The 72089-nt window shown below is 35.5% G+C and overlaps 2 protein-coding genes across 3 annotated transcripts; both read right to left on the bottom strand.

Moving 5' to 3' along the window:
- Window positions 1–18319: 18319 nt before the first annotated feature.
- NAPRT1 (Nicotinate phosphoribosyltransferase domain containing 1) lies at window positions 18320–44962 on the bottom strand. The gene is made up of 12 exons (XM_051213545.1): window positions 44345–44962; window positions 42023–42117; window positions 40614–40784; window positions 39913–40123; window positions 37722–37852; window positions 36868–36968; window positions 35694–35965; window positions 31183–31323; window positions 27301–27385; window positions 24210–24393; window positions 23194–23351; window positions 18320–21654 (listed from the first exon to the last, which is right to left on the bottom strand). The coding sequence occupies exons 2-12, from the start codon at window positions 42060–42062 to the stop codon at window positions 21469–21471; spliced, it is 1680 nt and encodes a 559-aa protein (XP_051073464.1). The 5' UTR covers window positions 42063–42117; window positions 44345–44962; the 3' UTR covers window positions 18320–21468.
- A 20952-nt stretch (window positions 44963–65914) lies between these two features.
- On the bottom strand, window positions 65915–71088 carry MS3_00005464 (uncharacterized protein; the record flags this gene model as incomplete). Of its 2 annotated transcripts, XM_035730567.2 has the most annotated exons (8): window positions 65915–66283; window positions 66375–66481; window positions 68518–68789; window positions 70143–70376; window positions 70409–70503; window positions 70535–70725; window positions 70760–70870; window positions 70903–71047. In XM_035730567.2, 8 exons carry the CDS (start codon window positions 71045–71047, stop codon window positions 66131–66133), a joined length of 1308 nt encoding a protein of 435 aa, XP_035588071.1. In that variant the 3' UTR covers window positions 65915–66130. The 2 variants fall into 2 exon arrangements, with proteins under 2 accessions (XP_035588071.1, XP_051073463.1); XM_051213536.1 differs by having other exon boundaries at window positions 70535–70866; window positions 70903–71088.
- Between the last annotated feature and the right edge of the window lie 1001 nt (window positions 71089–72089).

Below are 72089 nucleotides of genomic sequence, written 5' to 3'. Positions count from 1 at the left end.
TTATAAATAATTGAAAAATATTGGTTTATACTGGCACTATGACCGGTTTGTACTAAATGGGCCAATATTGAGCTGTTCACTTTCTTCATCAAACCTTTGTTTAGCCTCGCTGGAAGGTGTTTACGAGCACAAAAATGTGAATTCCTAAGACTTCGACCAATATAAGTTGCTCCACAGGAGCAGTCGAACTGATAAATACAAAATGAGGTGGTCATTCTAGGTAATTCATCTTTTAGCCTCGGTGTAACCATTGGGCGCGTAGAAAACACTAATCGTCGTTCTCCGGCGTTAAAAGATTTTTGTATTGTCCTACGTAATCTCTGAGTTAATATTTCACTAGCTGCATCCCCTCTGAATCGTAGATGCACGAACAGGGGTCTCTTCTTCACCGTTTGCATTTCGCCTATTTTCGCCTTCGTGAACATATATTTAGTTATAAACTTTCTATGGTAACCGTTCTCCCTGAGAGTATTATCCAAGGTGTTAAGCTCCTCTTCGACTATATCAGCAGAACATATAGTGCGTATACGGTAACTAAGGGTTTTGATCAAGTTTCGTTTTTACTGTGGAGGTACAAAGCTCAGGAAATGTGTATACTGCCAGTCCATGTACTTCTTATGTTTAAGTTCCTTTTTAACGATCCATCCGCCCTCTTAGTCAAAAGAACGTTCAAAAAGGCCATTCGGCCATCACTCTCTTCTTCAGATGTAAGCTGAATGGCTGGATACACTTCATTAAATCGCCTAAGAACCTCTTGCGGAACCCATTGAGTTGAAAGTGATCAATGAGTTCCCGAAGTATAACGTAAAGTTCACTGGAACGAAAACTACTATTGAACTTATCAACAGGTGCATCGAGTCAGGTCACTATCCTAAACTGTACTCTACATCACTGAGACGAAACGGGGTCTACCCCTATAGAAGAACACTGAAACGCCACACACTAAACCAGCTTGACGCCTTGCACTCAGACATAAACGAGATACGGATGAATGTTTTTCTCAGAAAGTATGCAGCAGATGACTTAAGTGATGATTTGAAAATACCTTTTATGGACTATGTTACGAACGTTATGAATCAGAGATCAGGGAACAAACTCATCCAGCTACTAAAAGGTCTGGAAAATCAAATAGCCGAAAGAAAATTTCCAACCGACTCTAAAAGGTATATAAATAATTTCTCAAGTGTCGAAATAGATAAAGAAAAACTAGAGGTATTATCCCTAGGTCTAAAATTCTGTGATACTCCTAAAAACTGTAACCACATCGATACAGATATACAGTTCGAGAATCTCTATATTCAGGCACGTGATTTAGTTGTGAATTCTGATCAGCAATTAGAAAATTTTAAATCAAATGTTGTAGACTGCTGTTACCAATATAAGAACAATAAATTTAATTACAAAAGCATTCTTACGAAGAAACACAAGGAAGCTATTAACCTACTTCTCAAGGATAGGACGTTGTTGATTACAAAACCTGACAAAGGTTCAGGTGTTGTTCTTCTTAATAAAAGTGATTACATTGAAAAAATGAGTACCATCTTAAATGACAAATTAAAGTTTCAGAATGATTTGAATAATAAGACAGAGAATAAGCTTACCAGATCTTTGAAGAAGCTCAGGGACCTACACACTATCTCGTCGGGTTTTTATATGAAATGATTAAACCAGTGGGAACCTATCTGCCGAGATTGTATGGATCGTCAAGGGTACACAAACCGGGGATCCCATTAAAACCTATTCTAGATATGTATAACTCACCTTACCATACTATAGCTAAATGGTTGGTAACTCTATTGAAACCTCTACACGATCTTAGATTTTCATTATTGAAGAGTTTCGTAATTAGGAAAAAAGATAAATGTCTAGTATTTCCAAGTTTTTAATGATTGTCCAACTAAGATCAATGCATGATGTAATCTTTGGTAACTATTATTTACTTGTTATTATCGTCATTCAATTTTTTTTCATTTTTCTGACATATCTGTTAAGTTAATTGGATTATTTTTTTCTTTAACTTCAAGACTATTGTACAAACTTCTTATGATATTTGAAATCCCTAAACCATATATAAAGTACTCTCTTTACATATTGGTTGAATCATAATCAATACAACAGAACAGCTTCAATAAATGTTATCATTGAGATGAAAACTTTCACTACAAATTTATCTTTCATCCTACTTAATTGAAATAATGAATTTTTTTCCCCTGATTATCTATTCTCCAATTATAACTTTATGATGGCTATTAGAAGTGAATTTAATTTCATATAAAGTTTAGTATTGGTGACATGATTAATGAGATTAAATTGACAACACAAGGTATATTAATTGAATACCTTACGTCGATAAAACGATTTGGATAAAGTTTTAAATAAATAAACAAATCACTTGGTGTTGTTTTATTTGTATCTTCCCATTGTTATTTAGGACTGCAATTGATCAGTCTCATGTTGGCACCGAAATCTGTATTGGTCACTTAATAAGTTTAAATTGTGACATTAAAAAAAATTGTTACTAAGCTCTTGTGATTCGTGAGAAAATATTCATGTCTTTGTTTATTCTAATCACTGATTAGTTTTTTTTATTTTTAAGGAATACATTATGTATGAAAATCGTTCGGATAATATTTGCGGTTTAAATGTTCACATTGATTGAAACGAAAAAAGAATAAAGTATATTCATGTTATCCTTTACAAATTATTATGATTATTCTCATGAAGTTGAATTGGATATTAAACACTATTTATAACAATAATAAGATAACATAGAAATAAATCAATCTCTTTCTAAAGATATTGGTGTATGTGTCACTCAATTTCGTGGATTAGTTGAAGTTAGAAATGAACACCGTTGGATGCTGACCGGCTCAGTGGTCTAGAGGTTAAGTGTTTGTGTGCGAGACCGATGTGTCCTGGATTCGAATCTCGTGAAGTGAAATCGTGGATGCGTACTGCTGAGGAGTCCCACACTAGGATGAAACGGCCGTTCATTGCTTCCATGGTGGTTTAGCTTCAATTGTCTTGTCTTTATTATAAAACCATTTGAAGACTGATGTTAATGATTTGGTTTCTTGAGCAGCTACCACTCAACTGCATTTTTAAAATCTTATTTTAACAACCAAGAATTTGTTCACAAAATCATGTAACCCTTCTCAATTAAATGATTTACACTTCTAACTTACTCACTTACCTTCAAATCCCATTGGCAAGTAACTATCTCAAGCCTTACTTAGTTGAACTCCATTCATCGCAGCTTTTCCTTAGAATATAGGCAAAGTTAGAAAATATAGTACACAAATTTGACTCAATGATTCATAGATATTATGTACAGTACAAAACTTTAAAGTTTTTCATTTCCTTCCAAAATTTATGTATATATTTACAATTCTTCAAAGTTACAAAATGAAACTAAACAGTTATCCGATCCATTTTGACTTCCAATGGTTCTTTATTCAAATGATATGAATTCATGATAACAATCAATTCAAAAGTTCTAAAATTAAGTTATTATTCAATACAATTGGTATATTAAAACAATAGATTGGATGATGAAAATTACTATAATGATATTTTCCAAGAAATCAATAATGCAATCCATTCGTTTATCCGCTTCAGTTCTTGTTTTTCGGAAGTGGTTCAAATTAAGTGGTTTTAAATAATGATCTTATAATCTATAAGATATTCTTATTGATTTTTCATTTATCTTAATTATTTCACATGGACTCATCCACAATAATCTTTTCAAGTTTTGGTGACAGAAATCACTTTGTTCAATATAACAAGTACTTCTTATGGTTTTAGATTATGGGTGGGTTTAAATTGTTAACGTTAGTCGATTGGCGAAATTGCACGACTACAATTTCCTGAGGTTTGTGGTGTTTGTTCGATGCTTAACATGATAGAACTCCACTAGTCAAGCTTTTTCAATAGATATTTGAGATTTATTTTCAGAGGCTAACTAGCAATAGGCGTATGATGATTTTCGTTGCTAAGTGATCTGAAGGTCACGTGCTCTCTGTGAGCCCTGAGAGTTCTGCGTCCGCTCCCCAGCGGGTTCGTGGATGAGTATTGTCAATAAGTCCTACACATAGACGAAATGGTGGTTTTCTAGCTAGATTCAGTGCATTATACGAAACCTCAACATTTAATGATCTTCGCAGTCACCTTTACTAAGAAATAATTCGGACTGCAGTTGGCTTCATGTGGGTCTGAAATATTTACAATTGGTTAATCGCTGAGTAGTGACAAATGTTACATTTATCTAGTCCTTTAATGCTGATCAAACCCCATCAAATAAGTGAAATTATGCATAAATCATCAACACATGGTGACATAGCTTCACAGATAAGTAGTCAGTAAAATGTTAATCATGTAGCATATATATAGCCCGATGGTCTAGGCTTCAAATCCTGGTGCTATCAAGCATATACACTATTGAAGATTCCTGATTTAGAAAGAAACGACTGTTCAGTATTTTCTATTTTTCAATGATCGTTTTGCCAACATCAGTCATTTATGTTAACAATATACACAAACTCACAGATATAACATAATTCTACACCATACATTTCTTAATCTTGAAAATATAGATCAAATGTAATTAATGAAACATTTTATAAATCCTTTCGTATCTTGTTGAACATGTAATTCATTAGTTTATGTTCATAATTACTAAACATATATCGGTGGTGCTAAATGAATTGTATCCAAATCTATATAGAAAGTTTCATTGTGATATTAACCTACACATCTATCGGTATAGTCTAAAGTCTATTATATACACTTATGAAATGATTATTAATGATTATGCTCATTCTTATTCATCATTTATCTTTATTTTTAGACCGCCTCTTATCACTTGAAACTTTTATCCCTGTCCTAGATTCAATTCTGCAAGTGTCTTATGTCTAGAACTGGAGCACACATTTTTACAAAAACTCAGATATAAACCTGCCCAAATTTTATTTCTTTTCAAGTTGATGGGATAAAATGAAGAATATGTTGAAACAATGAATCGTTCTTATTAATAATACATTGCTACTGTTTCAGTAATGACTAATATGTCTAGGAAATGATGAATATTTACCAACATATTGTTTTCTATAAAGGAGTTTTTATTAAATGTCTTGATTGATGACTCTCATAATAAAAAGTTTGAAAGTTTATCACTTTTTTTCAAATAAGTCAAGTATTCACGGTACTATCAAGTCAGGAATCCTGATGAATGAGTTATTTTATTAGTTCTTTTTTATATTATCTAGAATGAAGTTAGTTTAAGTAGGATATTCTGCTACTAGAAAAGAAGGCCCAGGACAGAGTGGGTTGGAGAAGGCTGCTCTGTGGCCTAAGTAAGTAAGTAAGCAAGTAAGTAAGTAAGTAAGTAATTCTGCTACTACATTCTGATATTACTTTCAATGCACATTCTAGAAGTTTATTAGGAATACAATGTATTAGTTCTTAAGGGTCGAACTCAGTTTTTATCAAGTGTTTCCAAAATTTATAAATTCATAATTATACCTGATTACCATACAGTTCAACCATGTAAGGGTTAAAATGCCGAACTCTATACTTGCAAATCAGATTAACTGAATAACCACTTAATGTTTCAAAACTTATTTATTCAACTCAAAGTTTGAGGGTCCTCCATCTGATCCCAAGCAGAGATGTGAATGTGGACTCTTAGGTAATCATACACTTGGATGAAATAGCTATTCAGTGATTCATCTACTTCAACATCACTCCTCAAAGTAACCGATCTTCAATTTCCAAATAAATCTCTTCTTCTAATAATAGGTGAGTGCTGTTATCACTCACAATGTTATCGCTCATTTTTTCAGCAAAATATAACCAATCTTGCATAGTTTATAAGTGTTAACATTGGTTGTAGTACCGTTATTTTAATCTACTATTCCTCAACTAACCTGTATAATATGGAAAAAGGCAGAAAATAACCAAAATAATTTTAGATTATATTTACTATAAAAACCCTATACTTGGCTCTATTTGTTCATTTTACGATAAAGCGAGTATCATAAATATGAAGTTTATTATTTAAAGAAATCAACTATTAGAAAATTGCATTTAACTTGAGTTATTAAAATCTTTACCTAGTAATTATACATAGACAGCAATATCTACGTAAAATCGTTTTCTTGTTGCTTTAAAAAAAGAAGTCATTTTCAATGATTTTCTGTAGAAGAATAACAAGACTGTGTACAAAGTGTTCCACAGTATATCTCTGTGATGAACTATACACGTCACTTTATATTCCGATTCTGATATATCTGAATTTTAAAAAAAGTAAAAGTTTGCTTGAATGATACAGTCTACTGAATTATCCTCATATATATAGTGTAGTAAAATATTGTTTGTAATTTATCTTGTCTAAGTTTACTGATAGTATAATACAACCAACACTTTTAATTTTTTAGTTTATCTACTTTCAGTTTTGGATAAATAAATTTCATACAGTTATTGTTACTTCACACAGTGTTCACTACTTGTAAATGAAGCACCTACAGTGTTTACATTATAAAGATTATGGTGAGAAGTAGGGATTCAAGCATATGATCTGCACTTTTACTTCGCTTTTGGATTATTTCAGTTATTTTATGGGTATTATTTGGATTTTCATATAAGTTTAGGTCATTGGCATCACTTTGTACATGAGTCTTTTAATAAAAATGTTTTGGGTGCAGAGGTACTTTAAGTGATCATTTAGAAACTCTATAATTTCTTGATTACTGAGTAGTGACTAATGTTGTGTTCCTCTAATCATTAAGCGCTGGTCAAGCTACAGTATGATTAGTAGCCTAAGTGACTCAACATCGTTTACACTATGTTGAGATGCTAAATGAAACCTAGCATCAAACCTATGTTCAGAAGTCTCTAACAACTACCTTCAGCCATCTAACGTTTAGCAAATTTAAATTACTATTCTGCCTCATTTGTCGTTTTGGCTTTATTCTGAATGAAATTACTAGAAATCGAATCTCCTCTAATTGCGTCTATGATCAGTTTGTTCTCACTCTGAAACTACCCTGATAATATTAGTTTATTATCGAGCGTGGTGAGTTTCACATGGTTTTCAACATTATTTTCCTTACTATCTTTGCTTTTTTTTACTTTCCATTTGTCTAGTTGACTTTTTAATGTTTCATTCATAAATGTTCTCAACAAGAACAATTATGACCAGATTGTTCGAAATGTATTGCATTGATACATTGATTGGTTATGATAATCTTCATCTTCTTATTACACTACCTAAATTTATTATACAAACTGCTTTAAATTTGAGGTTACTTAGTGGTTTATAGGTTGTGTTCGCGCGTTAGACCGATAGGTCTTGGGTTCGAATCTCGTGAGGTGGGATCGTGGAAACTCACTGCTGGGGAGTCCCAAAATAGGACAAAACGGCCTTCCAGTACATCCAGGTTTTCCATGGTAATCTAGCTTCAATTGACTCATGATTTCGACTGATAAAATAGACATTTTTGATAAGAAAAATGCCTGGCTTCAATAATGCCAATAATAATCGTAATTTCTATCAATTTTTCGCCACAACTTGTGGGAATGATTAAATCGATTTGTTTTATTCAATTAAACATAATAATAATAATGTGATCCGTTTCAAAATTCTGTGTGAATTAAAATTTGTCTGTTTTTTTTCATGACATTTAGTATCATTTATTTATAAAAACACACCTAAATTATTATTAGGGGGAAAGTTTGTAAGGACATGTTCAATTTAAAGTTTCTCCCACTATAGACTTACATAAACTGAGATTTTTGGATTTGTCGGATTTAATCTTCGATGAGATTTGATTGAGGATTGATGAAGTGTTTCGAAATGTGCCTTCACTTGTAATCATTGTTTTTATTGTTGATATATTTCCTTGGAGATTCACATCTCTCTAGCTTAACTTTACGATTAGTGATTTTATTTGATATTTCGGACTTACTGAATAGCAATAATTTGAAAAATAAAAGTATGACGCTTCCTGTCGGTGAATTAATTAAGTTTATTCATTATTTCTAAATGGACAATATCTTTGGTCCAGATAAACACTGAAATAATCCTAGTTATAATCTGGCAATTAATTTGTGTACTCATGAAAATAGTTATTGATAATTCTAGGTCCTGAGTAAATAATTAGGAATTCACTTGCTATCAATTTCGGTTATGGTTAGATTTTGTTAAGTCCTTTTATTAGCTTATTTAGCAGGCAATGTTATTTGAACAGTAACAATTCACATATTTCTCTGTACTATTATGATCACTATCTTGTCTTTATAAACGTGTACTCTTGATTACATGACAGCCTACGCATATATCTCTCTCTAGCTTAAATATTGATAGTTAAATATCGCTCGATGAATCAATCTCTTCTCCATGTATATATTTACACGAATCCTATTAATAGACTTTGCTTTGCTATGCCCTTATTCGATTTAACTATAAATTCACCTCTGTGTTTGCTCGAATATACACATATTCACCTCTGTGCTACTAATCTGCTCTATGTGCTTGTGGCTTTGTGATATGTGCTATCCGCTAATAAACTGCAGTTGCCGTTTCTTATTGCCTTCTGATTTCAAACACCGTTGAGATTTATATAATAAAGTTACCAAGGTGATCGATTAACGAATCTAAGCCACTACAAATATTTTAACTGTTTACAAACTGAGATAAACAAATAAAGCAAAAATATTCACAATAAATTAAAAAATAATAATTCATTTTATCACTTACCAATAATAATCGAAATTAACTGAGTAACCTCAAATTTAAAGCAACGATAGGTCTTGGGTTCGGATCTCGTGAGGTGGATTTGTGGACGCGCACTGCTAAGGAGTCCCACAATAGAACGAGACGGCCGTCCAGTGCTTCCATATTTTCCATGTTGGTCTAGCTTAAATTGATTCATGATTTCAACTAATGAAATTACTATAATATCCACAAAATCCCCCCTTTAATAGAAATCTCTATATCCCATTGGTTTGTCGGAACCGGATGAATATGATTTAATTTATGTATTTTCTATTTAATTAATTTAATTCTTTATATATTTAGATGTTCAGTGATCTGTTGACAATACACAACATTGATAGATCATTCGACCTATGTTAAAATAGATTATTACAGCTCATTTAACGTTTAATGGTAGAAAATCAAGTTAGCACAAGGCATAGCATGAATTCGTTGTATGAAATAGCTTATTTTATTAATTTTATTATTTATTATTAGTGGCTTTATTCAATATTATATTTTTGGTACAATATAGAATTTTCAGCGTAAAGTATTTCAAGAAGTTTCCGTTTCTTATTTCTTAATCGATCCTGACTAAAAATATTGAGTGATCGCTAATTAGATGTGAGCAGTTCAGGAATCGACATCTGAATAATGTACATTCTTTTCAATGTATATTGCAAGCAACCACAATATCTGTGATTGTGCTCTTTCGTAACTTGTACAGCGAGATGTCGAGAACATTTCACAAAAGCACCTGAATAAGTTGTACAAGTAATTGACATAATGATCTATTGAAACAAAAAAAAGACAGATAACTTGTTGAAATATCTAGATGGCAGGGACAGGTAGACCAGATATTCAAGCAGGCCGCCTTTATTTATTATAATTAAGAATAGATGTAACATTTGAAATCAAACAAAATTGGAAAAGTATTTCATGTTTAGAAAAAATAACATAATTTATGTAATTAACTAAATGTTCTGTCAACTACCAATTACGTTACTGTGTATTTTCATTTATGAAATATTATATTCATCTGTCGTATAAATGATTGATTTACGACCAAATTCATTTTATCATATGAAGTGTACTAATGATTTGCAGCTTTTTAAAAAGGGTACCGTGTAAGCGGTTACCAAATTATATTGCAATCATGAGCATAGAGATTTATACCTAAAATCGGTGATCTCAAATAGTCTCAGTGATGTACACTCAGTGATTAAACTAAAATAACACCGCTAATAATAATAAAAATCGCTAATGAAAATAACAGACATCTTAAAGTTAACTTCAATATTGAACAATGGGAAAATGAAGGTTGCTATTCGTAAAGCAAATAATAACTACTTATTAAATGATGATTCCTGTTAATTAATGGCTATACACATAAAGTTGTCTGAATAATTGCATAGTTAATGTTGAGTAATTCAAATTCAAATCTTCTACGTTTCACCTGAATAACATCATCAACGACTACTTCATATAAAATGGTACGAAAAGTCCCATTTTAATTAATCTTGATTATCAAATAAGTGATTGAGTGCTCTGAGGGACTCTTATGTTTCTATACATATAAAATTCTATTAACTGTCCCGTTAGATTACAATTAATCTTATTTATTTCGCATTTATTCATTAGATTACAATTCATGTCGATCTGTCTACTAATGATTGAAAATTGGCTTAATTTTCGTGACTCTAGAAATTTAGTAGCATTCTTAAGGTAGTTTTATGATCAAAAATGTTGAGATTTTATTATTCAAACTTAGTCAGTAATTGTTTACATGGATCGTTATATTTAGTAATGACGTATCGTGTCATTTAACTACTAATCTGAGGTCATAAATATATCAGTAAATAAAATGCTCTTTCTGATCAATATATAATGTGGTGTGTGCTACTTGTATCGACACAAGTAGTATACAACGCTAGTCAGGATTTGAATTTCTGGCAGCAGAAGGTCAAGAAGATCGAGGGGGAAAGGAAGGGAACATAAAGCAATTGGTATGAAAATACAGGAATAATAAAGTCTGAAACAATTAATGAACATTTTGCAAATGAAGTATTTACTGTATGGTTCTCAGATTTCACTAAAACGTTGTGTAATTTTGTGATTGAATACATTCGATTGTCCCGACTTGCGTTCTCGTTCACTGTGATAGTACCTGAGTAGTGTTATTTTAGATGAGAAATATTAGAGAATTTTGACTGATGTAAAGTAAAGTAAACCCAAAGTTTTAAAATAAACGATTCTATGCACAAAAGTTTTGTAATTTGTATAAAATAATGATAAAGTGTGTCCTAAATTTAAATAAAAAATTTTTTGGAAGTATTTAGGTTTACAGCTGACACAGTTGCTCAACACAACTCATTCATTAGGGCGGTAACTTTAAATCAATTGGCAATCTGTAAACACGTTGACATAATTCCAGTAGATCAACTTTTCGAGAAGAGGTCATTCAATCACAAGGTCAGAGGAAAATCAACAAGGACAGTCAGCAAGCTTCTAAAAGTAAAAACCACAAAACTGACGAAGACTATGAAGCACTAATAAGGCCAGCAGGATAAACATAATAACACTTGCAAAATAACTGAAAAGCTCACGTCTATATAAATTGTCCGCCGATTACATTATCCAAAATGATAACGGAAGCTCCGTAAATAAGTCATATTGCTCAGAGAAAACAGAACTATCAAAAGCATCTACCTGAGCCACAAATCTTTTCCGTCACTGGGAAAAATGTTGCGAAAATTTTAGAACATTTTTATGATCTAATCAATAACCCAAAAGCATATTAGTTCTCAAACGAATGAGATTTTGTAGCAGAAATAATCTACTTTAAGATGTGTATATTTGATTATCGACAATTGAAAAATCTATAAACTACTGAAAGTCTTCAGGATACATTTGAATTTTATTACTTTTAACAGCCTTTGTACTTATTGGCTACGAAGCAACTTACGATCTTTATGACCGGTAGCAGAGTTCTATCCTTGTTCCATTGTTTTTCACGTTACCAACTACTTCTGGCTTTACTAATTTATTGATTTTCGTTTACCATTCAAATCTATTGTAGATTATATTCTGTGTTCACTTATATCATAACATAAACTTTGTCATCTGGATTCTATCCAGTATATTATGGTCAATATAACATCAGATTCTAGCTAGCATTACTCATCGTTTTCACTAAAGTTTCAGTAAAATTGAGGCTTATTACATCTGGATAATACTTAATAAATCCTCTACACAACCTCAGCAATGAATACAATTGTGTGTATAGGTTTGTTTTAATGTTGAATAATTGAAGAGAATCGGTAAGAAGAAATCGATATAAGATTGAATAACTATCTGAATGTTGGGTAATAAAAACACACTCGTAACATTGTGGGGGTTAATTTTTTCTGTGTATTTGAAACTTTTGTCATAATCGAACATAATAACATGAAGATATTTGATAAAATCTCTTTACGTGTATATAGAGAAAAGTCAACCATTTTATCCCCAAAATTTTCTCCATTAAAATACTTTAAATTTATGTCATAATGTTTTAAAATTAGATTGTTTTCATCATGGAGATAATAAATTCCCAAAATAGAATTTTATTAGAAAGGAAATCAAATGTAACATTAAACATGGATTTACAATGTAATTTCCATTTAGTTGATCTTTATATAGGTCTATCGTAATTTTTGTTCATATTTGATCTTTGAATTATATTCAGTAGAGTTTAGGGCTAACATCATCAATTTCTATTAATGTAATCTATTGTGAGTTTTATAGACTTGGTAATTTCTTTAACTAATAACAGAAATTAATTCGTTTTGAATCTCTATCAATAAATCATTTAGACAAATTTAAACTCATGTTACTAGCTAGCTGGTTGATAGATGTTACATTTATTGTTGAAATTGGAGTTGTATTTTATTAGCTTAGTTCACAGGCGTATCATTATTGCACCAGACGAATTACTAAAAGTAATCATTATATATATATATATATATATATATATATATATATATATATATATATATATATATACATATATATGGCTGAAACATGATATCACTCTGTAATTCACCAACTTATTAATCAAAGAACTATCTCTAATTATGCAAAAGACCGATATATATTTGCCTGAGATTTACTATCAGTCATAGATACAAACATGCATATATATATATATATATATATATATATATATATATATATATATATATATATATATATATATATATATATATAGATCCCATGAATTTTATTTATAAAATGTCATCTCTCTATAAAATATACACATGTAAACATTAAACTGTCATATGGGACCGAAAATACATTTTGTTCAGTGTTTTTTTTGTTTTTGAAAGATTGAAATTTAAAGTTGACTTTTTTTTCTTTAAAAAATAAAAAAAGAATCCAAGTAACACCACCTTTAACTCACACTCATAAAAGACAGAAAAGGAGATATAGTTGTTAACTAACAATTTATTAGAAATTTTTTTTTGGTTTAGTATACTAAAGACCCTATTTTGTGCAATTTTCAAATCAGATCATTAACTTATACAGGTGTGTGACCGCACTAATATTCACAGTTGTTCAATTTATAGTGTGTAAGTATCCATAGGTATATGTATATATGGTTATATTGAACATGCACATATAGACGTAAACAAATACGAATTGAAATAGAAATGCTCATTTGAATTTATTTGTAGCGGGCTAATTTGAAAGAACGCAAAATCAATAAATAGTTTGACGCTGTTTATTTATTTACCCTTAGACACAATACAGTACAGCCGCATAAATCATAATTGGGCATAAATCATGAGAATGTTGTCTATAATCTGTTCTTGATTATTAGTTGTGTTTGTTTTTTTGTTGTTATGCTAATTTTGTCAAAGCTGATGAGAAAATATATCCAAGAAGGTAATACCCATATTAAATAAATACTAATTGTAATCATATATACTACTAGTTATTAATAGTAAATTACAATAAATTATATTTTATGTTGTTCATAAATATGTGATATTAGTCTGAAAGTCGTAGATCAAGAAAAGCAAAAAAAAATAATTAACATCATATAAAGTCGGGATTGACTAATTACATGAACCATTTAATCGATATACAGTATTTTACGTGGATTAAGACTTTATAATATATTGAAAAAGGATAACTGCCTATCTTCATTGTTTTAGAATAAAGCCGATGAATAAGCTACATAGTACTTCAAGCAACTCAATGAAAACGAAAGAAATGACCGTTTCTTTTTCAGTGGCTATAATGATATTAATTTTGTACAGAAAGAAGTTTGACACAATTGAGTGCCAAAAAGGTGTCATAGAGGGTGATTTAATGAATAGCTAAAATAGGAAAAAAATCATGCAGTTTTAGAATAAACTCAACTAAGACGGTTGTCATCCTGTTAAATGAAAAGATGACCGTGTTTAAAAGTCGGATCCAATAAAAAAACCGAAACATATTCATCAATTACTTTTAGTCTACGCTAACTTAAAGCTAATGAATTTCACAATCTTTAAAGCCTTATCTAGGAAATCGTGGGGAACTAACAAATATTAATCTAAAACATCTAACCTTCATTGTTTCATAAAGTTATGTTATAACCTGACGAAATTTTTGTCTATATGTAGTCTCAGGGTTGGAAAACAATAACTAGTATAATTAACCGCCTAGACAAAAATGTACAAAACTTGATGAATTATTTTATCTACATTGTGCTTTGCAAAAAAATAAGTTATGTATTGACATAACTTATATAATAATCTCATCGGACAGAGTAATTTTATAACAAAACAAGTTACTAATATAGCTTCATACACCATGCATTTTATTGTTTGCTTTACTTACCTTTGAACTAGTATATCGTAAACTTAGTTCCTGTCACTTCACTCATCGCCTCTTTTTGTTTAGTGTACCGATAAGCAGTATTGAAACTTGTAGCAATCAATATTTTTGTCAAATCTATGGTTCACAGATTGAAATCATGAGTCATTAGAACCTAGACCACCATGGAAAACATAGAAGCACTGAACGGCCGTTCCGTCCCAGTATGGGACTCCTCAGCAGCGCGCGTCCACGACCCCGCCCCCCGCGAGGTTCGAACCCAGGACCTATCAAACGCTTAACCTCTACACCACTGAGCCGGCATCCAGTGGTGTTAATGTCTAACTGCAACCAATCCACGAAGTTGCGCCACCGTATACCATTGTCTTCAGTGAGCTGTTATCTCACAACAGACCTGGTTGTACTCCACTGGTAACGGCTTCTCACTAGAACGCCAGAAGTATCTCTTGAAGTCAGTCACTAGTGAGCAGATGATTATTATCAGAAGGGTTTCCACAGTGGTCTAGTTTCAATTGATTCATGATTTCAATCTGTGAAATTTCTAAAATCTCCACAAACCCCTTCTGATAAATCTATGATTGACTGGCTTCACCAGATCTTAATAATTTTATTTTCAAATATAAATAGACCTGGATAAATACATAACATGATGTGTCATGTCATTTTTATGTATTGAAACATATAACCTCTGATAAATGATTCAACGTAAAAAGTCAACTCATTCCATAAATGTTGATAGATTTTAAAAAATCTGACTTGATACTACAATCTTCAATGTAAATAGTTCAAATTGGTCAGTTTATTTAACTATTATCCATTGAACTTAGTCTTACTGTTTTGCTTTCGTTTTATCAATACTTGGTTTAAAGTAATCTATGTTTACTTACAGAATAATAAAAATAGCACAAACTACTTCTTTTAATAAATAAATACTTCTATGCATTTATCATTTTCTTTCCCAATCAATATTTTTTCTATTATCACTTGTAAAAGTGATGTTGGTATTCCCGGAAACCAGAAAATGAACTCGATGTATTAACTGTCTTTCTATGTACTTTTTCATACAAAAAGACTAAAATGTTCTTGTAAACAATCAGAAAATTTTGGAGACACTGAAGAAAAGAATATTATTCTGTCTTCAAGAATGTTCTAGACTAAGTTAAATTATATGTTGACTGATGTTTGTCAATTATTTCGCTATGATATCTTAAGTTATTAATTTATTAAGAATCGGTCATTTAGATACTTTATGAAACTGTAAAGCATTTATAAAATAGATGGATTTTAGCCAACAGTCCAATCCAGTACGAACGTTTCGTCCTGTTTAGAATTCTTCAGTTTGATAAATCAGATTCCAGTGTTAATTTTTACATTAAAACTCCAAACTCAATAACTTTCGTATCAAACACCAAAGCATTATTGGCTGAGGTACTGAGTCTAAATGTTTACTAACTTCTTTAACGGGTATAAATTCATAAATAATGGTTTGTAGATTTCCAGTGTTGATATTGAGAACTAAACAGCCACGATTTTTAGTTCGTAACCTTTTTCAACCAGGAATACCAAGTGTTGTGACTTAGACGATAATTTCAAACTACTGACGGTCCAATCATATATATAAGTCATGATCAGAACAAAACAGCTATCCAAAGCCCTTTTTAAAATTCAATTTATTATGCATACATATCACCTACAATTTGGAAATAATTTTATGTATACACATCTGTAATATGCATATAAATTTCAACTGTTGCATACATCATTTTAAAAGAAGATTACTAACATCAAAAAAGGCACCTACTCAACATCCGCAAACTAATAAACCATTTTTATTTTCAGGCAAGTAAAACAATCTATAATTTGGTCATTCTTTTTAAAAGTGACAAAGTTTTTGTTTAAATAAACTAAGTTTGGAAACAGTTTATTTTAAAAAAATTATATTACGTCTGTTTATTTATTTTCAAAGTATGTAACATACTACTATTCTTAATGTAACAACAATAACTACTACTACTGTAGCGAACAGAACACGAGTGGGGGACAATCGAATGTATTTAACACAAAATTACAGGACTTGCTAATAAAATCTAACAATCATTTAGTAAATGCTAAATTTGCAAAATGTCCATCAATTGTCTTAAAATGACTCAGACTTCATTGTTCTTCCATTTTCATACAAATTGCATCGTGTTTCCATTCTTCACTGTTCGATCCTCTTGTCTCTCTGCTGCCAGACATTCTGTTCCTGACTAACGTCATATATTACTTATGTCAATATAAGTAGCACACACCACACTACTAATTTAAACAACAGTAACAAATTATAAACTAATTACCATTTTTTTGTTTATGTATATATTGCTCATTCTTTAATTTTAATAGAATATAAAGCTAAGAAATAATATGATGTTCAAAATGAAAAGTTTTTTTGCTAAATTTTTTGTAAGTTTATTTATTTATTTGTTTGTTTATTTTATTGTGTGGTCAAATATAATCAAACTTAAATTTTAAAATTTATAATTACTACTTTGATTTATTTCAGTAGTACCTTATGAATCTTTAATTATTTATAGCTAATTAAAATGAATAAAAATGGCTACTAAAAGGAATTGGTAAATTTTATAAACAAAATGTTCATTTTAAAATCTGAAATTAAAAACAAAATATTCGAATTAAATTTTAATGGATTTGAAGTGGTTCACTTTTTTTATTATAATTTAGTAAAATAAACAATTTACACTAAGTGAATCGACAATTTGGAGATTATATTAACTTATTACTCAATAGTTTCATGTGCTTTCTATAAAAGGATGTGATAAAGTGCTGGAATAACATATTTTAAAATGTTCACTATGGTGGTGTAATTAGATTGTTGGGTAACACTGAGATTATGAGCCAATCCAAGTTATAAAAATATCAAATGGTCACTTCGAGAGGGAATATACAGGGTCCTAATGAGTAGCTGTGACTAGTCTAATCCAGTAGTGTAGGGTGTGAAGGAGGTACCAATTGACGACAAGAGGAGACTGTTGTGCAATGTCACGAATTAACTGAATTAAGATTACAAAACATTGAATGTTAGCTCAGTTGTCTAGTAGTTAAGTTTTCCCTTCGACACTGGAAGGTCCTGAGATTGGTCTTCGGTGAGGTCGTGATTGAACTGTGATGAGTTACATTCTACGATGAAGCAACTGCTCAGATTTTCAATGGTTATCTTAAATTCGTTCGTGATCTCGATAACATTCGAAAACGTTATTTTAGCAACTTCTACTGTTTACTCAATATTACAATATATTTTTCTAAACAGAGATATAGCACGACGTTTATCCAATGGCATTAGTGACAAGTGTTTTATTTCAAATATGTATGAACTGTATCAGTCAACACTTTTCAGTAGCATATCAGGAACATTTTAAAGTAAACCAATGATCAGCCAAATACTCTAGTTTAACTGAAAGTGTTTTATGATGGTGGATTTAACTTATAGATTATATTAGTCATAGGGTGACAATTATGCTCTACTGAAAAGTTACTGAAGTTGAAATTGCACCAATGAACGCCAACCAAGTGGTTTTAAAGTTTAAGCGCACATGGAGTCTACTGGAGGTTGTGGCTTGGATATTTAGCGGGGACGAGTGTACACAGATTAGGAGTCTAATACTAGAACGAACTTGCTGTCCAGTATTTCATGGTACTCCAAGACCAATTTTCAACAAGTAGAACCTACAAACTGAACCAGCCTCCATGAAATCTACTCAACTAAACTATAGTACGAAAAGACCTCAGCTAAGGAACTGTTGAAAACTGAGAGGTACTGGGTAGCTGTTCCATACTATCTGCGTATTAATAATGAATGTCAAACTACGAAAAAACTAATGTCCAATGTCCTCTAAATTTGAACTATGTAGCTGTATTAACATTGTTAACTACTATGATTGTTTTAGTAACTTTTTGACAGTAAATACTATTGAGATCACGAACCGATGAATATTAGGCCACCAGTGAAAACCTGGAAGCACCGGGGGGTCGTCTCATCCTAGTATGGGACTATTTAACATCGCGAACTAACGATCCCACAAATAAGACTCTATCAATTATGACTTCCCTTTACCACATATGTTGACTTCAAAACTTTTCTCCGTTTTATGTGCTATTGTGCATTGTACCAGTTTGGACAGGTTCTTCTATTATTGATAGGAACTGTACGTCTGCCTGGTTACTTTTACTTTCATTGTCATAATTGACTTCCTCTACATTTCAACAAGTGACTGATAAATTTACAAATTTCCCCGAAATTCCCGGGTACGGTCGAGTATGAGGAGAGTCAGATCCTCCTTCGAAATTCTCTCACACGGCTTTCTACAGGCTCCTTACAAGTGATCAAAGCACGTCGGTCTACTCCAAGTAACCGTGCATTTGACGATAAACGAAGATATTTACGTAGTAAAATTGTAGAAAGCTTGCGTAAGGACCGAGAAGTCTGGTGGTCGGACGTGCTAGTGAACCGGAAACAGCAGCTGCTTCCGGTAACTGCCGGAAGTCTTGGACAATGGGCTGAGTTTTCGAGGAATAATTCGACTTGTCTGCTGCCCTGACTAAATAGACCAGCCTGTACTACTCTTCATGGCCTGTGACGACTGATCCACCTAACGAAACAGAGGTCCGCAAGAAACTCCAAATCCTGAAGCGCTACAAATCACCAGGTCCAGATGACTTACTTCCGGATCTTTTTAAAGATGGTGATGACCTTTTGGTTAAGGAACTGACTGATTTGGTTACACAGGCCTGGTAATTAGAGTATCCCAACACCCTGGAATGAATCTAAAGTTGTCACTGTTGGGTGATAAGTCTACTTTCGGTTGCGTCCAAACTATTTGATTTCGTCATATCTCGTAGATTGCTCGATACTCGGGAGGGGTTGACTCGCAAGCAGCAGGCTGGTTTTCGTTCTGGTCAAAGATATATTGACCATATCACCCTCCGCCAAATGGCAGAACACGGTTATACTTACCACAGACCAACAGCCCTAATGTCTCTTGACATTATGACTGGCTTCGATTCGTGGGACCGGACTGTTCTCTGTGATTGTTTATTGAAGAAGTGTGTGTCTGAGAAATTGATTAACATCCTGAGAACCCTATATACAAACATTTCAGGCAGAGTGAAATCATATAGCCATCTCTCTTTATTGTCCCATCCAAGCAGTGGGGTAAGCAGGGTTGCTCAATCTAACTATTCCTCCCCGACTTTGCTCTGATGAAAGTAGGCAATGGTGGTATGGATCTGTTGCATAGAGAAAAACTTTGACCTTGAGTATGCAGATGATATTATTTTACTATGCGATGATACTAAAACCATGCAATCAATTGGTGTCAGCATCTTGAAACACCCACTGCGGTGCCTTGGACATGTTCTACAAATGTCGCCGAGAGAATTCCACGTCGTGCATTATTTGCCGACTCTGGGGCTGGTCGGAAAAAACGGAGAGGTTGTCAGTGTATGACATGGTGTCGTGATATGAAAGGAAGTTGTACAAGACTGGCTTCTGTTGTTACTTCAGGACTCCCTGGTTGTGGTCTTAGAGATGGTGCAGCACTGGATAGAGACGTTAGCAGATCTTGCTCAGAATAGAAGCCAGTGGCAAACCTGTTGTAACTTTATTTTACGTTCTTCATAAAAGTGGACGTAACTTAGGTGACTGAGACAATTCTTTCTGGTTGTGCCTTTGTTAACTGAACTGTTTCTTCCATTATTACTATTTCACTATCATGCACAAATTTTCGTTCGTTATTGTTCCCCTTTTCCCTATACTCACCTTACATTCTATATGTCTTCATATTCCCATCGTTATTTGTGTGACGCATATGTATCTGGTGCACCTTTGTACCAATATTTATGTGTCCAAATAAATAAATAAAGATCTCAACAGCAGTGATACGTGTGAAAACTCAATAAACTTGAAAATACAAACAATAAGGATTTAAAAATGGACAGAAATTTTTTTTTTAAAAATCATAATCATTTTAGATAAGATATGAATATTTTAGTCGGAACTAAAATAAATAGAAACACTTAGGAGATAATTTTTATTCTCAGTAACCAATTTCAGAAGATAAGAATACAATGCTTCATAGGGGTTTGTTGACACAGTTACTCACTAGCCAAGTACAGGTACTTTGACTAATATTATGTATATATAAAACGTAAACCCGGTATTTAAGGAGAACATTCTTCCATAGAATAGTTTTGTTGTGGTCTCCGAGCTCAATGATTTGGTTGTAAAGCATTCATTGTCTTTCCGAGTAACCTTTTGTAGTAAGCACTGATAATGTGTTGTCCAGAACGAAAATGAGAACTCCGAAATTATAAAACATCTAGTTAGAAGAATTCAACACTACCAAAAGTATCCACCTGAGTCGAAAAATATTCTCCATTATTTCATAGCATAGTTTATGTTGTCTATTACCACAAATAATTTAACAACAACAAAATGGCAACTAAAGTGAATATTCTTTGCGAACAAGACGAAATTTTTTATTGGTATTCATAATCTATACATAAAAAATATTTGGTATGAGAAAATGTAGTCAAAAATACATAGATATGTTGTTTTGAATTTATCTTTCAAATTTATCACAAAAAAGTATTGAAAGCAATCTATTTGTATAGTAAAGCAAGACTTAAACAAAATACTAATCAGAATACTACTAATAATAAAGAAATAAGTAATAAACAAATGATGGCAGGCAAAAAATAGTACATTTGTTATAAATTAGGTTGATATGTGAAAGGTGGATATAAAGAAAAATGAACTATTTATAACAGTAGTAATAAAAAGTTGAATAAAATTACTAACTAATTTCACCAATTGGTGTAATACTAAGCCATAATTCTTGAGTGAATTGATATAATTCATCCGAAACTGAAACTTTATATTGCGTCGGTTTAGTTATACGTTTATAATCTGGTCTTAGAGTGTTTAATTCATTCATAGCGTATTCTCTAGATTCATTCAATGTCGGCAATGGTTTAACTAACTGTAATTGGTAAATAGGAAGCAAAGAGAGAGAGAATGAGTAGGTAAGATGAAATTACGACAATTTAAATGATATTATTATAGTACATGTATTAGCGTTGCAAACAATTACCCAATAATACTTCGTCTAGTTTATGTAATCTGACGCAGTTCATATAATAAATACATAAACTGAAGTGAAAATTTTAATTTACATAATTTAGAATACAACAATCTTACCTCTCTTTAAAGTACTGCTTATTCGTGGCAATACACTTTAGTGGCCCGATATCTGACTCCATTTAGATCGTATGCTGATTGATATCGAACTATACATGCCGCCAACTCTCGTATATTTTTATCGGCTTAAATCGCGTCAGTGAATAACGGAATTAGATAAGTCAAATGCGAGAATGAATTTTGAATACGTATATTTCATACACTTATTGATCCGAACAGACAATCAGAGAAACGAAGTGAAGAGCAGTGGAGAAGGCGAGTGAGCCAACTCGTTTTGATTAGGCGAGACTCAATATATTCAAACAAAAATAAGTTACAGACACGTGATGAATAGGGTAAGCAATTAACACACATACAGTCATATAAAGAACGGTTAGAATTAATAGACGAATAAATGACAAGATCAAAATGTGGTTTGAGAAAAATGAATAAATTAGTTTGTTCAGCAGCTAGAATAATCTATGTGGGCTTGAAGTAGTACTAGCCACTACACTAGCTAAAATACACAGATTAAAATCATGGCAAAAAATAGAATATACTGACGACTTTGGGTTGACAAATCAGAATTAAGATAACTCGTATTTTGAGCGAAGTACATAGATCAGCGATATATAACGTGTAAGTCATGTCAAGTGGAATATAGTAATATTTAGTTCTTAAGATGTTTGAAATCGATGAAAATATCTGTTGTGCAACAAAAAAATAAATTTTAGATGGTGCATAATCTAAATTCAACAGCATACCTGCTTCTACAACAGAGTGTGTTTTAAAGTACTTGATATCGTTGGTCGCGTGTTTAGTGAAGCTAGATAATGTCCTCTTTATTAATCTCACTTTACATCCCAAACTTCAGTTTCTCAATTTTGTAAACAGGAAGTTAGCATGGCATTGAATTATAGCTGATGTCAATTTGTGTTGAAACTCTGATCTTGACTTGTAAATCTAACTCATAACTCTAGTTTAACTCTTGATACTTAACCTTAATCTTTTTGCACTACAGTCAATGTGAGTTGGTGATGAAAACTCTACGGAGTGATAAAACTGGCTCACAACACTAGACTGACTCCTAATATGTATGCATATATGCAAACTTACCCTTTTTCTTTACCACAAGGGATAATTTGAGTTGTGAATGTTGATTATTACGACCAAAGCTATTATAACACTGTTATTCCATTACTTTGTATTGTTAATTGTTTTATAACAAGGCACCATTTCCTGATTGGCTGATAAATACTCCATGGTCGTCAGTATATTATACTCTTACCAAAAACAGTTGTGGTAATAATTAACTAAAGATAAAAAAATGATTTCAAATTACTTTTCCATAATTCCAATATAACTTGAGTAATGGTTCAACTCTTCCGGGTACAACAAAAACACGTTTCGATGCTTGAGTTGGGTGTCTACAAAGAATACGTTCATTAACGTTTGGAGAATCTTCATGTGAGCGTCTCATTAAATCCAGTAATGCTTCACCTACATTAAAACACAGAAAATTGAACTCATGAAAATTTCCGAGTAATAAAAAAGTAAGGAAAAAGTGGGTAAACATTCTGTATTGATTGAGACCTCTAAACAGTGAACACCGATGTTAAGGTAGTTTGGAGTCAAAAATGCATTACGCTAAATAAATGGCTTAATGATATATTGACCACTGTAAAACTTTGCATCAATAAGTTATATTTAATGTAGCGTCGTATTTGCGCACTGTTAAAGAGTAGAGAAGTAGAAGAAATTAATAATAAATTTGAAAAATTCATTAGCATTTAGTCGTCAGTATCTTAATTCTGGATATCTAGTTAGTGAGAAGATTGAACGGAAAATTAGAACAAAGAATAAACAAGATAGTATCACTCAAAAATTAGACACATATTTCACCGTTCTAAGATACAAAAGGAAACATTTTTATATGATCACTTTCGAAGGTACCCTAACCAATAACTTCAGTTGGATGTTAATTCAAGACTATAGCACTATCTAGACGACAGTGCATTCCCGCACTTGCAGTCTTCTAACTGTAATATAATTTCGTTAATGTCTTTTTTTATTATTTATGAAGATTTGACCTCTGAACAAGATAGTTCAGATTTCATAAGAACCCATTTTAATTTCATCAATAAATACTATTTTTGGATATTATTACCTAATTTCCCTTATCCTTTTAATTTCGTACCTAACTGTTCATCATTACTTTCATAAATAATTCTGAACACGTGTTACTAATAAAGAATATATCAAGGTACGTTTTACTACTTATAACGATAATAAGTACAATAAAACTGAGAGCGAAAACGTCATGAATAGAAGGCGTTTAAGTCAAAAAACGTAACTCACCTTGCTGACTATATAAACGATAAACTACTTTTTTTCCTGGCAAAGTAAGTTTTTCAAAATCAGCACTAAGTTTCATTGTTGGAGTTCCATTAATTTCAACAAGTTTATATACACATCCTAAGGCTGGTTGTTTTTGACAGGTGACTAGATTTGTCCCAACACAAAATGCATCAATTGAGTGATCCTGAGGATAGAAAATACGATATCTCAAAATGCATTGAATCAATAGGGCAAAAAACTAGGCAGCTACTCACCGAAGATAATTGGAGATGATAACGCGACTTCATGGATCGATTGACGTCAAGCATACACACCCAGTCAGTCAGTCAGTCAGATACAACGTAGGACCAGGCACATATATGCATCGGTTCAAGTTGCAATACCTCATTAACACAACAAGATGGACACCGGATTCATAAAAGTAGTTAATTCAGAGGTGGTAATATATAAAAGACTGCATATAAGGATATAGTACAGGAAGAGAGAATTAGTTCGTAGAAAGAAAGATATGAAGCGACTTTAATTTCTCAGTTTAAGGGAAGACGGAGAGTGTATACAAAGACGCCATTGTGATCGATTCTGAGCCATGTCACCAAGAGTCTCCAACCATTGGTTACGATAGTCACGTGGACCCCAACCAAGTAGTCTGCATCTACCAACATGGCTCAGACTAGAAGTTAGTGACTTCAAGCACTGATGTCACGTTTTGGTTTGGCTGCCCCTAACTTTCTTCCAACCATTCCGAACACCGGTTAGCATTGCACGTCGTGGTAATCGGTGTTCGGGCATACGCAACACGAGGCCCAGCCATCTCAGTCGATGAAGATTCACAACCTCATCAACTGATTTACCATACATACACACCATTGAATACTGGTTCAGTGGTCTCGAGATTAAGCGGTCACCACAAGAATTGAAGGTCCTGGGTTCGATTACCTGTGGCGAGGTCGTGGGTGAGCACCGCTAAGGAGCTTCGTACTACGATGAAATAGCTTTCCAGTCTTTCCTGGTTTTCAGTGGATATCTAACTTAAGTCAGTCCGTAATATAAATGACGGTGAATGCTTAAACGTTTGATGATTTGAATAATACCCAAAAAAAGCATGATGGATATAAAAGATACAAGCTAAAAGTATCAAACTACCTCCAGAAAACTCTACATAGTAATAAAAACTCAATGTACACAAATCAGTATACAAAAAAGGTATGGAATTTATTTATGCAAAATGCAGTGTTTGTTTAACGATGAAATATGAACTAGAATGAATAGATAACAGAAAATGGAAGCATTTCTTTGTAATTTAATCTCAAAAGCAATCAATATTAAAAAGGTAGAGATCGAAGATACAGAGAGAAGAAAACAATGAAAACATATTTCAACCTTAGCTTGTTCTATGACATCAGAAAATGATTACAAGATTCCATAGTAAGTTGATATTTTATAAACTTTGCCAAGTTAAAATTTTATGTACTACTAATATAAAGTTTAAAAGACTGAAGGATTATTTAGAAAAATGAAATATGGATAAATTTTTCAGTGGTTAGTGCACATTTAGTAGTATAGTATTTGTATGTTACACATATAAATTATAAGTTAATAAGTGTGCAAAAATCAGTTAAGATTTAGATAGATAAAAATACACATACCAACCTACTACGATCGAAAACAGTGTCCAAATTGACATAACATAGTGATGAAAGATTGTTTCACATTATTAACCATTGTAACAATAGCTCAAAGTAGCTCTTATTAATCAATCTTTTGGGTATATTCACAAGTATTTCGATGAACAATATCTCACCTTTAGTTCTAAGTATTCATAAAGTCAGTCAGTCATCTACAACGTAGGACCAGTCATATATATGCATCGGTCCAAGTTAACACACCTCATTAGTACAAGATGAACACCAAATTCATACAAGTAGTTACTTCAATGGTAGTAATATATAAAAGAGAGATTTCATATGAGGATATGATACAGGGAGAAAGAATTAGTGTGTAGAAAGAAAAGTATACAGTAATTTTAATCTCATGGCTTAAGGTAAGACAAAGAGTTTATACACCGACGCCATTGTGATCGATTCTGAGCCATGTCACCCACAGTTTTCAACCATTGGTTACGAAAGTCGTGTGTACCCCAACTCAGTAGTCTGCATCTACCAACATGGAACAAACCAGAAACTAGTGACTTTATGAACTGATGCCCTATTTCGGTTTGGCCACCACTAACTTTCTTCCAACACTAGTCATCATTGCGCGTCGTGGTAATCGGTGTTCAGAAATATGTAACACAGGGCCCAACCATCTCAGTCGATAAAGATTCACAACCTTATCAACTGATCTACCATCACACCCTAATACCCTGTGTCTAACTTCACTATTACTTACCCAGTGATCCCAGCAGATGCAAGCAATATTGCTAAGGCATCTTTAGTCAAATACTAATAGCTTACGAGTATCTTCTACTCTTAAAGGCCACTTTTCGAAGCCGTAAAGAACAGAACGAACTGCCGCGAAGTATACTCGTCCCTTAATTAATAATAATAAATAATTAGTCGCCTTCTTCATAGGTCGCGTAAGCTGGCAAAAGCCAAACGAGCTTTCTGAATCAGTGCTGAGATTTCATCAGACACCAACCAATTTGGGCTGATCAGACTTCCAATATAAAGTGAAGTTGTCGACGCGTTCGACTACTTCACTCTCTACTATTAATCCAGCTGTCGACGCAGGCTAGTTTTGAAGCAATAATCCGCATTTAGAGGGAGAGAAACGCATCCGAAACATTCTGGCATTATTATTCAGTGCTACCAAAAGAGTGAATTTTATCAGCGTGTCCACCAAACACGATTATGTTATCTGCGTATTCTAAAGAGCTGAACGAATTCTTTCAATTAGATCATTAGAACTACCGCGAAACATAGATCGAGCGGGGCTTCCTTTTGATTACCTTCAACCACTTAACGAAGTATGCTTTAAAAGGCGTGAACTAACAACCATTAAGAAACTCAAAAAGAAAAAACAACAGCACTTTCAGAAGAATTACATATAATAAACTTTTATTTATCCTTTTTTTCTTAATAAATTCACATACTTGTTGATTAAAAGAATGTAATGTATCTTCGTTTAAATCATTGCTGGCAAGTATTTGAAGTTGTGCAAACCAAGGTAAATTATAGCTACAAGAAATGAAATTAGAAAATATTAAATAACAAAACTACCTTTTGAACTTATTCAATTGATTACAGCAGTATCCGTTACTGATGTCCCTTCATACTGACCAATACAGTTATGAGCATGAACTCGGTTAATTTAGGCGACCAAGTAGTAACACGAACTCTTACACAAAATGTGCTCCCTTCATCCACAGGTTTAAAGAATAGTTGTGTTCCTAGTTTCACTGAAACTGATGTCCGAACATGTCTCCAGTCACTTAATTCATCCCGATGTTTAGGACCTGATGGTATCCCAAACCTCCTTTTTACAAAGCGTGCTGACGTCCTATTTTATCCATTCACGACTATCTTTAACAGATCCTTCTCATCTGATCTCATACCGAAAATGTGGAGAAAGATGAAGATAATTCCTGTACCCAAGAAAGTATCTGGTGATAAGAATGTGAAATTTAGACCTGTTGCAATAACTTCACCCTTCCTCAAAACAATGGAAAAATTATTAATACTTCCACTTCAGCCTGCGATAAAAGAGCATATTGATCCGTATCAGTTTGCTTACAGGTGCAAAAGAAGCACCTTACATGCTGTTGCTGTTCTGCATCACAATATAGTGTTCAACTTAGAAAAGGGTAAGAAGTACGTTCGATGCGCTTTTCTGGACTATACTTCAGCTTTCGATTCTATATCAAGACAACGTTTAATTAATAAGTTAATCAGCGTCAACACTGACAGCTGGATAACCAACTGGCTATGTTCCTACCTCTCTGGAAGGGAACAGTACATTGTACTTGGAGGAAAGTGTTCAGAGTCTCTACTGTCTCATGAAGGTGTACCACAAGGAGCTGTTTTCTCACCTCTTCTTTTCTCTTTTTTTCTGCATGATCTGCCATCTTCCACAGAAAACACTTTTGTGAAATATGCGGATGATCTCACTGTATGTATGCCTATCTCTTCCGCTTTACACCCCATAGAAATGAATGAGTTTTTGTCTCGTATTGATTGTTGGTCTGTTGGTAATGATCTCATACTTAATCCGTCTAAATGTCAAGCTGTTAACTTTAGCATGAGACATGAACGGCATCTAAACACCATTTTGAGATCCCATAATGCTTGTGCCATTGGAGACTCTTTGGTAAACACAGTATCGAAGGTCAATTATCTTGGTGTTACCTTTTCCTCTGATCTCTATTGGTCTTCTCACGTTTTATTGTTATCGAAGAAGGTTTTCCGTCTGGCTTACTACATAAAGAGATTGCATGCTCTTGGAATTACTTGTCATTTACTCTTACATTTGGTCAATTCTTGCATATTACCTATTATTCTTTACCGTTCTCCATTATCTTTTCCTGGGATTTTGAGAAAAGACTTTGTATTGCGGAGAGTGCTGAAGGCAGTTAGCAAGGTGTGTGGTGAATCTTTCGAGGTCATAATTAATATGGTTGTGGATAGACATCTAAAGTCATGCAAACTCCTGGCAGGTGTTATTTTATCACATACTAACCATCCCCTTCACTCTTATCTTTCTCCTTGTATATGTCCTGGTAGAACGAGACGTAATTACATTAAAATCCATGCACGCAAGGAAAAGTATAAAAGTTCTATAATACCTTACCTAGCAAATATACTCTGTGACGAACAGGTTGTTAGTTAACCTAGTCAATAACCTGCATTCTTGACATGTCTCTAATTTGGAAAGTTGTACAGTTCTTCAAATTTTAACCGTTGTTCCTTTATTTTTTTTTGTAAAGGAAACTTGTTGAAAAACCTTGGGCTGAGAATTCTATATTGTACCAAAATATAATATTGAATAAAGCCATTAATAATAATGTGTCCTTGAAAGTTGAGTAAACCAACTTATACTATATTTCCAACTTGAATTAATTAAGTAGTAGTGTATGTTTTAAATTATGATAATAAATAACGATATGAAGTACAAGTGTGCTTCATAGATTAATCAATCAGGATCGAGAATGGAACTTTTAGGTTCTTGTGAGAAATTAAAACATCATGTATGAAGAGCAGTAGAAGTACTTTTAATCAAAACGTTTAAAATGACTGTTAAAAAATCACTTTTTGAAACCATAGCGTAAAAATAAGTGTTGAACGTATTTAATACCTAATTCTGTCTCTTTAGACTGCATATAACAGGAAAATCGACACTGTCCCTAAATTCTAATTGTTATATCCCGATGAGAATAATGAATGGTAATTGTTGGGATCTATTTTTGGACTATTATACGCATATTTTTATCGTATAATATTCGTTTCCTTCTTATTATGAGCTTTATTTTGACATATGAACTATTATAACACGATTTACCAATCTTAAGTTATTCCTAGTTTATGAATTACAGTCTTCCACATTCGCAGCCACTTTTGGCTAAATCTTTTAAAAATGTTGTTTCCCATTTTGTGGTACGATGTGTTCTGTTTGGTTGGTATATAAACCCAATATGTTTGAAATAAATGATTCATATCGCAGAGGCTGAGATGGGTGTTCTGGACTTAACAGGCAGGGCTAGGCGGGAAGTAGAACCGATAAGGACTCTAGAATACTCGTACGGGTTTTATGCGTCATTGGTTCGGTTACTGTTCTCTAATTGGCGGTATCAATATATTATGCATAAATAGGACACAGGGCATAAGTTACGACACTAATCCTGAGCCCTTAATCTTGAAACAAACAGCCTGGTGGAATTATATTTTATAGTCACACTATTCAGATACCGCCTCTTGTATTTTTGAGCGAGATTCATACATCCATATGGCTACAGAGCATTTCTACATGGTGGCTGATTTCAGTTCGTGTCTAAAACTTCAATCCTAAACCCCTAAGTTTAGCCCTGACTATGAAAAATATGGGGACTCTTAGAAATCTATTTGGGTTTTATTTAAAGGCTCCAGGAGACGGGCAGTTTGTACTCATAAAGGTTAGTTTATATGTCGTTTTTTTCGACTGATTAATATGTAAAATCAGTTCACGCTATGCAATATTATTATCCTTTCCATAGACTATCCATTTATAAAAGCTGTTTTCTGATTGTCTAAGAACTGGCTGAAAACTCGTCGCGGTTGTTTCAAGCTCATCCCTAAAAGATACTTTTATCACAATCTGAAAAGAGAAATCACAACAATAAAATGACCAATAGTCCCTTGTTAGTTTTAAACAACGTAGAGCCTTGTACATATAAGCATTGGTTCAAGCTGCCACGCCACATTATCATAACGAGTTGAAATTAACAAGACGAACACCAGAGTAGGGGAATTGGTAAAAGAATAGGCGGCAACAGGAAAAAAGAAGTATAGACAATATGATTCAAGAAGAAAGAATGATTACATGAAATTACAGGAAATATAAAGTATTTTTAAAACCTAAGATCCAAGGTAAAAAAAAAGAGTGTATCTATTTTATCATAACCGATCCCAAGCCTTCATGTCACCTAATTTCTTCAACCACTAATTGTAATAATTACGCAGACCCCAAGTAAGTAGTCTTCACCTATTAACATGGCTCAATAGCTTAATAGACTGACGCTATGTTTTGGTTTGGAGGTCCCTAAATATTTTTAACTTATTCCTACATCAGCGAATATCACGCATCGAGGTGGGCAGTGATTAAGTGTACTGTGAGACGCTGGAAGTACTCTTATGGTAATAATAATAATAAACTTTGATGAACACAAAGAAAAAATATGGATGCTTGAACTACTAAAGCATAGTTCCAAAAAAACTAACAAAATATAAACGATATTTTTATAAAATACAGAAAAGTATCAATTAATTTAATTTAGTCTACTTACTGTGAACTGATTAGCTGAAACGTATTACGAATTTTCAATGATAAGTAGGCTATATCACCGCTATCAATACGTATACCAATAGCTTGATAACCAAATTCATGAAGAGCTAATGCAACTGCACAAAAATTTGGTAAACCTGATCTACAAGATGTGCAAAAAAAGGAATAAACAAATTTACTATAAGTAATCTAAGCGTGTGTTGTGGATACGGAGGAATAGACCAATAATTATCATGTTAAGTCCAATGGTGTCCTTGGACTTTAAATGGACATTTGCTATTGGTCGATATCTGTTCACTTGTTGAGTATTGTACAAAATGTTGTTTTCTATTTTTATGGTACGATGTGGTATGCTTGGTTAGTATATAAATAGAGTATGTTTGAAATATAATGATTCATATCTCCGAGGCTGTGGCTTGTGTTCTGGACTCAACTGACTGGGCTAGACAGGGAAGCGAGACCAATCGAGACTCTAGGCCGTCCGTACGTGTTTACGTGTCACTGTAATCGATCGATAAGTACGCTGCTCTCTAATTTTCCAGTCAAGGACACAACAATTAGCACAGGGTAAAAATCGACAGCCACCTAAAGCCATAACAGCGTGTTACTTCCACTCCTTCTAAGACTATACAGTCCTTCAAAAGCAAACAAAAAAGATGTCCCCTTTGAAGCCCATATAGTAATACGTAAATAATTGACTCTATCATAGGACTGCTAAATACCAAGAGGGAATTCTACAAACATTTAGAAATTAGCTCGATAGATATATCACACTTGACCTATTTGAGTTTAATGATTCAATTACTGATTTCAATGCAACCGTAAAGACAATGATATCATTTGACATAGGTTCTAATTTTATAAGTGTTCCCACCATATGTCATGGTCTTGTAAACAACAACCTCGATATTGTCGTCCCAAAACACAATCTAAATAAAATTCTTCTAAGATGTACCTTTAATCTCTAGTTTAGATTTAATAATAAGTTCTATGGATAAAATAATAAAATTCACCACTAAGCGCTATTCAAGAGGACTTTCTGTTGGTTGATTTGAAGAATACGATGCTTCAACCAACAATCAAGAGCTTTCAATTATGCAGATGTATGGATGACACGTTCATCATCAGTGACTTTAATCTTATTATGGATAGATTCAAAAGCTGTCTTTTCCAGGAATTTCACACAATTGGTTTCCGCTATGAGGTTGAATAAATCCAGAACAAATATTGATGTGGACTAATATGGATTCCCTATATTTCATGGTTTCTCATCAGCTGCTTACAACCATATATGCATTGAAAGTTAACATTGAGGTAAGATATAATGTAACTTAGATTAAAGAAAATCAGAATGACCAAGGCTACCAATAATAACTATATATATTCAAAAGCTGTCATAAGTCAGTTAAATTCACAACAAAAGCAGAAATGAATTAGGAATTTCATTTTCTTGATGTCCTATTAAAAAGAGGGCTAGATGATTCGTTACAAAGATTTATACATAAAGAACGAACTTGAAACTGCCAATATACTAATTTTCAAAGCTGAGTTAAATGAAACAGAAAAAGAACTAGGTTCTTCTTTACTTTTGAGAACTAGAAAAACATAATTCTAAGATACAATGAACGATGAACTACTCTAATTCCGACAAGTACCCATCAAAAAACAGCTATCCGACCAAGTTTACTGAAGGAAATTTGAAATTAAAACTACGACCTGAAAAACAACACCTAGAGTTCTAAAGAAGGCTCTCTTTTTGAAAATTGAGTTCAAGGAAGATAGTGCAGCAAAAAATCTGCATAATAGATTTGTAAATATTCGAGAAAAAACATCTGTGATTAGACATTAAGAAATAACAAACAAGATTCAAGAGAATCGGCAGTAAAACATTCCTCTTATTATATTGATGGAAACGCTGAACATATCACTACTATTGCAGAACAAAGACATGGGCAGAAAGTTTTATAACTTGTGGCCTTGTAGCCCTATACATATATGACATAATGAAACCGCTAATTAGAGAACAGTGAATTATCGACCAGACCAATGACGCATAAACTATTACGAGCAGTCTAGGGTCTTTATCGGTTTTTGTGCGTGTTGATGGTTAAAAGATCTTTGTTTTCATCAGATACAGGGATTTGTAAATAAGCATCTGACAAATCCAATTTCGCAAAATACCTGCCACCGTTCAGCTTGATGAAGAGACCATCAGGCAAAGGTGAAGCGTACTGGCGAAACTCTAGAGCTTCATTTAGTCTGGTGGAGTAATCTGCACATAAGCGAACGCTACCATTAGACTTCTTGACCACCAATATTGGTGAAGCCCAACCGAAGTTCACAGGCTCAATAACACCCATTTTCTGAGGCCGTTTAATTCCTGTCCAACTAATGAAAGGGCAGCATAAGGCACAAACCTCTTAGGTCGAAAAACGGGAGTAGCTCCAGGTTTGAGGGATAGTAATGCTTTGGCTTTCGTACATCCTCCCAATCCTTCTGTAAACATATGGTGGTGTCTTTGTAGCACGGCATTTTTCTGGTTACTCTACTGTCCAATAGTAGCATACCACGTTGACATTCTAGAGATCCACCACGTTCTGACTGGACGGAAACTCTTCGGCTCCTTTAGAGCCTTTGGAGGCTCCGTCGTAGCACTCGGAAGCCGTCCTAACAGAAAGAATGTTTATTGAGAGAAATTATAATGTTGATATAATATATGTACATGCTCTTCGATCATCTTGCAGTATGTTCTGTGATCCAAATTATCTTCTCTTCTGCTCTTTGAGTATTCTGCCTACCTCCCGCTTCATACGCCAGGGTGTTATCCATTGAGCTACCGAATCCAGACAGTCACTAGACTATACTAAGACTGTAAATGTTACTTGTAAGGGCTTACGGTTTTCGCTGATTGAATCGAAAGATACTAGGTTTGAGTCTCAGTACAAACATCAAAACTGAGATGCAGGTACATCTATCTGATGAGTCCCATGTGGGATAAAACGTGCGTCCTAGATTCCAATAATAGACACTATCCAACTTACAATCGGTTTACCATTTCAAAGAGTGGAGACAATTACAATCCATTCTTCATATTGTACCGATTTTTTCGTTCTCCCAAACAACTGCCTTATAAATATGATAGATTATAAAAATAGATCTCAGTAGTTGGTAGCGTTATCATATATACTTATTTTGTTGATTTTTTGGGTGGTATTAAAATGTTAGTAACAACCCAATACCGACTAGAACGAAATCGGAATAATTTAATTAGATTTTAGACGATCTAAAACAGGGGAATCCAGGATGTAGATTTTTTTACTTTAGACATGTCAGATATATGTACCTTCAATTATATCGACGTCCATACTGAAACTTGAACTCAGAACTCGTCAATTCAAACGTCACTAATTTATCACTTATTCAACAGTTATAATATACACATCCACACATTTTGTGCCTGAAAACTTATACAGTGACTTCGTAACTGCTTACTAGTCCCGAAAACTCCTACCCTTGGACGGCGGATAGGACAAAAAACAGGAACAGGATACAGGAAACTTTACTTCCCAATTTATCTTCTGTACAGAAAATAAAGAGCCATATGTGACCTTGAAATTCCGAAAGCCTAAAAACGCTTGTTTGAATTAGTAAAAAATTCGGTACGCGCGTAGTCAGAATGATAAACTGTCTTTTCCTAGAATTCTTTTGAAAGTTTCTAAAGAACCTTGGTTGATGAAATTATTTCTAGCATTCTTTGGTTCTTTAAAGAATTACTGAGCACCCCTCCTCGAATATACACGTCCCTCACAAGACAACGGAATCACTTCATTCCATTGTATGTATACCAAGAGACACAACAGCAAAGGAGGATAAATGACATCGTTTACAAAATAAATTGCACCAAACGAGAAATATTACATTAAACAAACTAGTTCCCCTCTGCACATAAGCATAAATAAACATAAATTAGCAGTGAGGCGATATGATGTACTATCACGGATATTAATGCAGGCGGATGACAATGGACACGCATTTGACTGGGGAAGTCGAAAATCTGGATCAGGAAAACTAGGAATCTCAGAGGACATCTAGAACCCAATGTATGGACTCATACGGAAGAAGTCAGTCCGTAAGAAAACGAGGGACAATAAATAAAGACAGCATGAATATAATCGTAGATGAATACAAAAGCTACGAAGACAGACAATCGAATACAGGGTCAGCAGGACGAAGTGATATGACGCATGTAAAATGATTGAAAATCATTTGTGTATAAATCAGGCTCTAAAGATAATGACAATCAAAGCTCCGCAATTGAACCATCTACCTCGGGAAATACAACAAACATATATATACGTAATTTGTTGTATGGGTTCCACTGTTAGCATCTATTCCATATATCACTACAGATTGTAAATCCTAGTAATGCTGAAATAACCTTTCAAAGAGGGAGATTAAATCCAGAAAGAAAAGGAAAAATAAATTAAAATTTAACACAAAAAAGAAACATACTTTAACACATCATATGTATCAAGTAAACCAAGAAATTTTGTCGGAAATGCAATAGCATAATTGGCGAATGCATTTAATTCACCTGGATGTATTTGATCTGAATGATATTTTAATACACGAGATAAACTAGCAGACCAATACCAACAACGTTTCAAAAATTCATTCAATTTCATTGGTTGACGGTTTAAGTCTAAAAGGTGATCATCATATGAGTTATTTAGATCGGCGGCTTCTCTTCTGAATTTTCCGAAATCATTCATACATTCCCCTTCCTAAGGGCGAAAAGAAACATTTCGAAACATCGTAACTTCAAGAACATACAAACATACAGAATAATTATTATTCATAATCTAGTTATACATAGATAATTCTGTTGAACTGTAAATAATTATCATAACTCAAAATGCAAGACTAATGTATTAACCACTAAGTGTTTGAAACGACAAAAATTATTAGAGTTTCGGTAAAGGGATTAACGTTGACTTTATTCTAACTGATACTAATCATTTGTTGTGGCAGAAATAAAATCGTGTATTCGATATTCTATCATTGAAATTCAACTATAAAGTTATTGATGATAATGTCGTTCAGAACGATGAAAGCTCTACAATCAAACCATCCAGCTCATAGAACAAGACTCCATCAGAAAGATGATAATATCAATGAGCTCGTCATCGGTAACCGAAGTTTACATTCAAAGTGCTTTGTTACAGATGAAAGAAATTGTGATGTACATTTTCTCTTGAAACGCTCTAACTGTTACCACAATAGTCTTACTTACTGTCTTCAAGTAACAGCAGTTTCTCTAGTAAAATTAAAAAGAGATAAAAGTAAGGCAGAGTAAGTTAATATGATTGCATTACAGAGATTAATGAGAGAGATTATATTTGATACCGGTAGCGTATATATGCTCCTAGCTCGAAAAGGAATAAATGATGTATGAATGTGCTACAAGCACTGGTCACTATTAGAAAGAAAAAACAACATAAATTAACTCTCCTATCTTATAGATCAAATATCGGAAATGAGCAGTCGAAAAGGATTAAGACAACTATCTTATCCCATTTTTCTCCTGATTAGTATGACAATCCATACGGTAAAAATAATCTACAATGTTTGGTTAAATAAAACTTATTGTCACATATGACCGTTTTGACATAGACTTGCCACTTACATAAGAAGATTGAAAAGCTGACACAAATGAATGTGCATGTGTCCCAACAACTGGAATTCCATATATTTTCCCAGCTAGAACATTACTAGTTCCATCATAACCTGTAGTAAAAAATATGTAGATATAAAGTGAAACGATTTGCTTGATAAAATATAACTTAGATTACGAAATGAAAATAAATATTTTTTGTAACCATCAGAAAAAGATGGCTAGTTTTTTTACATACATATGTAGTGCCTTTGACTAAAAAGATTCCATCCCTTGAACAAAAATATCAAGACTGTTCATAAGTAACAAAATCGTTCTTAATCTATTATTTGCGTTCCAATTAATTCATTACAACCACTACTTGAAGTTAGCGAAACTTAAAGATATAACAGATGCACATGAATAGCCTAATATTCATATTATCAACACATATGTGTCTTAAATAAGTGATCAATTTATGGTAACCGATGTCATCTTGTTTATCCCTCGATGTGAATGAAATTCTATCGTTAACGTGTCAGAATGACCTAACCACTGCAATAAAGTGAGCAGTGTTACACTTCGAAAACTTACTTCCGTTCGGACAACCTGTCTTTACACAACAAATATGACTTAAATGCTGGCATATGAATCTGTTTACTTGGCTACTGAGTTAAGTAATATTTCATTACTTAAATATTGTCCTAAATAATTTACAGGTCAATGAGTAATTATATTCTATAGAAACGCTATGAATACTAATAACATCGAACCCCTCTTCAAAATTCGAATATGTGGAACGAATATTATAATAATAATAATAATAATAATAATAATAATAATAATAATATCAATGATGTATTAACAATAATAATCAATAATCATACCTCCTAAATATGCATACTTTGAAGCTGAGAGTGCACCATCTGGTCCTTGAGCACGACGTAAACCAAATTCATATAATTTTTTAATTGGACCACAAGCCAGACGGTAACGTGTAGCATTCGTAGTCACTAGGCTACGGATAAAAATATATGCGTGTACATCGATAAAATACTTAAAAACTACTACTAGCAATCAAAATAGTATTGAAATCGGAGCTTGGAACTTAAAAGCCGCAAAATTGCAGCTTACTGAAGTATGGATAAAAGCTTGCCTCCAACATATTTCATTTTCGTTGGTGAATAACGTAATTAACCGAAATATGAGATATCCAAATATCGACGACAGAAAAAAGACTTCTCAAAATATTTTTACGTCGATTAATCCCGTCTAGAGTCATTTATGTAAAATAAAAACCCTAATTTTCAGCACCTTTAAAATTAAATAGTCAAGAAATACATTTTTATTAGTTAAAAGGATTTCTAAAAATTGTTCAGCTATATGGTTTATAGCGCTGACTGACCATAGGAAGACAACTAATAAGACCAAGAAGCACTGAATGTGTCTCGTCCTGATACGGTACTCCTCAATACTACGTACCCACGACCCCACCACAGGGGACTCAACCCAGGACCTTCAGATCCCGCGGTGAGTGTTTGACATTCGGACCCCTGAGTCGGTTTCCAATGGCTAACGTCTCTAGCTTTCACCAATTAGCCATATTGAGCAATCATCCTCCAATACGCCCGTAGGTAGTTACATCACATACGACACGGTTCAACTCCATCGCTCACTGATGGGTACTCTGGTCTCTGGACGAAACAGCTGCCCAAAGTCTCCTGGTTTTGAACTGTTGTTTGACTAGGGTCAGTTCTTGATGCAAACTATGAAACCTATTCATGTCCACGACAGTTATGTTGCGCTAAATATTCGAACTTGGCTTCTGTGATTAGTTTAAAGACGCTATGTGTATAGTTACGGATAAGTATTACCGAAGTTCTCAGTCCTACATGAATTCCAATGGCTCTTCAGTTGATATTAGTTTTAATTAAAAAAAAGAACGTTTTTGGTTCAGATCATGAATCGATTAATGTTAGACCACCATTGAAAACCTGAAAGCGTTGGACGGCCGTTTCGTCCTAGTATAGGGCTCCTCATCAGTGTGTATCCACGATCCCGCACGCTGGATTTGAGTCCAGGGCCTTCGGTTTCGCGCACTAATCCGTGTCAGGTAGAGACAGGTATCTACCTCAGACAATGAAAGATGGCCGCAACGGCCGTCCAGTGCTTCCAGGTTTTCGATGGCGGTCTAACATTCATCGATTCATGATCTCAATCAAAAGCTAAACAATCTCCGCAACCCCATACTGAAAAAAGTAGTTATCGAATCAAACTAATATCCACATACACATAAACCCGACTAAACAACCGCTGTTTATAATCTCAATAAAAAACCTGTGACGAGTTATATAGTCCTCTGAACATCTTCTAAAATATATCACATACTACAAACCAGTCGTAAATATTCCTTAAAATCGACAAGACACTAAATGTTCGTGTATATTAAACTGAGCAGTGGCTTATTGGTCAAGGTATTCAGTATTCAATAGCTGATATGTAGGATGAAACAATTCTGCCTCGCTTCGGTATATGAGTAAGTTGTAAGAAAATTAGGAGCTAAACCAGAACGTAGAATCAGTTCATGGAGCCATTGATTAATGAACAGGACCAAGTTGGTAGATGCAAACTACCTGCTTGAGGTTCGTGTAACTATCGTAACCAACGGTTGCACACATTGAGTGACACGGCTCAGAATCGGTCATATTAGCGCAGAAACATTTACTCCTTACTTTCCTTTACATTTCCAGTTCCAGTATTATCCTTTCATTTTGTCGTTTGAAACTATATTTTCAATGTCCCATCTTTATAATTATTACTACTACTATATCACTTTGATTTTATTCATACCGTTCATCTTGCCGGGCTACTGTGGCACGGAAACTTGGGGAAACCCAGATATATATCAGGCTCTACAGTCATTATGACTGTCTGACTGGTTTATGCACCATGGTAGTGCCAAGGTATATATATATATATATTCAAGTGGAGTACATGAATGTACAATTGAAATATGATATATAAATTAATAATTCCAATGAAATGATAGTGAAAAAGAGATACGCATATATTAATTACCTCGCATAATTAACCAAATTCAATAATGTAGATTCTACAAGTTGACATAGTACTACTGGTCCTTCAATTCGCATAATAGGAACTTTTGGAAAAACAACTGAACATTCTTTAACAGACCATAACAATAATCCCTTTGTATCAATACTAAGCAAATAATCAAAGAAATCGGGATCAACAGTTGATGGCATAATTTTTTGCAAATATTCAACATCTAATAATGTTATTTAGAAATATAAAAGAAAAATTGATAAGATTTAGAGTTTATTGTAAAAAAAAACTAGTACTACATTTCAGGAAAAAAATGATGAATCAACATGCAACATATTACTATAGTTAATATAAAGAGACTTTGGAGATTGTTGAATTTCAAAGTTTACTGATCGAACTGACCTAAGATAGACAATCGATGAGAACCGTGAGGCAATGGACAGCTGTTTCTTTCTAGTATGGAACCTTTCAGCAATGGTTATATATATATATATATATATATATATATATATATTCGTTTATTGAATTTACTTGGGGTTGATGTATTATTTTTAGTATATTTTTGAGCTATTACAGTACTTTTGTCAATTATGTATTAATACCGAACATGTAACACATAAAAAAGCACAGATGTAATAACCCACAAATCACGTTTATTCCAGATAACATAACATAAAGTGTAGAATTTTAATCGACACATCTGTTTCACTCACCATCCTGAGTGAATCTAAACGAACTTAAATACTCAATACAATCCTGAAGACCAGCAAATATAGTGAACTCCCCATTGAAAGGATTTTTACGAAAAAACATTTCAAAAGTTGCAGTATCATTGGCTTTTCCAGCTTTCCAATAGGCATACGACATTGTCAATTCATAGAAATCTGAAAGGAGAAAATACACAATTTAGAACAGAAAACAAACTAAATCTTGGGAATATGGTGTAAAAGGTAAAATGGAAGGGTATGGATGAAGGAATACTGCAAGAGAGTGATAAGTGAATTCACTTATTTATTTAAACACAAACATTGGTACAAGGCACACAAATCATTCAATTTGTGTGGGAGATAGAATACTGTCAAGGTGTCCAAATCGAGGCAAGTGGTTTTCTTAGAGAGCCAATCCCCGAGCCTTTGACCTAGAGGTCCAATCCACAAGGCAGTGGAACAACGCTAGACGATGCAGTCCCATGGTGGCTGGTGACCAACAATAGGTTCATACACCATTTGTTTCCTCAGGATCCTGGGGCCTTTGTGCACCATTGGTTTGGAATTAGGGTTTTCCGACTCCCCTAGGTGGAATCTCCGTATCCAGCAACCCGGTTAGAGCGCTGGACATTCGCTTTTCGTCCCTCTCAATTTCGTAAACAATATCCTCGCCATGAGAAGGCAGTGAGCAGGACTTCCTTGGCAGTGGTTGTATACGAGTGTCCACGTGAATTTCGAAGGGAAGGGTCTGACTCTCCCCACACTCGACCGTACCAGGGCTTCATTGCGAACGATTTTGAACCCTCACCCCAAATCTTCAACCACTAGTTGCGGACCTCAACAAGGTAGTCTGGATATATCAAAATAGTTTAAACCAACAGTTAATGAATTCACGAACTAGTGCCACGTTTTGATATTAAGAACATTTAAGATTATCAAAACTGAGGAACTTTTAAATATGTAATAATAAAATGGTCACACGTTCTTTTAGACTAAAGTGAAAACCCTGAAACTAATTTATTCTCTGACCTAACTTAGTTGGCGAACGTTTTAAAGTCAAACTAATTATTAGTCATTAGTACTGACGAAAAGTTAACTGGTCACTTTTTGCACTAATCAAAACTGTTGTATTTGTCAGTAAAAACAAATTTCGTGCACTTAGACTTGAACGTGTTGACCCTCTAAAAACATAGGATATGACAGAATACTTAAATAATCCCTACTTCTGTTAGAATCTATTTAGAGTTGAGTGAAGATACAAACAATTTGTTAGTGACAGCAATTTGATGTTTTTGTGTATTTTTTTCCACATTAACTTATACTGTCAAAATAAAAAAACATTGAAATTAATCACCAACTGAGAGCAAACTAAAGGTTGATATTTATATAATTAGACTGATAACAGAGCATCTTACCCGTGAAAATTGGTTGTACTACACCAAAGTGAGATCCCATTTCTTGTGAGAATTATTAAGAATAAGTATTCCTTTAATTCCAACGAAATGTTATTCTATATGAAGCCCACAAACCAGGTAAGCATAAAATAACATATTAGTTAGAATATGAAACTTAAATGTAAAAGTAAAACAAGAATGTTAAATAGACGTACGTACACATATATACAAGGACGTACATAATTCATTACAATAAAAAAATATACGAAATATTTACTAATATAAATTTATAAATCCAACGAATGTCTCAGAATTAGGATGAAATTAATTAGTTTTAGTTAATAAGTTTAGCATTCAAATTCATCATTATCGGCATGATATTACAGTTTTAGCAACATCTACAAGAAACATAGTAAACTAAACAAATTATCACTGACCCACTAGATAAATAGAAATAGGTAAAGATAAAAGAAAATATTGTATGATGCATTCAAAACTCAAATAATTGTGACTTTTTGTCAAGATGTAATCACCAAAAGTTGGTCTTGGTAATAGAGATTCGTTTGCATTATATCTTTGATGTGTCATACACTAAACAATAACATGCAACTCACTAGTCAAGAGGAAAATAACCTAAGTATTATGAACAACAATCGGATAAATAGGGTAACATGTCGAAAGGTCACAGTAGACAAAAGAACGAAAAAGTCACATTTCAGTGATAGATACATAGATATGTTACCTAGATCTACTAATCATTAGTTTTTAACACCTAAAGGACTCCAGTCACAAGGCGTACAATCTTTGACATGTTTCACATCAATAATCAGTAACTTTGATTAATGCTGTTGAGTTCCAGTTGAGTTTTACTTTTCGTAACCGCAGTTATATATTTATATTTGTGCCAATATTTTGTACCAACAACCCCGCATTTATAGACAACAGTTAAGCCAAGTTTCTCGAGAAAAATTCCCAATAAGAACTTTATGTCAGTTATACACTAGTGAATTATCCACCCTCAGGACGTCACAAATTTCGATGTAAATAGAAACTTTGAGATACGAAAGGTTATACAAAAGCGAGGAAGCTCATGAGCTTCGAAACAGAGCAAGTGAAATAACCGGATAGTTCAGTCTATCCCGTGCCAAAAGGTGTGACAATGAGTCTAGTGATTACTTTGAATTATTTGAGTCGGAACAGTCATGCTATCAATATTGCTGAGTTACCATGAAAACTCACAGTGATGTAAGGACTAGTGTTATTGATGACCTAAGATCTACCTGCTTACACAGTGGTCACTAAAAACTTTTAAACGTTTTTGGTGATCCATAATATTCATTTGCTTAAAGGCTAGAATGTTTATAATGATATAAATTTGATATTTACTCACAACTACTGTAGAGTATACCACCAATCATTTTTTTCAAGACAAACTTTTACATCATTTACTATAAAGAAAGTGGGGAAGAAGACAGAACTCTAACAGTAAAAAAAATTCTTGATAAAGGAGCAGTAAATTAGCTAAAAACGTCTTTATTATTACACAAAGGGATACTTTGGCTGGTGATACTCACAGTTATATTAACAACCATTTTCAATGAGAAGCCGAACAATCATCCACTTAATCATGAACTATTTTAGTCCAAATGGATAACAGACTAAACGGACAAGACAACCAGTGAGTTCATTCACCAACACAATGAACTACCCTCAGCGTAGCGACACAAATTATGAAGTCGCCATTTAGTAACAAAAGATGAGCACAAAAGAAATCAGCAATTAGATCCTATTCACAAGAGATCCTAAGCGATCAAATTAAAACCTCGATATTTGACTCATTAAACTCCGTTCTAACGAGGTAGTACAAACGAATTGGTATTTTTGAGTTCGTCTGTTTATCCCAAAAGACAGTTTTAGGTCATGAGGAGTCTAGTGACAGTAGCCCAACCACTCTGCGGTACTAGATTAAATTAATTCAATAGTTATTTGGAGATTGGTATAGTTTTAGTAGGAACAAGTGCATCTACATCACAGCTGTAGAGTTCCTAAAACCTGCAGGTGTCAAGCTACCTTGTTGGTTGGTGAAGGTAAAACTAACTAGTACGGGAACGTCTCACTTTGAGTATGTATTCAACATATATTTCGGGCAAGGATAGTTAACGCTTAAATACGTGAGTACATAGCCATTTATTAAAGCCTTCCATTGAATAGGTAGTAGTCAAATTGGATGAGACCGTATTCCATATAGGAGATAGACTATTGATTGGCTGTAATATTAAGAGCTTAATATTTTTTCTTGACCTTGATAGTGAGAAGTGATACGATAACACATTGATCACTTACTTAGAATTATCAGATGAAAACTGCGCGATAACGCAACAGACAAGGGGAGAGCACTCAGAAAGTCGAAACATTTATAGGTTGCGCCAATTACGTCGTAAGAACTAAAAGCAACGGGCTTGATGAAACCGATAACAGCTATATTCATGCTTCAGTAATCAACACGATAGGTTATGTGATCCGTTTCAATTCTTGGATTAAGTATTTCTATGAAGATTCAGGTTCTCCTTTAAAAGTGTTCAAATGGGATAAAGAAAGCTTCTTCTTAACGAGCTACCGTGTGTGATAGTAATGAATCACAAAGGATTCCTTTTAGCTCAAGATAGTCAGCGTGTCCGAAGTATGTAAAGGTCAATATAATAATTAAATATGATCGGCAGAGAGGTAGATAAACAGACAGCTAAACAAAGTAATACTGGATGCATTCACACGTAACACGTTTGAATTGGTCACATAACTGAGCAAAAGGTAATCAATGGAACTAGACAGTCATATACTCAGTTAAACCGTGTTTCAAAATGAATATAAGATTGTGTTCATTCAACATACTGATTACCATGAATCCACATTCAGATTTAGATTTGTGTACTTAGGACAGAAGGTCTGCGGCCTGTGTTAATGCTTTCCTAGTAAGATTCTAAGAGTGTCTACTCTTCTCATGAACGAGTTAACTGAACACGAAACACCACTTCTCTGGATAACAGGTTCCAAGAATTGATGAACCATTGTGAAAACCATTATGATACGAGTATTTTGTTCATTCTTGGCTTTTTTTACTCGCCTGTTGTGTCTTCTTAGCTGTTATAGTCAAGTAGGAAGAAAAGGAGCAAATATGTCAGGTCAAAAATTATTTCTTAGTATCCTTTATATTAAAGTCGGATCACCTCTTAATCTGCGTAGGACAGAGTAATGAGGTCTGGCTTATCAAGCCGCGATTTATATGGTAAGCTCCGGAGTTCTGAAGTCACACGCGTAGCTGTACTCATTCCACGATGTCCGAATCACCTTTTAAACGAGGTTCTGTACTCCTTAGTTGCGACTTCGCGGCGATCAGCCGTATTTTCAGGATTATAAATCAATTTCACTCCAAGATCCTTGCTATATCTGTCTACAGGTAAAGACTCACCCCCTATGTTGTACTTACTTTTGTATCTCGGTTAAAGTCACTTGCTAAAAGGCTTTTACACCTATTTGACCAGGATTGAAGTTTAATTAGAATGAGGCCATCCACTGCATATTCTGGATTGCGTCATTCTACATGTTCGATTTCTTGACCCTCACATTTCAGCCGGCAGCGTTTCAGTTCATATGTCGATAAGTCGTATGACAATGTATCGAAAGCTCGTATAGTCAGGCTCTTTTCACGTACAAGATAACCTTGCCACTCCCGTGGCTTAGTCTGCCATCCCTACAAAGTAAAGAGTCAAGCACGTCACTATCATGCACTTCCGAAGATTCTGAGGTGGCAATGACGCCAGGGTTTTCCGCATCCACCAAGTTTTGGGGCTCCAGCACTTTAGCTAGCAGGCTGCAAGCGTTTGTGTAGTATACCTTTAATTCTGTGAAAACTCGTTCCGTACCGCCATGTTTGGTTTTCCGATCATTGTGCTACTGCGCCCATTTATTTCCTCCTCTGCTGATCGTTCCTCAATATGATCACTCAAACTGAGGTCCTCACTACATATGTTCCGGATCCCGTCAGTTTGTGTGAATTTTCTACTGTTGTATCTCTTTATTTAGTGGGAATAAAAGCAGATTTTAAGACACAGCTTGTCTGTGTATATTCGTAACCTGATTTTGTTTCTATTCTATAAAGCTTATGAATGACAACTCCTGCTTAATTTTCTGGAAGTAGCTTACCTATAAAGGACTTGTTGCAGCTTAGATCGTGTTCAAATCTACCCTTTGATTCCTCTCCGGATGACTATTTTAGCTTATGAAAAATGACAAACCTCTGAGTGAAATCCATTTTGACAAGCTATGAGGTTTAGCTTCCTAAACCTTTCTCATCCATACAGTCGGATTTGATGTCAGACATTCAAGTTTTACTCTATTTTCTCAACTTTTTAAGTCCTACTTTAGTCTAATATTTGACTTTATTTCGTTTCTTGACTAAATCATCTACAACTCTATGGCTTTGCTTCCACATAGTCTGTTTGCAGTCGAAACCATCAAATTATATAGTTCAGTGCTGTCTGTAATTCGTTTTTCTCTTTGCATGTATTTTCTGTTCCCTTATAACCATGCATTTATCATCCATTACGTTATGGGGCTCCATATTGATATTTCCATTCAAATCTAAAGCTGGATTCATGATGACGCTCTCTGCTTTTTCGATATCTGATAGCTACTCATCTGATGCTGGTTTTTTAACTGATGACTTTTTTTGACTGTGCCTAGTAACTCAGTAGCCTTGAGTATCGGAAGAGGCATTGTAGAACAGCATGACTTGCACAGCTAACGTGATAGCGGCTTGAAACATATTTTACATGCAGCCAGTGTGATTCCGTTGATGAGGTGTCCTTCTTTCCAGTCCATCGGCACTTGTTCCTCCTCCCAAATCTTTTTGAATAGAGGGTGAAACATGTTTGTAGTTACTTCGATGTCTGACTTCTGTGCTTCAGCTGGTATATTGTCGGGTTCTGCTGCTTTCTCGCTCTTGATTTGTCTTATGGTCACTCTGATTTCTTCCTTCGTTGGTGGATTAACATCTATAGGAAGATCTGTGTGTGCTGCTTCGATGTCCGATGGATTCATTGGAGCCGGCCTATTCAGACGTTTCCCCAAGTACTCTACCCATCTTTTCCGCTGTTGTTGAATTTCAGTGATTGGCCTGCCTTCTTTGTCGTTGACCAGTCTCTCTGGTTTACTATATTTCCCTGCTAGTTTCTTTGTTGTATCGTAAAGCTGTTTCATATTTCCTTCTCTTGCAGCTTTTTCCGCCGTCTTTGCTAGTTCTTCCACGTATTTCTGCTTGTCAGCTTTAATGCTTTTCTTCACTTGTTTGTTTGCTTCTATGTACTCAGTTTGTGCTCGGACTTTCTCTGTTCGTGTTCGGCTGTTGTTAATTGCTGCCTTCTTGTTCTTCCTTTCTTTGATCCTGTCCAGTGTCTCTATAGAGATCCATTCCTTATGATGGTGTTTCTTTAGGCCCAGAACCTCTTGACACGTTGAAGTTAATGCTTCCTTGATACCTTTCCAGTTGTCCTCCATAGTAGTTTCTTCTTCATTCAGTAGATCTTGTAAGGCTTGAAACCTGTTGTTGAGAGCTATCTTGAATTCATTGAGTTTGTCAGTATCTCGAAGGAAGGCTGTATTGAACCTTTGTAGTGCTGTTTGTCCACTTGTCCAGTTCTTTTTCAGCTTCAGTTTTAAATTGGCTACAACTAGGTGGTGATCTGAAGCTACGTCAGCACCTCTCCTGGTTCTCACATCTTCCATTGTCCTTCGGAATTTTTTGTTGATGCAAATATGATCTATTTGGTTCTCTGTAGTGTGATCCGGTGAGATCCATGTAGCCTTGTGTATACGCTTGTGTGGAAATATTGTGCCTCCTATAACTAATTTGTTGAATGCACACAAATTTGCAAATCTTTCTCCATTTTCGTTTTTCTCTCCCAGTCCATGTTGTCCCATAATATCTTCATATTCGATGTTGTCTATTCCAACTTTGGCGTTTAGATCTCCCATCAGAATGGTGAGGTCCTTTCTTGGACACTTCTCTATGATTGACTGCAGCAGCTCGTAGAATTGATCTTCAATGTCGTCGTTGCTATCATTGGTGGGTGTATAACATTGGATAATATTCATTGTGATCACCTCCTTTGTTTTGAGTGACGCTTTGATGATTCTGGATCCGTGAGATTCCCATCCTACAAGTGCGTTTCGCGCTACTTTGGACAGCATTAGAGCAACTCCCCGGGTTGTGTGCATCATTTTCCTCTTCGTGACTGGAGTATAGCAGCATCTCTCCCGTATTTAGCCTTTGTTGTCCAGCTTCGGTACAATCGGTTTAGCTGATTCCCAGTACTTCCAAGTTGTATCTCCTCATTTCCGTTGCTATTTGACTGGTCTTCCCTGTCTCCCACATTGTCCGTACGTCCCATGTACCTATAAAATTTGTTGCCCTGGTTGTTAGAAGGGGCTTCGTGGCTTCCGAAGGAACTCGGCTTTCACCATGAGGCATCATATTTCTTCTAAATGACGACCTTCTAACTCCAAGGGCAGAGTTAAAATGGTTTGAATAATTTTTTCTGGTTAGCGTCTTTTAGCGAGTTGTTTTTCTACGGGATGGGGACGCTAACCACATGCCCAACCCCCCTCATTTACTCGGGCTTGGGACAGGCAGTAACTCTAGAAGAGCTACAAACTGAGTTAATTTACACCTTAGTGCATGATTAAAACTAAAGGATTTACTTGGCACGTAATGCTATGAATACAGGCAGGTCAAATGATACAAATATTTGCACAATAGTCAACTGTATCTGGCTTTTCCAACTGCTGTTTGTTATTAATTATAGAATGTGAAAGGAACAGAGACCACACATTGGCAAAATCTAGCGTAGGAAGGTTTCCTGAATATTCACAATCAAAAAGATGACAAGCTTTTTCTTCCAGTCGAAAGCATCAGCTAATAAGTTCGGCTTCAGTGTTGAGGACTTACAAAACTATTTGTTTTTCGGATTTATTTACCACTACAATACAATAATAGTCAGTAGTTATCAGAACGTATGAAGTGTTTTAGCACAACATTGACTCAACTCATATTAGAAATTAAGATTTCATTTTCACCACTATCTCCTTCAGTAGGTCAGATATTGACCAAACCCACAATTTTTTCAGTTGTCTCAGATTCCAGACGAGATATCGAGCGCTGTAGAACTTTAAAGAAATAATCTGATAGAGACGGTTAGTGGTAAAACAAAACTTTTGAATTATAGACATAAAATTATTGTAACATGTCCCACACATAGGTTGTAAACTTAACTGAATCAAATTTAAAAATACAAACCATCACAGCAGCTGGCAGACAATACTATAACGAAATTTATTTTGCAAAGAAATTAAGCAATTATTGACAAATGTGTTTTTTCAGAAATGTAACACAGATTTTCAAAATTCTTATAATAAGTTAACGTAAACTATGCTCAGCATCACATAAAGCATGTTGTTTGTTATGATTCTACGTAACTATTTATGTGGCTTTATGCTAAATAGTGAACAAAACAGGTGCACAACCAATGCATACGTGATTGTACTTTCGACTAGTGTTATCATGTATATTTTGGAACCAATAACTCATCATTTCCATCAATCCTCTGTGCTCTTACCTTGCTTGTATTCGAGTACAAGTATTCGGGGATGTGGGTAAGATAGATTTAAATTATTTAAACAGATGGTGAGAGCAAATTACTTATTCATCATCTGGTGCTAAAACTACTTCTAAAAATATATTTCCGGTAAGACGTATGTACTTCTAACGACTGTTCCACCAGTTAGCAACCATCGAATTAGTAACTGTTGGAATCTAGGAATCAATGAGTAGCTATTTTGTTATAGTTTGATTATCTGCAGTGCTTTTCATCCACGATTTAAGATTAACATTGGAGATAATGTTATTTCACAGAAAACCACATTTGTTCCAAAGTAAACATCAACTTAGGGCTACATGTGCGTCCAGCTGGAGAGTCCCAAACAGAACGAAAGGCGCGTCCTGAATTCCACTTCTAGCCATTATGTATCTTTGCTTAAAATGCTTGTGGCTTAATGACAATATCGAGGCAATCCTCAGAGGATGAACATATGCCAAAAGAGATTGATCAATTTCAGTCTTAAACATCAAGTAGAAGATTCAAGCAACCAATATATATAGATCTGTTTTATAATGCATAGAAATATGGAAATTATTGCTTACTGATTTAAATTTAATAGGCTAAGTAATGTTTGCTCAATGTCATCAAAGATAAATGTAATACACTTCATTGAATTATTCACCTCTTCACGCTAATATCATTTGTGGTGGTCAATAAGTTATCATTCTAAAAATCTAGTGAATCGTCCTCTTGTTTGATATTATGGAAAATTTTCTTAGAATAATTAATTAGGTAACCGACTGGCACGATTAGTGTACAATATCGATCTTCTGACTAAAACGTACAAACAAACAACAAATTGGTCTTTGGAGATTTTACATGATGTGACTTTAAACTAAATGCAGTGATGCAAATACATTTTTGTCTTGTCCCAGGTAATTGAAGTTGTATTACTAGTAATAATGTGCGATAGCTGTACAAAAATCCGGTCAGCTGAACGGATAGTCAGAATATCAGTTAGCAGATCGAGGTAATAATGAAGTGTCAAAAAATGAAAGCAAAAATGCGTTCACATATCCGATCACCAAAACCTCTACGATGATATTAAGGTTCTACTTTATTACTGGGACTTGGTCTATCACTACTTCTAAGTAAAATTACCGTGATTGATTTGATAGAGTATAGGAAAGTGCTTAGTCAACATTCAATATTATCTATAGCCATTACCAAACCTTCGTTGATTATTTGAATCATGTAAATTAAAAGAAAAAAGAATGTGATTCATACTTACTAGATAAAACCCACTTTTCGATATACTATGGTCGTACTATAACTGTTGATATGAGGTAACCAATCTTCAAAACGTTCCATTACTTTTTTCATTACTTCTGTTGCTCCTCATGGAACACAGGACAGTCATCAGGATTCCACATCCGAGACTGTCCAGGTCAGTCCTTTTATAGTGACATTGGGCCCTGACCACTCAACCATAAAAGCTGAACGCAGGACAATTGGGCAAATAGATGTTCAACATTTAACGGGGAGAAAAACCCAACTATGAAGAAGGCGGGAACAATGAATCGAATTAATTCGAGTCGATCGGATGGCACGGCTCGGACTTTCAAGCGTGGTCGCTGTTGAATTTTACCTTGTGTATTCTATTCATATTGAATATATTGTTCTATCTCTAGCCCAAGCCTGTTCTCCATCATATATTTGTGATTGTTATGCTACAATGAGTTGGTGGAGACGATGATTTGACTTCCACATAAGATCTTATAGATTAGGCAGTTGTATCGTGACAAATCTACAATTTTAGGAGTAGGTCTATTATTAGAGCAGTGCTTATATCACAGTAGACCATAATTCTACATTTTCCTTTTTTGCAGTTGCTAGTCATCCCTTTGATGTCTGCTTCTTATCTCTGGTGTGGTGTGTTGTTTGGCTTTCATCTCTACCGTCTCCCTTCAGTATTCCAAGTTGCGACTGGCCTCGCGATCCATTTTGATGGGTTGCTCAGTGTGTGTCCTATCCACCTCCATCATCTTAGCCTAATTTTCTCTTCAGTTGGCAGAAGGTTTACTCTCTCCCATAGTAGGCTGTTACTGACGGTATACGGTCAATGGACACTGAGTGTCTATCGTATACAACTGTTTATAAATACTTACAATTTTCGCATGATGGTTGGGGTGGCTCTCTTTGTTTCAGCTCCGTACAGTAGAACTGTTTTGACTCATAATCAAGGAGGTCAATGTATAGTGAATAATTCAGCTTAGCGTCGCGACTCGGTTTGTGCACGAATAGTGTTTACGAAATCCACCCTCTTGACCTCGGATTTGGGCGTCTAGCGAGTCATTCATATGGTTCGGCAACACTCTGTTGAAAACCTTTCCTAGTAATGACAATAACGTGATGCCTCTGTAGTCCTCACACTTGCTCAGATCTCCTTTCCCTGATATCTTGATGAGGTTTCTTTTTTTCCAGTCTGTCAAGACCTGTTCTTCCTCCCAAATCTTCCTGAATAAAACGTGGGGCACCTTTGCAGTTACTTCTATGTATGAATCCAGTATTTCGGCAGGTATTTTGTCTGATCTGACTGCTGCTTTTCCGCTATTGATTTGTCTGATGGCTATGCTGATTTATTCGATCGTTTGTGGAGTGACATATATTGGAATGTCTGTGTGTGCCGTTTAGATGGCAAATGGGTTTAGTAGTACTTGTCTATTAAAGAGTTCTACCCAGCTGTTCCTCTGTTCCTGAAGAATCGATCATTAGTTTGCCTCCTTTGTTCTAGAACGCTCGACCTGATTTGCTATATTTCTCTTCTAGCCTTCTTCGTTACATGCAAGACTGGACAATTACGCTAAATCTGAGCCAAATTATGACTCTACAAAAGTTAAAACGATAAATACAAGTTATGAGAAGTCTGACGACAAAAGCCATTTGGTATTCGAACACTGTATTTTCCTTACTAAATTTTAAAAATAAACGTAATCTTTCGGTTATCTTAAATCCCTTCCATCTGCACATTACTTTATTGATTCAACACCATACTTTGGCCTGTTTTCTTTAACATGATCAAATATACTTGCCTAGAAATTGACCTAGTAAAAGACAACGAGCCTGCGTAATAACACCCTAATTGTCCTTTCACAAATGACTAATTTTCACTGGTCCTGAACATTGTCTGTCCTGCTCCTCGCCCTTCCTTTTTCCTTCCGTCTTTCCGCACCCTCGTAGTATACCAACAAGAACATATGTGGAATATACGATTTTGCCCTTCGCCATCACTTATACATCCAGTAAGTGTTTGGTGTCACTATAGAAAAGCACAAACTGATAGGTTGAAATTGATGTCCTTAACTGACTGATTTGAACCTAAATTCTATTCACTTTCGACCATCAACTGCCTGTCGCAACGCAACCTCCACAAAGCTCTAACTCTCATATTGTTATCGTTAATATCCCACTATATGGAATTTTATATGCTGTTTATGTTGTCCATGTGTCCTATAACACAATCGAGTAACATGTAGAGGCCGGCCTTATGTCGAGCCCACATAGGCTATTCCATCCTTTGGACAGACTAATCCATTCATTCTTCTCAAGCCGCATTTTTACCCTGTCACGAACTCGCTTATCAACCTTGAATGTTTTTATGTAAGCGTATGTGTGTGCATTTCCTATCTTACCCATTACATGCCTGCAACTTTTTTTCTGGTTATAAATATCAATACACGCTTGGTTAAATTGAGGTGACTCACGTGTCTATCTCCTTACGCATCTTTTTTTGCTTCAGTTTCCTAGCAAAGATTGTACGAGAGATACGTATTCGAAAATTCATTCCCGTATTTGACTTTCGCTATAATTGCTGCATCTTATAAGTGTTTATGTTTATCGGCTTTAATTCTCCCCTTCACTCTCTTGTTCGCTTCTGTGTACTCGGTTTATGCCTTGGCTTTCTCCGATCTTGTTCGGCTAATGTTCCTAAAGAGCGTAGGGGTGGGCGACAAGCTAGAAGCGATGGCTAGCAAAATGTTTGTGACTTGAATGGGTCTATTGTACGTCAGTCATCTGATGTCATGCTTTTTATTTTCACAAGTTTGAAATAGATTTGTATGAACCAATGATTCCTATGTACTTAATGACTGTCTAATTTTGAGTCAAAAATACAATACGTTCGTCTGTGATCATTTAGTTCCATTTGCTGTAAATTGCACTATTTCTGGAATTCTCAGTTCGTACAGTAATTCGAATACATCTAATCATCACAAATCCTAAGTCTCACTTTTAAGAAGTCTGTTGACATTTCTTCCTTGGACTCCGTAGACGCCCAACTTCGAGATCAACAGCGGGATTCCGTGAGGGTCGGTCGTGTACAGACCAAACCGCAACTCTACGGATCATTGTGGAACAATCAATTGAATGCAATTTATCACTCTACATCAAAACTACATCAGTGACTGAGAAGATTGTCAATATCATACTTAATTCCTATGATGGGTTAAACTGCAAAATCATGCATGGAGGACAGCTGAAGGACTCACTCGAAGTAAAGGCCTGCGTCAGGCAAGGTTGCTTACTCTCACCCTTTCTCTTTCTCCTGATGATCGACTGGATCATGATGTCAATATTTGGAGAGAAACATGGGATACAGTGGACAGCTATGATGCAGCTGGACGGTCTAGACTTCGCAGATGAACTGGCTCTTCTACTGCACACGCAACAACAAATGCAGGAGAAGACGGCCAGTGTAGCAGCAGCCTCAGCAGCAGTAGGTCTCAATATACACAAAGAGAAAAGCAAGATTCTACGATACAACACAGCATGCACTAATCGAATCACACTTGGTTGAGAAGATTTGGAAGACGTAAAAACCCTTACATATTTGGGCAGCATTATTGATGAACACGGTAGATCTGGTGCAGATGTGAAAGCGCGGATCGGCAAAGAGAGAGAAGCATATCTACAACTGAAGAACATCTGGAACTAAAAACAACTGTCAATTGCCAACATCAAAGTAAGAATTTCTAGTACAAATGTCAACACATTTCTACTGTATGAGGCGGAAACTTGGACGATTACGAAAGTCATCATTAAGAAGATACGAGTGTTTATTAACAACTGCCTACGCAAAACGCGTCGTATCCGTTGGCCAAACACTATCAGCAACAACGTGTGGGAAAGAACAAACCAGATCACAGCGGAGGAAGAAGCGCTGGAAGTATGTTTATCTCGAATAAGAAGAGAAATTGAGCTAGAAAGGTTACGTCAAAAGGGAAGAGAATATTATAGTTAAGTTGTGACTGACAAGGTTATGTCGTATGAGTCTACATCTGCCTCACGTGCAGTTGAAGTTCCTTCTGGAAAGGACTGGATAACAATATCTAAAGATTTAGACCTACCAAAAAGAGAGATTATAAGGTTTGATGGTAATCCCATGACTATTGGAGTTTCTTACGGAATTTTGAAAACTGTTTTGGTGAAAGCGTAGGATTCCGATCTAGGCTAAACTGGTTGATTCAGTATTGCGATGGTGAAGCCAAAGTTACTGCTGGACATTGTGACTTGCTCGGACCAGAAAAATGCTATTGTAAGGTGTTAGAGATTCTCAAGGAAGTGTTCGGTCAGTAGCTCATCGTAGATCATGCAAAGGAAGAGGAAGTCACCAACCGAAAATCACTGTGACGAAGAGGGCAGAAACTAGGGATTCAAATAAGCAATCAATACATATTCGCCGTGGTATCGTACATGGTATTAAAAAAGGCACCATTCTACGAGTTGGGAATAAGAGTGTATCTGGGAGCCCCAAAAAAGCCGGTGACAGTCTTAGACAGACTGCATGTAGATGAAACCACAATAAGAAAGCAAATGCCTTTTTGGAAAGAGGTTGTGAATGGTGCTTCAACAATTCAAGAGCTGACCACCAAGGCTGTTTGTGGAAACGCATCGTAAAGTCAAAAAGAAGAATTTTGCGATCACTACTATTTCAGAAAGTGTTGATGGATGAGACTTTGGAAACGTTTTCAAGAGGGGCTGAAGGATTACTGAACGATTGGTCATCCGTACATATAGTTAATGACTGTGATAATCTGGATCTCGTTACACCAAGTAAATATTAGTTTGTAGAGGTGTATCATTCGATGAAGCGCGGCCTGCTTGAGCATCTGGGCTACCTGTTCCTGCCATCTAGATATTTAAACAAGTTATCTATTGTTGTTTGTTTTAATATATCATTATGTTTATTAATCGCATAACCTATTCTGCTGCGTTTCTGAAAAGTGTACAACCTTTCGTTGTCAAAGTTACAGAAAACTCAATAAGAGACAATATGGTTGCTGGCAATATACAACGAAAAGAATGTACATTATTCAGATGTTCATTTAGTGAACTGCTAACATCTAACTGGCGATCCCTCAATATTTATCGCCAGGACCGACCAAGAAGAAAGAAATGGAAACTTGTTGAAATACTTTGTGCTGAGAATTCTATATTGTACCAAAAATATAATATTGAATAAAGCTAATAATAATAATAATAACAAGCAAAACATGCTTGTATAACAGGAGAAGGAAAGAAGCGCAACAATTAGCCATCCTATTCTGGAACAGATGAATATGGGAGTACCTACCAACCCCTTAGGTGAGATCCAAGTTGTTGGAAGTGAGAAGAAATCTGCAGCCAAGAGATCTAGTGTTAGTAAACAATAATGGCTCACTGAGAAATTGATGGCCGAAAGCTATTGAGGATGCCACAGGTATTCAGAGTTTGACAACTCTTTAACCAGTAGCACCTTCTAATATGAAGCGTACCCACCAAAATCAAAAGACAGAAGCGAGGAGGTTCGAAGATATATTTGATGTGCTATCAATTTATCGAGAATCGCTTGATCTAATCTGGCTAGCGATCGCAGTAGATGTTGAGCACGCCATTCCCACACGTGATTAGGTGCGGATGCATGACCGGGCGTCTTCAGCTAGGTGAGTCTTTCGTGCCTTAAGGTAACCCAAGTGCTATTGATAGAAGAAACCAGACAAATAGTGAATAGGTCTTTATTTCGTTCTTAGCGCAGTCACAGTGGAGCGTGGGATTATTTGCTCAGACAAACAAAGCCTCTCAACATTCAATATAAGATAATAGGAAATATAACGCCTATGCAAAATAGGGAAGTGAATGAATACTTGAACTATACTGTTTTGGCATATGCTTGGTTGTTTGAGGTCAACTCTTAACCAACCAACCTAGGCTGTTACAAGTCCATTAAAACATGTGGCCAACATCCAATGTCGAAAACTTACAGAGCTATTTATGTTTCGGGATTAATTTACCACTACACTATATTTATACATGTCAAATGTGGTTCAGATGGACGATTATTTAGAGTTTGACAACACCTTAAGCAGTAACACCTGTAATCGAAACGTGCCAGCCTAGTGAAATCAGAAGCGGAAACGTTTGAAGATACATCCCAAGCAACACAAAACGGGGAAATAAAGGCGAAGAAAGGGGAAATAAAGCGGACGAAAGCGTAAATAAAGGGGAAATGTCACTTTTCGCCTTTACGTCGGTTATTAAGGTAAAATGTCGCTTTTTCCCCCTTACGTCGTGTATTTGGGGAAATTTGTCGACAATTATACGTAACGTACAGTATTTGGATGAACCGCATCCAGAACTGAAGTTTTCATAAACTTCGACAAATTAAGGCACCGCTTAATAAAAAAACAAAAGTATTGTCATAAAAACAAGGTAAAAAATACGGAATCAGGCATTCGGTTGATACGCATATAGACTGACTTCGTTTGTTGTTTAGCTGAAGTGTTCCGACATACTTTGGAGCCTTCACAAAAAACTTACGTGGTGCAGGTGAGTGACGTGCTCTCAGGATTTCAGGTTCATTGTGACTGATTACCTTCTTAGGCCAATAATATGACTTTTTATGATGTCAGTGAGAATGTTCGTAGACGTAGGGCCACTGTGAACTTGTCACGTTCCCTTGGTTGTCACAGAACCACTTATAATCGGAGGTGGAATAAAATGAGAGCTGCTATAATGAAAAAATATGGCTTCCTTTCGTTCAGTAAGTTTGCTAATGAAAGCACTTTAAAAGGTAACTGAGTTCAACAGTGTTGTTTATCAAATTGATAGAAGTAAAGACGGAAATCAGTTATAATGAAAGTACTTCAACTATTACACCGTCCACTAGCAACATCAATCAAAGGCTTTCAGATAATAGTGGTATGTACATTAAATTCATACGCGAATATATTTCTGATAGGATGTACTGTAGTGAACTTGTGCTCTCAGAAGTTCGTAAATCGCAAAGAACTGATGAACGACTTTATAATGTATATAATGTCAAATACATCTCTGAGCATACGAGATGCTGATCGGGTTCTGTATGGCCTACGATTTCTCATCCCGGACATACCGAAAAGCATCAGAGGTGTTCTGAAGACTTGTCCAAGTGTTCAACCAAAGTTCATCGGCAGTGGGAATGATATCCACCTACAAAGGTGCGACCAACCAGATGACAATTGTGCAGTTCTGAAATGTAAAATCACTAACGAGTTCGGTAAGTAACAAACATGGAAACTATGATTCACTATAGATTCTCTGCAGTCGGCGAAAGATGTTTTACTTGCAATGCAAATACTGGAATCTCACCGTAGAAACACTTCTACGGATGAGAACACATTGCCATAAAACAGTGAGAAGCCCAAGAGGTCAGTACAATAATCTTACTAACAATCCCTAGAAGTGCAATGAAACGTAAAGAACATTTTCTTTACAATTCAGTCGACATGGATGTGGCTGAGATGCAGGCTGGGAATAGCCGTGTACAATATCCTAAATTCCGGGTGTTCGACAAATTCATATCGCCAATCGCCAAGTAGGTTTTATTACTATTGAGATATTCACGAATTAGTTCGACACAATTAGAGACATCACCATCCACATCGGAATCTAAGCATGTTGGTGGTGCTAAGGCGAACCAGTAAGTAACCTGTATCATCTAGTGACCTTTTTCAGCTGTGATAGGTTGTATACAATGGTTCTAAGCATGTCGTCAGCTGTCAGTGACTTGACTAAAACGATAAACAACATATCGTCGGTCGTTACTGACTTGAACATTAATGTGAAGCAATTACTATTTAAGTCTAATGAACTCAAAAAACCGCATCAATTCGATTGCGGACTCTCGAGTTAGCAGTTCCCTTTCATCTGAAGAGGAACTGCAGATGTTGGACACTAGCTTATTTATTTATTTATTTATTTGAACACATGAATATTGGTACAAGAGAGCGCCAATATATATGCGCCACACAAAACAATGAGAATGCGAAGAGAAATAAAAAAAACTAAGGAGCGCAAAGGAAAAAGAGAACAATGACGAAGAGATTGGAGTAAGGTAGTGTGGTAGTAACGACGGAACGAAAAGGTACAATCAGAAGAAATCTTTCAGGTAAAGGAGACACAACCACTTTTCATGAAGAAAGTAAAAGAAGGTTACAGCAGGATCGCCACTGGCTTCTATTCTGAGCCATATCTGATAAAGTCTCTAGCCACTGTGTAGCACCATCTCTCAGACCCCAACCAGGGAGTCGTGAAGGACCAACAGAAGCCAGTCCTTTGCAGCTTCCTTTCATACCACGACACCGTGTCATACACTGACCACCTCTCCGCTTCTTCCAACCAGTCCCAGAGTCGGCAAATAATGCACGACGTGGAATTCTCTGGGACGACATTCGTAGAACATGTCCAAGCCACCGAAGTCGGTGTTTCAAGATGGTGACACCAATTGAATTATCATCTCTGTGCCCGAACACACGATGCCGAACCTCTGCATTACTAACATGGTGTTGCCACTGGATGTCAGCAATCCTTCGGAGACAACGATGATCAAACACAGAGAGTCGTCTAACATCTTCAACTCGGAGAGGCCAGGTTTCACAAACATAGAGCAAAACTGCTCTCACCGACGCGTTGTAGATCCGACCTTTTACAGCCAGACTAACATCACGAAGGCGCCAAAGGTGGCCCAGATTGGCATAATCCGCTCTGGCTTTCACTATACGTGCATTGATCTCATCACTCACCCCCATCAGTACTTATGCAGCTACCTAGATACATGAACTCCTCGACTACTTCTATCTGCTCACTATCCAGGGTGAGTACAGGATTAGAATCCTGCCAGTCTTGTAGAAGTACTTTGCACTTCGAAGGTGCAAAACACATACCATACCTACAGACACTGATGGCCAACTGATTAAGTGCGGATTGCATGCCTTGGGCATTATCGCACAGTAAGACAATATCATCCGCATACTCAAGGTCGAGAAGTCTTTCTCCAGGCAACAGATCCACACCACCATTACTTACATTCATCAGAGCTGTTTCCAGAATGTCATCGATGGCAAAGTTGAAGAGGAATGGTGAGATTGGGCAACCCTGCCTAACCCCACTGCTCGAATGGAACAATGGAGAGAGGTGGTTGTATGCCCTCACTCTGCCTGAGGTGTTTGTATATAGGGCTTTTATGATGTTAATAAACTTCTCAGGCACACCCTTCTTCAATAGACAATCCCAGAGAACAGTCCTGTCCAACGAATCGAAGGCAGCCCTGATGTCAAGAAACACTACGATTGTTGGCCTTTGAAAAGTATGGCGGTGTTCTAACATTAGGCGGAGGGTGAAGATATGATCAATACATCCTCGACCAGAACGAAAACCAGCCTGCTCCTCAAGAGTCAATCTTTCTCGGGTTTTGAACAACCTACGAAGAATGACGGAGGCCAATAGCTTGGACGCAATCGGAAGTAAACTTATCCCCCGATAGTTGTTACAGGAACGACGTGAACCCTTTTTAAAGATAGGGACAACTATCGACTCATTCCATGACGTTGGTACACTCTCTAGTTCCCAAACCTTTGTAAACAACGTCGTCAATTCCTTAGTCAAAAAGTCACCACCATCTTTAAAAAGAGCCGGAGGTACGTCATCTGGGCCAGGTGATTTGTAACGCTTCAAGAGTTGGAGTTCCTTGCGGACTTCCTCCTCATTTGGTGGATCATTCGTCAACGGCCATGGAGGGCAGGACAGTCTAACCGATGTTGCCGGAGCAGCAGGCCAGTTGAACTGTCCTTCGAAGAATTCTGCCCATCGTCCAAGACGTCGATGGATGTTAGTGATTGGCATCCCATCATCCTCGCAGATTGTTTCACTCACACCAGACTTCTTGCTGCCAGTGGCTCGGATGAGCTGGAAGAGCTTCCGGTAATTACCAGATGCAGCTGCTGCTTCCAACTCATTAGCACGCTTCGACCACCAGGCTTCGCGGTCCTTACGCAAGCTTTGCCCAATTTCCTTACGTAACATCCTTCGTTTATGGTCAAACTCACGGTCACCCGGAGTAGACCGACGGGCTTCAATGAGTTGTAAGGAACCTGGAGAAACCCAGTGCTTAAAAGCGGGACGTTTCGCAAAACCACAACTGACTGATCCCGCCATTTTCATGGCGTCATGCAATTGCAACCAATGCTCGTCTATACTTTTCGGTGGAATGGTAGCTAGCCTAGAAACTAGCTCGGCTCGATACTTACTAGCAACAGAAGTTGCAACCAGCTTGCTAACAACAATCCGTTGGTGGTGGTCACTTCATTGGCCACTGAAAAGTAAGGTAAGATTGGTGCAGACCAAGGCATGGTCAGAGTCCAGATAGGTACTCCAAAAGGAGCGGCAGTCTTGTACACAACCACGCCAGCGGTCGCTGATCGCGATGTGATCAATCTGAGTCCAGGCTTGGGATGCAGAGCGAGGACGCCAGGTGGCACATCGGCGATGACCGTGCCGAAAGTTAGTGCTAGCCAGAAACAGGTTGTGGTCTGTGCACAGTTGCAGTAGACGGTCCCCGTTATCTGACCTGCGACCAACGAGTCCCCATCGGCCACCTAAACGACCCTCTTCTGTGCCTAGACGCCCGACCTGAGCATTCAAATCTCCGGCTAGTACAACAATATCTGTTGAACGCACTTTCTGTAGAAGAACAGATAACTGGTGGTAAAACTCATTCTTGATTGCATCCGGGCTGCAATCTGTCGGGGCATAGGTGGAGATGACGAAAAGACATCGTTTCTCACGCCGATTTCTTCTCACTTTGATGGAACTTTCCAATCTAACAGCACATGACCGACTGTTAATGGGGATCCAATCGATTAGTGCTGCCTCAGCTCTAGCGCTTAGTGCGACACCAACGCCAGCAAGACCAGACGAAGATGCCACAGGGTCCCCGGATAAGCGCACGTAAAACAAGCTTTTCGAAGCGATAGATAGAGAGCGAATTTGTAGTACTTCACCAGAGTCTAGAATACAGGTCTCGGATAGACAGCAGACATCGATAGTAAGACTTTCCAAAGACATAGCCAGCACTGTCTGTTGTCCGACCTGCATAAATGTGCGAACGTTGAAGGCAGCCAGTTTGAATGGTGAACGTGGTTTCAGAAAAACTGCTTCAGTCCTCGTATTCGGTGGTAACATACAATTTTCAACCGGACAGTGACTCGAGAACGTTTAGATACAGTCGAATTACCACCAAAGACGAGCCGCTGTATAAGTATAAAAGAGGGTGAAGAATGTGGAAAATAATAATAATAATAATAATAATAATAATTACAATAATAGTAGTAATAATAATAATAGTATTAATAATGACAATAATTGTAATGATAATAATCTGAATCAATTGTTTGTTTTTCAAAGCGAGAAAAGTAATTTCCATAGGCATAAAGAGTTCATCAATTTGTGTGTGGGCTGTGATACTGCCCGGGTGCCCAAACCGAAGCAGGTGGTTATCTTAGGGGCCACTCCCCGAGCCTTTGACCTAAAGGTCTAACCCACAAGGCAGTGGAGCATCGTAAGGAGATGCAGTCCCATGGTAGCCGGTGACCAACGATTGGTTCATACGCCATTTGTTCCCACAGGATACTGGAGCCCATGTGCACCATTGATTTAGAATCCGGTTAAAGCGCCGGACATTCGCTTTTCGTCCCCTCATTGTCGTAAACAACACCCCCGCCACGAGAAGGCAATGAGTAGGACTTCCCTGGCAGAGGCTGTATACGCGTGGCCATGTGAGAGCATTTCGAGAGGGAGAGCGGACTCTCCCCACTCTCGGCCGTACCAGGGCATTCAGGGGGCCACTAGCTTACAGCAAAAAGAACCCATGGACAGATTTGTAAGTCATTAACATTAATTTAATAATTTGTTACTATTACAAATGGCGATGGTTACTAGGTTATCAAATGACGGTCCAAAAACATCGATGCGGTTTGTTCTGTCGCATCTCTTGACACCTGAGGTCGCCAGTATATTCACGTTACTTGGTACCTCTTCAAAACGAGCACTTCAGAAATGCAAGTTTTACGGCTGCATACGAAGTAACCTATATCTATTATTTAAACTTCAGGTGCTTTAACTAATCGCTTTCTGTCATCCGCTGTCAACGAAGATGACCTTGATAAGCTGTACGACATCGCGACACAAGGTTACTTTCACGATATCCGAGACAAGATGATAAAGCGTAATAGAAAAAGACAAGATCAGTATGTACTAATTTAGTGATAACTTCCCTACGGCTCTATAGTTACAGTCAACAATATTAACGAACATAACCGTAAGTTCAGCTTCAAGTATTTGGCTGTGCCAAAGAATGTCTTTGAGATATGGTTGTGACTTTCCTTTTTTTAAAATTCAGAATTCACAGGACGACTACCTCAATTCTCAATAGCCGGACGAACGTGGCTTAAGGGAATAGTCCGTGCAATTGTTTTGATGTTCTACCTACATTTCAATAAATATTATTTTGTCAAACAGCGTACTTTCTTACTTACATGGGAAACTGTAGAAGTGTTGAGAATGTGTGTTTGAGTGTCACTGAACTTTTGATTAAATGCACATTCCTTACAAATAATACATCACCTGTTCCTTTTTTTGCAGATAATTTCAAATAACAATGAGTTAGCAATTGCATTGGATATGCAAAACAATGGATGCTTAAGCTTCTGCTCTAATGTTGTACAATAATACGCTTTTCCTTTTAAATAAATTTTTTCAAAAACATACCGGTTTTTTACTGCATTGCAGATTTATTTTGGTCTGTTGTTGAAAATAAAGGCGAACATAGGAGACCTCTGGGATTATGTCAATGGATAGAAAATAGGGAGTTCTGTGTGTATTTAGGCGAAAAGTAGACAATCAAGCGTATACGTAGGCAATTCCGCGGAAATTTAGGCGAAAGTAGACAATTCTGCGGATATTAAGGCGAAAAGTGAGTAATTTATCGACAATACGGCGAGAGGGGGAAGTCCGCATTATTTCCCCCGGACAGGCGACATTATGATGCGTTTTCCTCTTTCGTTACCAAAGCATTTACCCCTTTTTTGGTTGTCTGGGTAATTACAGTGTATGAGTACTAACTTCATAGTAAGTAAATAATGAAATGTTATGGACAACTTAATAGATTTGATGGGAAAAACGTTGATAACTGAGGTGGTCAAACAAAAAATATGCTAACGGAATAACGTCCCAAATTTCAGTCGAAATTCTGGAAGCTAAGAACTAGCTGTTTGTATATATGGGTACATATCAGGATTTCATCTAGACAAAGCCACTATTTAAAGACCAGTTGACACTAAGGAGCAAAATTAAGGTCATAAGAGAACTAACAAGTGTTCTAAGTAAAAGATGAGTAATGACAAAAAATTCGTAAACAACTGGAAATGCACCAACCAAAAACAACACAGCAATCCTTCAGTGACCAAGTATGGGAATATCTAGGAACTAATACACAAACATTTGATAAAAACTATATTGTCTCTAAAACTTCACTGTCAATACAATAACACTATTTTCTTGGGTCGAAAACATCTTTACGCCCTACTTTAATAACTTAGAATATCGTATTTTCTGTGACAAGATTTCACATATAAAGATTGAGAATCCAGTGCTATATTTTAAGGGTAAGTCTGTTGATCTTTTCAGAAAATCATTTTGGTTTCAACTCTTAAATAATTAGATTATGAACTCATCGTCACTTTTTATAGTGTATTACTGGGAACACTTCATTGAACAACTTCACCTTAAACATCTTGAAAGATTACTTGGGTCACCATACTCGTCATTTTTAGTGTAATATAAACTTAGATAAAATTATCATTCAATCCATTGTTGCGTAACGTCGATCAGCAGTCTTAAGACGAAATAGGCGACTAGTTTTCTGGAAATCAGTGGGTTTTAGTCGAATTGAAATACTCGACACAGGTTAATATCACTGATATATCAACCACTTCTCAGGAACGCTTCCTAACGCAAGGTTTACTACCCCGAACCAAAAAACGTGTTAAAGTCAACGGTTATACTCTTCGATTTCGCCAACCTCGCGTTCAGCCAAATCCTCGTCACACAATAAGCTGACTTGGAGAAACATAAATGGTCTGAGATTTGTATTTTGGCAAACTGTGAAATTAGTGTCTAAACTCGCAATGGTAAGCTGGTGCTTATTACCACTGAATAGAACTGCACTGGACTCAAATCTCGAAAACTTTTTGGGAAATCCATAGATCTCGAAATTTCGAGTGCATTTCAAACCTATTTATCATCCATTACATTTCCATAAAAAAGACCGATCGCTCACATTCGTTCTTACTCATTAGTTTTGCCATATTTACCAATTCTCAGCATTTTAGTAACCAAACAGTAGTAATTTATATGCAATTCTTGCATAACTCATAATACGAGACTTCGCGCAAAAGCCCAAGGCACGTCACCTCTAATCTATTTGGTTCGATGTGATAGTTTACTTGTACCCCTTAAAATGTTTGTGTAAAAACATAACGTTTGGGATCTCGAAATTGAGTAAGGACAGAACCTCTGCAACACTAACAGACGTTGGTTATTTTCGAAGTTGATTCATAAAGTCCTCCGAACTGCTCAAACCACCAATAAACGCATATAATGAGTAAGCGACCCCAAAACGCAACAGTTTGAGAATTATTCCCTTAAAATATTTTAAATATAAAAGAAATACCAGTGGTTTTTGTGTTTCCACATAAAAGTAACGGGAAAACTATCACCCTTAACTGAATTCATTTGTCAACAGATACTTTCTTCACTCAAAATAGAGTGTGTTGAAAACATAAAGTACATGCTTTAACCATACAGAATTAAATGAGACATGTAATCTAGTTCCAAATAATAAGAACGAAGCTTTAATTTAAAAGCACATATAATACAAACTGGAAAATGATTAACAAAAGAATAAAGAGTCACTGTAAACTAGGTCAAAAATAAATACCTAATCTACACAAGATAGTAAAATTAAATTTTATTTTCATACAATACAGACATGAAATTGTTTTCAAAAAAAGAAGTGTTGAAAATACACACATGTACATCACACAAAGCGTTGTTGTCGAGTTTTCTATTATTCACCTTTTTCTTTATCATCTTTTAAATACAAAAATATAAAACTAAATAATATTAGGCCAATCATCATTGATATAGCACTACCATAATAAGGATAAGCAGCCACGAGGAATCGTTCATATTGTGTATGAGTAAATGGACGAACAGGAACCTGTATGAAGATAAACAATACATTATTTAGGTTTCAGATCAGAATATTTGGGAGGGTGGATAGAGCAAAAACTAGAAAACCAAGAACTTACTTGTGTAACACTTAGTAGGTGTGTATAGCCAACACGATAATAATCAACTACGAATTTGAAAACTCCGTACACATCAGGTAGTTTCATAACAAGTTTGTATTCACCATCTACAAAAATGTGACGATTGGAAAATTCAGATTAGAAATATAATGCTGGTTAAATAAAATAAAAAAGCAACTACGTGAATTCGTGGAAGTACACACTAGTTGTAAGAGTTATATAACACTTGTAGGCCACATCTATGTCATATCGTCACAACTAGAAGAAAACTACCAAGATGAATACTATAGAAATAAAAATAAAAGTAACACCGATGGTAGTAAGAAACCAAATCCAAGGAATTCGATTATAAGGAGTGAAATAAAGGATTCAAATTATAAAACATTAAAACCTAGGAATTAGAAGATGAGTAGTGAATAGATTTGGGACATTGGGGTGAATTGTGACTCTGCATTTTTTCATATACGTCAAATCAACAGAAAATTTGTATACATATACCATGATTTTATGATCCAACCTCTAGCATTTGTTTAACCTGGTTCAATGGCAGCCAGTACTGTGTCGGGATAGGTAGTAGATGAGGCATATAACCCGATTACCTTAATTAATGAAGATTCACAACCCAATTAACCGATTTGCCATATTTATCTCAAGCTATACATTTAACCTCAACACTACGCATACCATAAGCAAGCAATGCTTGAAGGAAATCGTGATCGAATACCAGCCACCACCCAATCTTTTTTACCTCCGTGTGCCATGTTTTAAAACCATTAGGTACTACAGGGCGAACTCCTGAGTAATATACCTCACCATTAGGTAGACTAACATTTTGTCTATAACACAGGTGTCACCAATCGGTAAGAACCGGACGGATTTTCCGTATCCATGCTGATACCAGTTATTGATCTATCAGGACTGATGAGAATGCCAAGACAAGTTTAGTTACCGACCAGTTTACACAAACTAAGCTCACGAAGTGAAATCCCAGGATTTTGTTGTACGATTATAAAGAATGGAAATCACTAATGAGAAACAACATTTAAATGTATGCAGCGAAAGCAGTAAATTAAAATTGGGGAGGTTAGACTTAAAGCAATAAGCACTTGGAAAGGAATTAATTAAAATACTGGACGTACAATAAACACCATACACAATCTACACCTCACGTGTGTGCTTCATTGAAGGAGACTGACTGAGCAAGCAGAACATGTTGCAAAGATAACTAAATAAAGATCCAAAAGGTGATGCCGTCTTAACCTCGTGGATGAACGTAATTCACCAAATACTTTTTGTAAACTTGAAGTAGTTTACGATGACGTTGGATCGCGTTTAACACTTTAGGGACGTATATTTCGGTAAAATCTTTGGATAATTGGACTAGATTAACTAATAAGTTTGTACTGTATCTAACAGGTTAAAGCTTCATTCTACAAATTTACTTAGTTTGCTTTTTGAGCTATTTTCTACTTCTAAATCTCATTGTAAAAGCTGACGAAAATGTTCACAGCAGGCAAAACAAGAACTTAGAAAAGATGACTAAACTAACGATCATAATACACTTTTTACTAAAACGAAAAAAATTACACTATTTTTACTTAGAAATGGCGATGAACTTCAGTTGACAAAAAACACTAAGTATTGACTATCGACGTAGTAATCCCTAAAATCCTCCTTATGACTAGTTTATAATTTTTCTGAGATAAAAAGGCATAAGGTTACCTATTACACAAACTCAAACTACTGAGGTGAACTCCCAAAACTTAGTCTTCGAAATGATTCTAGACTTATTATTATAACTAGTGCCAAATCTCTTAAAAATCTTTATCCTTTTAGTCTTACTTTATGACCCCCAAAGTCTTCAAATGGAAGGGTCATAATAATTTTAATAGTTACTTATCGTTATAACTTGTATCACCTTGTGGATAGAACACAAGTACATATAATACTGCAAAGGTTTTTATGGACAAGAATTGTACCACAAGAGTCGACAATATGTTGCGAATTATTCCATAAAGTGAGCTTGATATTTGATGTAAGAATCATTACGAACCTATGTTTTTATATTTTGCTTCTGGCAGAAAATTAATGTCAAAAGTGGATTTACAGATATCTAAACAAAATAATGAGCTGACTACCATACTTTTGTGTTCCATTTTCTTTCTGATAAATGGATCAATTCGCACAAACTCCAACTGGACATCGTCTGCATTGAAAGGAACCCAATTCCCGTTATCGTCCTTTGTTTCGATTTTGATTATGTAAATAACGTCATCCAAAATTGTATACTGGCTAGGTGGAAGAGTTTCACCCACTCGGTGGTGTTTCACGTAAACATGTCGCAGCTGACCACGCTCACCCAAAACCCATCGCAACAGATTATCAGTAAGCATTTGGTTGCCACAAATCACACTCCTGTACGATAACAGACATTTAAAATGAAACAAGATCAAGTATGAGAAATAATTATCTCAAAACAAATCGGACTAACACAAGATTGGATACAGGCTAATGTACAAAACATATTTACCAAGAAAATAAAACATATAACTGATATAAAATACTTGAATTTCGATATTTAAAAGATATTGTAACACATTCACGGCAATATTTCAGGATGAGTTTTCTACTGTACAAACATAGTAGCGCATAATTTATCCCAGGATCTGGAATACATGCATATTCACCGACATCTAGATGTGTTAATTATTGAAATGTTGATCAAAACGTCTCAGGAGTAATGTCACATAAAGACGTAGAAAGTACATCACATTACTAAGACGTCTCTACCAAAACACTCATGATCGGACAAAACTTGAAGTATCATCTAAAGTAGCCATGTTGAATTATGTCTGTGATCGAAGTCTGGCAATGACTGGACTAAACCATCAGGTTTTAATTCACTGGTCAGTGAATGCTCTAAAAGACTGATGTCCTTCAGCCATTTGGAACGAAATTGATCATTCCTACTTTGTACCTGATATCTTGTGTACAAGAATGTTATTCAGATAAACTCTGTTTAGCTGGTTAATTAATTTCTCTTATGATATTAACTAGAGGGTTTGCGCTGATAATAATGTCTTGCGAGGAGCCGTCAGTCAGTCACATGGTATCAGCTATAGACAAGGATTCTTTTCGACATATTGACACTTTAAAAAATATTCCATAACAGTAACAGATATCTTAATTCATAAACGTCGCCCAGTTCAGTCATGACTCTAGAAGAAAATACCAGGGTGAGAAACTAGTCATCTAGAGAATCTGTAACTGACGCAGTCATGTTAAGTAATAATTTCAACAATGAATAAAGCCTTTTCAATTCTACGGATGGCGATGAGTGTTTAGAATTCATTTTTACACATCCCCCAAGTGCTGTTTTAGCATTGGCTCCGGCTACTGTTTAACTTTATAAATGTGGTTGAGCGTGTTGAACACAATGTATTTTAGTTCTGCCGAACCTAAGCGATTGGTAGCTAAGAGAACCTCAATATACTCTAAGAAAACTTGCACACTTAAAAAAAAAGGTTGGCTATTTCTGGTATCACTAACCAAGACAAAAGCAAACACAGTCTTCATCGAACTCGGAAAAGTTAGTTTTAGGGAATCCTAGTCAGAGATTTAGTCATTTAAGTTCATAGCTTAAGCCGCTCAAGGAACATCGTGTTTTATCTGTACTCAACGAATCATCTTAAAATCTGAGTGACCAAAGCTGATACGATAATTGTGACATTAATATTCACCGAGCATATAAGATTTTCTCCAACTTACTTTTGAGACTCAGTCTCAACGGTAGATTCAAAAAACGAATTCGATAAGAAATCCAACGAACCAATGAACAAGGCACGAGCGTTATTTCTTGCCTGTAATGCTGTGATCAGCTGAGTGTTTGTGCCGACAGTGTTTGGATAATCTACTATGGTCTTGTCTGGGTTATAGCTGTAAGAAGTCTTCGATCCGTGTAAGACATCAATGAGCAAAGGGTTAGTTTGATCAGCTGAAATACTATCACAGTTAAAATATATACGTCAAGTTACCCTATCCCACGATATAACAATGGTGTGTCGACTTTCCCCCCAGTTATCACATTGCTTTTGACCAGATTATTTACAGGCACAGTGATTAAAGAGTGCTATTGACATTAAGATATTATGAAAACCTACTAAACCATCATCCTTTTTGTCGAAATTGAAATGGTCGATAACAATAGTGTTTTCTTCGTCAAACTCCACCCCGCATTCACTCCCCAACTCCCGAATAGATTCACCCACATTTGGGCCAGCAACTACAACGAGGTTTCCCCCATCGTCAACGAAATTGGTTATTTCCTTAACGTTTAATGCACCCCCAAACTCTAGTATTCTAAATTAGCGAAAAACTGGACGCACCGCTAACAGATGGGGCTAGAATAATTAGGCCCGAATATAAATATTCCCCAAGGTATTTTAGTGAAATAGATGATTCATCAGCAAGTTTTGTGGTCAAGTTATAGCCCCTGTCTAATTCATATTATAACTTTATTTGAACTTACTTGTCAACATATTTAAAAAAGTGGAATGAGTCTCTTTAATATGAAAATTCTCCAGAAGCACCAGCAGATTTTTCGATTTATCTTCGTAACTAACCACAAAAGTTGAAAATAATAGCACCAATAAATGCAACCACATTATTTGCATAGTGACGTTGTACTGGCGCCAAGCTGACGTACGCGAAGGCCTATGTTCAAACTTCACTGGTTTAGTCACTTATAATGCTGTTAAGTCAAAGATGAAAAAAGGCACTTGAGACTGATTTTAAAGACATTGAAGGTAATTCTTCTGTAGAATGGTATACGAATCCCTACGCTTATCATTCAGGAACATAGTGTATTAAAAGGTCTATGACACTACTGAATCATATGTTAACGTTTTACCTTTCTTTTAAAGGCGTCAGCTGCTGGCAACATCACCATCAGTTCTGCAAGTAAAATTTTCGGCTTACGGAAACTAGCTTGAAAAGGACTCATATGTACTCTGTACAACCCTACTAATATTCAACATTTAGGTAATGAAAACTTTAGTGAATTTCTGGTATTTAGCTTACAAACCAATCATGACGATGAATCCATGTCGAAATCACTCCTCCCTGTAGTGAACTAGCTAGAGACAGTCAGTTTTTTTGTTCTGGTATCGCGATATTTGGAAGTGCCTAAACGTTCTGGTTCTAAACAATAAACTGTAATGCTCCAAGTAGAGGCTACGCATTTTTCACATGACGAAACTTTTAATAAACTCATTTGTATTTTATTTGTATACACGACAACAGATCCAATTTGTTTGTTGATTATGCGTGGTGTTGCCTTTCAACGGTGGTTTAAATTATTTAAGTTACGGCCCATAAGGAAGAACAGGATGTAAAGGCAAACAAATCCTCTAACTGTCGTGTAAGTATTCAACTTTGACGCTGACCTGATTAGTTTAACTAAACATGCCCTAGCTGAAGGCGCTCGGTTAAGCATCCGCTCCATACTTTTTGACATATTGATAGCTTTGAAGATATGTCTCCGAACTCCTTCATTTCCAAATTCTGACTTAATTTAATTTGGGATCTTCGATTATGATGTTACTGATAACGGAGTTCATGTTTTCCTAACGAATCAATTAATCCATCAGGTAAATGCTACTCTTCTGTCTAAAAGACCAGGAGCACATAATCGCATAAATAGTTAGATTTAAGATC

Source organism: Schistosoma haematobium, chromosome 1 (assembly GCF_000699445.3).
Source record: "Schistosoma haematobium chromosome 1, whole genome shotgun sequence".
Taxonomy (NCBI): Eukaryota; Metazoa; Platyhelminthes; class Trematoda; order Strigeidida; family Schistosomatidae; genus Schistosoma; species Schistosoma haematobium.
Note: the sequence above shows the minus strand (reverse complement) of the source record. Positions and strands in the feature narration are given on the sequence as shown.

Coding starts and splice junctions, on each gene's coding strand:
- NAPRT1 (XM_051213545.1), bottom strand. CDS start 42,062: ATGGGATCTCACTTTGGTGTAGTACAACCAATTTTCACGG. Junction 24,394..27,300: donor TACATTCTTTTAATCAACAA/GTATGTGAATTT, acceptor TTCTATCCTCAG/GATCACTCAATTGATGCATT. Junction 21,655..23,193: donor TATATTGGAATTATGGAAAA/GTAATTTGAAAT, acceptor TACCAATTACAG/TTAGTTAAACCATTGCCGAC.